The following is a 72,089-nucleotide window of genomic DNA, read 5'->3' as shown; positions in this document are numbered from 1 at the left end:
CTTCAAGAATGCACATGGGTGAGAGGTTCGGGAAGTGATGAAGGAGAGCGGCATGCCAGGCAGAAAGCGGTGTGTTCTAGGGCACAGCTGTGTAACACAGCCCTGTGTGTTCAGGAAACTGTTACGAACTAAATGTTTCTCAGAAGAGTTCAACTATGTACAAACAGGGACCACACTCACTAGGGAAATCATACGTGCATGTGTGTGTCACTTAAAATACAGCAATTAGACAGTTTTTAAAATCTCATAGAGCATATGAGCATCTCTATCTTATGGTTTGGTGAACAATATTTCACACTAAGTAGCCATCACTTCCCTTTAGTTGAAGACCGATTTCCCCTCCTCAGGAATCTGCATTAGCTTTGTTCTTGTTCTAAACCTATTTTTTAAATGAAGTATGCTCACAAAGTGGCCTAGAACAAAGACTATATCTGGTTGCTAAACAGCAGTGCAGAAGTAAAACTCAGCAGAGTCATCCATGGTCACTTGTACAGTTTCTTTCTTCCCAAAGTAGGGGAATAGTGGTAGCAGCCCTGCCAGAGGAGGCTCTGGAGGGTGAAGCCACGCCAGCCCTTTCCCCTGTAAATTACTCTTCCAAATTACTGTCCACCGCTGGAAATTGATTTATTTTGTTATCGTGGTGGTGGTGTTGTTCTTGCAGATCTCTTCTCCTTGCTATCAAAAGGACAAATGAAAGTAGGGCTGTGTTATTAAATTATACTCAGTGCACTTTTCTGAAGATCCACCATGTGTCAACCTTCTCTAAGAGACACAGGGGAGACTGAGGTACGCTGGGCTACCTCTGCTCTTAAATTCATAGCCCAGTGGAGAAGACAGATGTGTAAACAGCCAAGTCTAACACCAGGTACAGTGTGATAAGCTCTATAACTCAGGGACTGAAGATGAGGGGAAAATTCACATTCCCTGATGGAGGAGGCAGCAACTGAGTCAAGCCTTAGAAGATAAATAGGATTTCAACAGATAGGGGAGGAAAGGCCTCCTGAGAGGAAGGAAGAGTGTGGGCAAAAACCCAGAGATGGTTGCATGGGGGACAGGGAAACAGAATACCCTGTGAATTATTGAGAGTTAATTCTAGAAAAGTGGTTGGTTTCCAGATTTTAAAGGATTGTGGTAATACAGGATAGGGGCTCAGGAGACAACTCCTGATAGATCTAAATAGAGGGCATGTGATAAGGTGTTTGCGCCCCACTCTGCACACCCTGGCATGAAGCTTGACTCCTGTCCAAGTTGTCTGTGGACCTTAGTCTGTGCCAGGAGGTTGTAGCCTCAAAAGCAGGGACTATGTCTTGTTCTTCTCCATGTGGGTACACAACAGATCATTTAAATGGCTTTGAGTCCTGGGACAATGCACTGTCCATCCCCAGACAGATGAAAGCAGCCTCACCTTCACTCCCCAAAATCATTCATAGTGGACATTGGTCTGCTTCAGCATTGGCTCCAAACAGCTCTAATCCCCGTCACCATCAACCCCTTTCTCCCCAAGCTGGTACTGAATGTCACGACTCCTTACACTTGTCTAAGCTATTGCAGTAGCCTCACTCCAATCCTGAGCCCCCGCCCCCACCACCCACCAATGACCCCCAGAAAGCAGAGCATGAGACAGCTGCTTACATGCATAAACACGTGATGCAATATGATCCTAGGACGTGGCACTAGGGAGAACAAAATGGGAAATAGGGGTCAACCAATGTGGATCACCAATATGAGTAACTGATGCTGAATTCTGCTAAGATCCTCTGAGGAGCCATTTAGAAAATCATTTCAGTCAAAGGACAGAGGGAACATTTATCCACTATCTCCAGTATTCCACTGGTGAACGGTTGCTCCATGAGGCTGTTAATTCCCTCACATTTTCAGGTCACCTATTTGGGCAGTCAGGGTGGTTTTTATAGATACTTCATAGTACCAGAAATGTGCTGGAAGAAAGAGAAAAAAGTATACATGGTACAGGCAAAGCAAAGTGCTGGCTGTTTATACTTGCAGGAGACTAGTTTCTGTAGCAACAGCTGGAATAAAAGCTAGGTTGAAAGAATGTGAGGTAGAGACACCTGCTGCAGTGTCCAATATACATGCTAACTAGTCTCTTCACCTCCAGGATAAAGTTTAAACTGGTCAATCTGGCATGTAAAGCCCCTCCTTAGTGAGGTCCCATCTAGCCCACTGGCTTCTCCTCCCTATATTTCAGCCACAAGCAGTTTCCCCAGAGATATCACTGTGCTTTAATAACAGATGTTGTTGCTTTGAGTGTTCTCCTCCTCTTTACCTGGAAATCTCCTAGCCAGACCTTGATTTATTTCAGTGTCTCCACTGGGAAGCCGCCCCTGATGCTGACATAAATAGTCACAACTTCCATGCTCCATCAGCATTTCAGATGTTGCTAACAATCAAACAAACGTAAGAATTCAGTTTTATTCATATTTTATACCCAATTTTAATAGCACTAGAGACACACTAGATGTTTAGTAAATGTTCTCTGATTCTCCAACACCAGCAGGGTGTCCAAAAATTCGATTCAATTCTGATGCTGTCTACCTGGAGTTGGTATCACATCACACAAGTTCAAGGGCTCAGTCCCACAAGACTGCTCCCTCTTTAGATTTCAGGTTCAAATCCCAGGCAACCCATACTTCTGACTAACCAGCTACAAATTGGGGGTTTTCACAAACCCCTTATTAGGTTTAATAATTTGCTAGAATGGCTCAGAGAACTCAGGAAAACACTTTACTTATGTTTACTGGATTATAAAGGCTACAACTCAGAAATAGCCCAATGGAAGAGATGCATAAAGCAGGGTTATAGGGGTGGGGGACAGAGTTTCGATGCCCTTTCTGGACACACTACCCTCCCAGCTCTTCGATATGTTCACCAATTTGAAAGCTCCTAGAACCTTGTCTTCTAGGGGGTTTTAATAAAGTTCCATAAGGTAGGCATGATTGATTAAGCCATTGGCCACTGGTGACTAAACTCAGTTTGTAGCCCCTCTGTGCCTCTAGCAGGTCAGGAGGTGGTGCAGCAAGTTCCAACCCTCTAATCAAGGTTTGATCTTTCTGGAGAACAGCCACTATCCAGAAGCTATCTAAGACTATGCAAGAGCCACCTCATTAGCATAAACTCAGGTGTGGTTGAAAGGGGCTTGTTATGAATAACAAAAGACACTTCTATCACTTGGGAACTTCCAAGGATTTTAGGAGTTCTGTGCCAGGAACTGGAACAAAGACCAAACACATATTTTCTATTGCACCACAAATGCTTATTGAGTAAATGAACAAAAGGAGGAAAGGAATAGAGGAAGAAAGGAAGGAAAGAAAGAAGAAATTCATTCTGCCACTAATGCCACCTCTGTTAACTGACTGTTTTAGATCTCCACACTAAAAAAATGTTTGGCCAACACTGGCTTAGAAGTTCCTCCAAAAAATGCCTTTTCATCAGCTGGGTGAACATTGTAATTCCCAAATAAACCCATGCAAAACAGATCCAATTGATTGTTCCAGCCCACAGCCCAACCGTGACTGCTCCTAGGCTCAGAGCTGGCAGGGGAAGAAGGGATTCATGGTTGGCTTGGCTGGCAGATGAAGAGCTAGAGCAGTTTGGGACTGGGTAAGCATTGGCTGCTCTAGACCTCTCTTGCCTCTGAAATGAGCTCCAGGTGGGGGATGGTGGGCAAAGCTGGGGGTAATCCAGCTCATTACATGGGGTCACCAGTAGGCCTTTTCTTATTAGCTTTGCATCTTAATTTAAATAAGGAAGCAATGATGGTTTAAGAGAATGGGCTGCTGCTTCCTCTTTGGCTGTGGACTTGCTCCTGAACAGCTGCAAAAGACAGGAGAATAAACAAAATGCTGCATGCCTGTATGTGTGACAAGTTCCAACTTCTTAAACAATTAAAGTCAGAATCACTTTTACTCTATCACCATTTATCATTTCCAGAATGGGGACAATTACATAGTTTGCACTCCTGTATGTGGCAGCAATTTAACAACATCTTGAAGTCAAAATGAATAGAATGCAGAATCCTAAAGTAGATGAACCAACTGCAAATTCCTAATGTCATCCTTCTTCCAGGGGCTACAGGCTTTTGAGGAGGAGAAGGGCCTTAGAGTCACACAGTAGCTGTCCAGTCAAGTTATTCTCAAACTACTTGTGTGCCAAGACTCCTCTGATGGAAAATGTCCACATATGCAACTCAAGTCATGGGCAGCAACACAGGCAAGATAGAGTGGGAGTTATGTACCATTCATAAAACTGTCTGCACCTTTCTCTCCCACTCCTGGGAGTGAATCAGAACCCATATGAATGAAAATAGTGCTTCTACAGGGAGCAACTCAAATCTGCTTTCATTTACACAAGAACTAGATCATTTACTGTTGCTTTGCCTCACACAGGTTTGTCACCTCTCTTCCCCTGGGTGATGGAGCCACAAAAAGATTATTCAAAGCCCATTTCTAATTTCCTGGAACCCTCAAGAGAGAGGCATTCCTTTCTTTTGTGAAATTAACCACCAATTGGGGTTCTTGCTCCACATTTATTCTCAAGACCAGGAAGTTACAGGAAAAGAACATAGGTGGGGTTATGGCCAATTATAGTTTAACAGTAGAGGCTGGTAACATTCAGTAAAACAAGCAAAATGACATTCCATAATGCAATTTGCAAAAGGTTAAGTTGATCCACCAACAAAAGCTTGATCTTAGCAAACACTGTTTCTCCCTACAGCAGTTTCCCAGTATCTTTACATATCAATCAGTAACTTGCCTGTCCTTGAGCCAGCAACCTTGCTGTGCCACAACTCTTTATCTTATGACAGAGACTTTAGCCTGGGGAAAATTTCCTATCTTTTGCAAAGTTAACATTTCTATTTGTACTTTTAAGAAGTTAGGCTAAATCTGAAACTGTAGGACTTTGGAGGCCCTGTGAAATACATTTGCTTTATAAATATTGGTATATTCCACAATTTACAAACACTGGTAACTTATTATCAACAAATTCTTGCAAAGATCCTCACAGCTGTTCACAATAGCATGTCCTTATCAAGACACAAAATTGAAAACTGCTAGACTAGAAATGCAAACCAGTTATCAGACAGGGTGTCCCTGACCTATAAAATCTAGAAATAATAGTCTCTATACCATGTCCTGAAGAAAGGCCAACCCCTGCCTCACATTTCTGCAGATGTGCAATGAGCTTCCATCTATTGGTTACCTAAGTCTCCAACTCCCCATCTCTGTCCTGAGTCTTGAGTCTGTTTCTCTAGCCCCACTCTCATACACACACACACACACATACACACACACACAGGGCCTTTGAGTGTATAACATATTAGCAGAGCAAGTGGTTAACAGAGCAAGTTCTAGAATCAGAATGCATGGACTTGAAGATTAACTCTTCTGTTTATAGCTTTGTGACCTTGGGCAGGTCATATTACCTTTCCAAGCTTCCATTTCTTCATACTTAAAATATTTTATTTTGGTTTTTGTGGCTGGCTGGCATTTAATAGATCAGCAACACAACCAGCACCATTTTAGACAAGCCCAAGTACAAAATGGTGCCGTCCACCTCCTCCCCTCCCCACCTTCTCGTTTACAAGAAGCCTCACGGTTTCAGAGAAAATGAAACTTTCAGCATTTCTGCTTGCACAGAACTCTCCATTCCCATGACCTAACTCAATCCCCACCCCAGAATTACATCATCCAGTTCTTGGCGCCATCATACCAACATAAGCTCCCAACACCCTAGGTTAGCTGCTGTCTTCCATTTTGAAGGCAGTCCTGGGCTGCCCCCGACCACTTTCAGCACAGCCCAGCAGATTCTTTTCCCTTAATAATGCTTTAACGGTACCTGGTGTCTTGGCTCACTTTCTTTCAGTACTGTGATCTGAACCCTTGACTTTGTTGTCATCAACAACGTGCTGTAACCAACTGAGCTAACCAGCAAGCCCTTAAAATGTCTTTAATAGCAATACTCAATTCCCATGGTTGCTGGAAAGATTGAATGAGATAATGTATATAAAACACTTTACATGGTGTTTGGCACTTAGTAAGGAAGAGCTCAGTTAATAACAGCTTTGTCATAATCATCATCTTGACTGAAGGGTTAAGACAAAAGGGTTCCACTGCAGAGGAACACAATAAAAAACTTCAATACTTATAGATAAACATTCTTGGTCTTAATTATCCTGCCATATGCTCAGCCATCTCGCCTCTCTCTTTTTTTTTTTTCTCCTCCATTTTCCACTCTTCCCCACCCCATGTTTTGCTCATTTCTGATGTATGTCAGTTTGTTTCCTATTTTGAAGTCTTGCCTCTTGCTAACCAATGTCCTCATGATCCTCCCTGCTTCCCCCAGCAATTTATCAAGGTATTTGGCTAGACAAAGGCAATAATCTGTCAGCTTTTACGATAATATTTTTCACTGTACTCTAGAAGTTAAAACCCCAAGAGATGCCAGTTCTATGCAATTTCCAGCTGCTGCACACAAATTTACAGTGACTGTTAAGAAAACAGGCTCTTTTTATTTGCTTGTGGTTTACTATTGGCAGTAATGTTAACTGCAGGAGATGAGAGGAGGGTATGATGTGTAGGACCCCACCCACTCATTGTGGAAATGTGGCACAATCACTGCTCCACCTGGGTTTTCCTCCCCCCCACCCCTCCCCCACCCATCCACTATTTTGCTCTTGATGTAATACCTATTCTGTTCCCTGGAAGAAATAATAAGCTGACAATCTTGATGTCTTATAATTTTCCTGATATGCTTGGACAGAGGCTCTGGTCACTACAGGGAGCCCATCAAGAGACAAGGCCACATTCTGCCAGAGCCCTCTGCCAACTCCTGCAGTCATTACTGATGGACAGGACATTGACAGAGGAATCTCCTGGTATTTTTCTTTATACAACCTCAACTCTGATCTGCCTTTCAGGGGGCTGAACTTTTTCTACCTCAATGATCTAGTGTCTTGGCTTTGCTCTGCAAATAACCAGATCTCAGCTCTCAGTTACTTGCCAGTGAGGACAGGTCTTGCTGAATGGATGAGAAATGTGAAGCCTGGAGATCCAGAAATCAAGTCTTATGATCAAAACTTGTACAAAAACATCAGAATTTAGGAAGAGGGTAAGAGGGGACTTTACCCTAAGACACTGGGGAGCTCAGCATGGAGAAAACTTGCATCATCTCAGCTTCTTAGTTCACCTGTGCTGTGGGTAGAATTGTGTCCCCCAAAGGTTCATATATTAATCCCCACAGTAACAGTGTTGACAGGGGGGAAATCCTATTATGGTCATTGAAAGGTGGGGCCTTTAAGGGGTGATTAGATTGTGAGGATCCACCCATTCATGGAATAATAAGTTGATGGCTTAATGGGTGGTAATGGGCATGGTTCTGATGGCTTTATAAGGAAAGCAAGGGAGCAGATTTGTCTCTCTCTTGCTCAAGCCATTCGCCATGTGACACCCTGTGTTGCTGTGAAGAGTCACCACCCACCAACAAGGCCCTCACCAGATGTGTTCCCTGGACCTTGACCTTCCCAGCCTCTGAAACTGTAAGGAATAATTTTTTTTTTAATTACCCAGTTTCAGGTATTCTATTATAAGCAACAAAAACAGACTAAAACAACCTGCTACCGCTGTATTCAATCAGTTCACAAGACCCATTCTATCTTCACACATCTTCTCAAAATCTTCCTCTCTTCTCTTCCAACTATTTATTCCATATTGGTGTTGCAGCAGACACATTTTATTTGTCAGTTCAAATCCTCTCCACCTCACTGGACTTTGGTGTCGCAGCTTGACAGTGCCTTGCCTCATTCTTTGGGGTTTCCCTGTTGATATGAGGGCATGAGATATGTGGTCCTTCTCTGTGCCTGCAGATGTGCAGTCTGAAAGTGTGGGGAATTATGTCCCATGGGGCCAGCAGGTAAATTCTTTCCCAGTCTACCCTTGGATACATTCTCCTGGAAGCTGTCAATTATATGGCCTCCTGGAATATGGTACTGTGATACTAAACAGTGTGCTTAATACAAGGTGTTGGCAGCTGAGTAGCACGTCTGCTTATTGGTCCTCCTGTTTTCACTTCCTCACCTTCTTTACACCTCACTCCTGTCCCTGGTGCCATGCTCCCTAATGACAGAAACACATGAGACTGCCTCAGGACAGGACAAGTGCATGCATTACCTCACATCCAGACTACTGCAGAAGTTCACCAGTCAATTTTCCTGACTCCAGTCTCTCTGCTTTTCCTATGATAATTTTTTTCTCCTTCCCATCTCCATCCCTAGTTATTCAAATCTTCCCATGTATCTGCATTTCCAGGCTCACTGTGGTGGACATTTCCCAAAATCTCTCCATTTTGGAAATCATCTCACACTCCACCTCTGCCCACCCATACAGCTGTAATAGGAGCTACCATGTTCTCACGTGAACCATCCCCTTCCACCATGGTTGCTTGTTCCTGAATCAGGCCAATCAGAGTTCTTGCCTGAGATACTTTAGAAGAGAATTTATGAAGATACTTATTCCTTCCTCAGGCAGAAACTACAAGACGTGAGCCTCAGTAGCTGTCCACGGCCATATTTCTTGCTATGTGGAGAAAGGAGATCCAGGCGAGACAGAATGATGCCTGCACCCATAGAGGAGCAGAGGAAAGAGATGGAAAGTCCTGGTAGCATTCAAGTTCCTGGTAGCAGAGGCCCAGCTATCCCTCTGCAGCTTCTACACCTCAAATGTTCAGCCCTTCCTGCAATTATATGAGATACCCCAGTATCCCTCCAATAATTTCCTTTCTTTGCCTACACAAGTTCAAGTTCAAGGTTTGCTTCTTTCAATTCAGTCATTCACGTATTTATTCAACAAATACCTGTTAAGTGCTAGACCTTGTTTTAGACATTAGGGTGTGATGGAAAGCAAATCAAAGTCACTTCTGTTATGTAGCACACAATTTTATTGGGGGAAAACAGATAATAAACAAGAAAATAATTTATAGCAGTGATAAGCATTAGGGAGAAAAATCAAGTGGAGAATGGAGGAGGGCATGCTTTATTTAGGCTAGTCTAGGGAAGCCTCTCTGAGCAAGAGATAAATCACAGATGGCAAGAGGAAATGAGCCATGCAAAGGTAAAAGCAAACGTAAAAGCTACAAGAAGGGAACAGACTTGGTGTGTTCAGGAACAGAATGGAAGCCAGTGAGGCTGGGCACAGGAAGGTGAAGCTGAGAACTCGGGCAGAGGCCAGAGCATGTGGCACCTTGGAAGACAGAGTGTGGAGTCTGGGTGCTATTCCAAGAGCAGTCTTCAGCCCAGCACACCCCTAATAAACCTGCCGAATGCCACCTCCCATGTCATTTGAAGTACACAGCCTAAGTGCAAAATTCACCATAATGAGAGGGAAGGGAGGCCAGAGTCTTTCTCAGTGATGACAAATTTTGAACCAAGATTAGTCCAGAGCCATTGCAGACCCTGGGATTTGGCTCCCTGCTTTACCACCCCAAGGCTGGAGGGCTTCTTATATTTTATGATCTCCTCTCCTCTTTTACTATCTCATCAGAATTTGATTTCTTAAATTCCTGCAGCTACATAATGGTCTCAAAACTGCTTGTAACATACAGAAATATTCATGCTCAGTGGCACTTGCCTAGTTCTCCATTTGTATCCATTTAAAAATGAATGAACATTATAGAAATATACAGGCAGATGGGAGAGCAGGTAGGAAGAGCTTAGGCAGAAAATGCTCATTCAAACTTCCACACCATACCTTTCACTGGCAAAGAGGTCCCAGCCTACCCAGCCCAGATAGTAAAAGTTATCAGAAATATTGAAGTCAGAAATATTGAAGTCAATGTGCCCTTTTAGGCAAAGCATCAGTGCTAAAATAATAATTTCAGCTTACATTTACACTATCCAGACATGTGCTACATGCACAGCATGCATTATCTTACTTCATCCCTAGAATGTGTAGGCCCACTTTACAGACTGGGATACTAAGGCTCCTTACCAGATCCCAGAAATTCTGGCACCTTCCTGCTTACTGAGGTCCTTCCCTACTGCTCATCTCCTGTGCTCTGGCTGTAAGGGTCTGTTCTCTGTTCCTCAAACATTCCAAGCTTATTCCTGCCTCAGGGCTTTTGCACTTATTTTTCTCTCTGCCTGGATTTTTTTACAAGACCAGCTTCTCTTCATTTAGGTTTCAGTCCAAGTGTTTCTCCTCAGAAAGAACTTCCCCAAGAACCCTGGGTAGAACATATCTCACCTGCTTCCAGCCACTCTTTTTCCTATTTCTCTGTTTTATTTTATAGATAGCTTATATTACTGCCTAGTGTTTCTAGCTTATTAATTTGCTTACCTTTTAAGTTGACCAACTATGCCACTAATAGAATATAAGTTCCATGAGAGCCAGCACCAGGTTTGTGTGGTCACCGGAGTGTCCCCAGCATCTTGAGTAGGGCCAGGCCATCACTGGTGCACAGTTCTTATTTGTTGAACAGTAAGTAAATGAGGGAATGAAGGACTGACAGAGAATTTGTCCAGTCACACAGCTGCCCTAGTACATTAAGCCCTAAGGCTATGTGGAACACTGGTTTGTACAAAAGTTGACACTGATTTCTTTTAATCTATGATTCTGCACCTCAAAACCCTATCTATATATTCATCAGCTCATCCATTTATTCAGTAAATGTGTATTGAGGTTTCTACCAGGTCCCTGACATTGTCCTAGGTACTGGTGGTACTATGCAGAAGACAAAGCATCTGACCCCCAGAGCAGACATTCTAGTGGGATAAAGCTGTGTGCTTGTTTATAATCCAGCCTAATGTCAGGGAGTGATAATTGCTATGTAGATAGAGAGGGAAGAGTTGCGTTTTTGGATACTGAGGACAGGGAAGGCCTGTTTAGAAAGAACCCTAAAGCCATGTGAATATTTGGAAGAAGAAAGTTATAGGAAGATGGACCAGACAGTGCTTTTCCTGGAGGCAAGAACCTTCTTGGTGTGTCAAAGAATAAAAAGACAGTCAATGTGGGCAGAAATAAATAAAACAAGAGAGGTAAGAGCTGATGTCACAGAGGAGGAGTTTGTGCAAGAGCAAATACACTGCTGGGATGTGTTTTGTTATGTATATACATTTGTGAGACTTTGGTGAAGTTATTTACGAGCTAGAGATAAGCCAAAATCTAAATCTAGGAGGAAGAGTATTCACAGCCAGTGCTCAGGCAGATTGAAGATGCACACCGAGGATCATTTCCATCGGAATTCAGTGGTTTTCAAATTTGTTGCTTTAGTGAACATTCTGAACAGCAATCCTCTCTCCACATAATATGTCATCAGAACTCCCATCTCAGGTGCACGCTACTGCTTCATCTATCGCTTTTCTGTCGTTCCTTTCTGCCTTCCTAATGGAATGAAACTCCAGCCTACGATTCTTTTTTATTTGTTCTTTCAGTTACTTATTTATTTTTGCTTTGCACATTTAGTTCTTCCAAGGTTGCCTGTGGATTTTGAGAACATCGAGTTCCCAAGACCTGGGGACACTTTCACGGTCCTGATTTCAAAGGGAAGCCTGGTTTAAATAAAGGGTCCTGTGACCCAGCACTGCCAAGTAAGAATGGGTAAGTGGAAACCCCTGGGACCAATGTTGTCAGTGGCTGTTTTAAATGTGCAAATACCCCCAGGCTTGCAGCCAGGGAGACCAGCACTGTGACTAAAAACTTATGAGCTCACTTGGTAATTCCACCTACCTGCCCCTTCCTTAGTCCTTCCACAAATGTCCTCGGAGTCACACACTCTAATCGGGATCACAACCACTCACATTAAGACTACTGTGGAGGTAGGGCTCACAGAGGCTCCCATCAAGGGGACAGCCAGACCCAGCAGAGGTCTTCAGGACTTGCCTCTTTAACTGTCCTCATGGTTTAGCCAATCTTTCCATTCGAATAACTAAAATAACCTCTTTTTTTGTCCTTCGGTAACTATACATTTTGCCGACTGCATCCACTCTCTGTTAGGCATCAGGGAGTCTGATTAAACTGTCCAAAGACTCAGAAGAGGTGACTCTCTTCTCTTTCTTTCCCTTGGACAGGAATGCACTCTGCTTAGGACAGAAAATACTTTCACTGACCTCATAGTGTTTAATCTTCACCATTACTTGTGTGGTCATGTTCCCATATTACAGAAAAAGAAACTGAGGCTCAGCAAGGGTAAATGGCTTGTTCAGCACCACATGGCTGGTTGGTGTCAGGGTGTCTATTAGCATCCTAGGGCTGCTATGCCACAAACTGGGTGGCTTAAAACAACAGAGATGCCTTGGCTCACACTTCTGGAGGCTGGAAGTCCAGCACATCAGCGGGACGCTCCCTCCCAAGCCTCTAGGAGAGGATTTCTCCTTGCTTCTTGCTGCTTCTGGTGGCTCCAGACATTCTTCAGCGGGTGACATCATCAGTCCCATTTCTGCCTCCATCTTCATGTGGCTATCTTTGCTCTTGTGTCTGCATTCAAATTTCTCTTGTCTTATAAGGACACCAGTCATACTAGATTAAGGATCCACTCTACTCCAGTAGGGTCTTACCCTAACTAACTTATCTGCAACAACCCCAGTCTCAAATAAGGTCACATTCTGAGGTAGCAGCAGTTAGGATTCCAATGTATTTTTTGGGATACAATTCAATTTATAACGTGGTCCAAACTATAATCCTGGCATCTTCACTCCAATTTCTAGGCAAATCCACTAGTTACTGAGGGAAAATCTTTCACTACACCAAGCTGTCCCCAAGTTACAAACGGAAGCTACACCAGGCAGCTCCATTCTCATAGCTAGGGGGACTATACATGCCAGGCTACCAGGGAGAGTCTTGGTTTGTGCCTATGACCCAGCATAAATACTAATAGTGTCCCCTTTCCATCTCAGACTTGATGCATTTTGGACCATTTATTATATGACACCCTGCTTGGAGCAGTTATTTTTTGAAGCATTTCCTAAGTGTTAAAGCCTGTACTAAGACAATTAACATCGGAGACAATAATCGTATAATGTAATTACTATCATTATCTGTATCTCACAGATAAAGAAACTGAGGAACTAAGCAGTCAAAACCTTGCAACTGGTAAGAGGCAGAGCCTGGATTTTAGCTCAGGTGGGCCTGATTCCCAACGCTGTGAACTTAATCACGGTATCATAGCGCCTCCTGGATGCAGAGGGCACACCAGTCCTTGTTTTATTACTCACAAACTCTAAAGAGCTGACCTAAACCTCTTGTTTGCAGCATTCCATTCCCCAAGCTGATATTTTGCAAATTGCATCCATAATCAAACAATTATTCTTTTGTACACGTTGTGGGGATCGTTCTAAAAGGAAAGTCATGGCCTGATGTGTTTGTGGATGGAGAAGAATCTATCGTTTTCCTGCTCAGGAAGAGGCTGGCTCTGAGCACACAGTGATAGGTGTCCAACACCCAGCACAGCGCTAACCACGTTTCCACAGAGGCTCTGCTGCTCTGGTGGCTGACCTCAGGGGCAGTGTCAGAACTCCACAGTGGAATCATCTGTCCAAGCTGGGTGCCACCTTGATATACAAGGAAAAAGAAGGTTCCGTTTCATACAGGTTATAACAGTATTGCTGAGAAAAGCTTCATTAACTGCTCCTGAATCACTGAGGATCTGCAATTGTTTAGCAATTGTGTGGCACTTTTTGTCAATGTTCTGAGTTATACAGACTCTCTTCTGATGGAGATTTTCCTCTCAGTAAAAGTTTGAGAGAATAAACAAGCATCTTCCCTGCTTCTGGAGCCCTGTGAATTGTAGCAGGTACATTATCTTAATTTGCTTAGAGAATTGGATTGAAAGCTTGAAAAGGTGACTGATACAGAAACACAGCAAAAAAAGATTCAGTGACACACCTTGTTTACAAAACCAAGGGTTCTGCACTGTCCCTTCTTAGAGAGCGTATTAGTCCATTTTGTGTTGCTATAATAGAAATGCCTGACACTGGGTAATTTATAAAAAATGGAGGTTTATTTGGCTTACGATTCTGGGACAGCTGCATCTGGCGTGGGCCTCAGGCTGCTTCTACTCATGGTGGAAAGTGGCAGGTACAAACAGATCACATGGCGAGAGGAAGCAAGAGAGAGAGAGGGGAGGTGTCAGGGTCTTTTAAATAACCAGCTCTTGTGGGAACTAATAGAGCGGGAACTCACGCACTACCCCTCCTCTGCCAGAGAGCATTAATCCATTGATGAGGGATCTGCCCCCATGACTCAAACAGCTCCCAACACTGCCACATCAGGGATCAGATTTCCACATGAGTTTTTGTTTTGTTTTGTTTTGTTTAAGGATTTAGGAGATTTTAATGCAAAAATATGGAATGCTTCACGAGTTTTGGTGGGGACAATACTTCCTAACTCTATCAGGGAGTGAATTTGGGCTATTTCTTATCCTTTCCCGAGTAAGCAATGTGACATCTTACACCTCTGCTGCCACCTCTCTTTCAGCCTTGTCCTTTGTTATGATCTAAACTATGTTTCCCTAAAATTTGTATGTTGATGTGCTAACCCCAGTGTGACTGTATTTGGATTACCTTTAAACTACCTTTAAAGAGGTAATTAAGGTTAAATATGGTAATAAGCATGGGGCCGTAATTCAATAAGACTGGTGTCCTCATAAAAAGAGGAAGAGATACCAGAGAGTGAGTTCTCTCTCCATGATTGCACAGAGGGAGACACAGAGAGAAGGAGGCCACCTTATTCTCAGGTCACCCTGAGAGAGAGACCTTACCAGACACCAACCCTGCCAGCACCTTGATCTTGGACTTCCAGTCTCCAGAATTGTGAGAAAATAAATTTCTGTTGTGTCAGCCATCCAGCCTGTTGTATTCCACTATGGCAGTCTGACCTGACCAATACACCCTTGATTCCATAGCTAAACCCCTCATGCTGACTTACTTCTCCCATTCTGAGAACCATCCTGCTTCCCCTAAGAGCATCACCAAAGTAAAATTGCTGCATTCACCACACTTTTATGAAGGTTTAGAAGCATGCAGGGCAAGTGCAAGGCAGAGCTGATAACAAAAATCACAAATTCAACTGCAGACATAACTTTTCCTACAGATGAAAGTGTTAAATTAAGGTTGACCAAAAGGTTTCTTCTGACATAGTGAACCATAACCTAACTTGATGTGTAACCGGGCTAACCTACTTTGGTAACCTTACTTGAAGTGCAAGCAGACTACAGCCTACTCTTGTAACAAGTAGCATTGTCTCAGCCAATTACACGCAGCCAACTGTTCAGCGCCTCACTTCCATCTTTTGTATGTCTTTTCCCTTTTTCTGTCTATGAATCTTAACCAACCAACTGGCAAAGGCATCATCCCTCTGAATTTGTTCTGACTCTAGGGACTGCCTGATTCTCAAATCGTTTTTCTGTTCGTTTTTGTTTTTTGTTTTTCTTGCTCAAATTAAACTTTGTTAAATTTAATTTGCCTAAAGTTTTTCTTTTAACAAAACTAATTGGCAATTTCCCTCTGCATGGAATTTCCCACTGCCCATACACCAGCGTGTTACTTGACCATTTCTCCCTAACACTCTCCTGACGTCTGCCACTTTCTTCCCCTCCTTCCTAGGCTGCCCTGGGAAACTCACTTCATTAGGCAGAGAATTCTGCCCTCACTTTGTGTTGCCTTTGCCTTCCAGGCCATGGAGGGCCAGGGGCAGGGCAGGTGGGCTCACCTATGAGAGTAGGCAAAGCCCACAAATGTGCTTTTTTCTGTCCTCCGGCTCCTGAGATGGATCATGCCAATTCAAGTAGTGAAAGCAGCTCCAGTCAGCTTTTGTTTTAAATATATGTATATTCTTTCTTTTTTTTCCCTTCAGGCTATACAGGATTAAAGTTTCCTGAATTTAAACATATGTTTTTCTTTAAAATCTCAATTGATCAGGATTTCACTTCATTCTAACTTTACGACATATTCTTCTGAACTCTGGTGATTCAAACCCTTTCCATCCCTCATTGAACTTGTCCACAAGATTCACTTTCAGCCACAGATGTGTTTCTGAGAAGTTGTGTGCACATTATTTTGTGTAAATCCAGTTTTATTTAAATACACTTCAGGAACAAGCCATTTGAAAGAAACCCTGAGAATGGACACATATAAAACACAATCCCCTCACATTTGACTAATAGGTTGGATTTTAAATGCTTGGGTTTAAAAATTCATATATTGGAGGCCAACTTATGTTAGAGTGCCTCCTCTGATTCACTGACCCATGTCAACCCATGCCAGAGGTTAGGAGAAGCACAGCTGCTTCTGAAGACCAGGAAAGCAGCATTCTAGCTTACATAACTCAATCCATCACCACATTTGGCTCAATATGTTAAAGTTTGGTGCACATAAAATCCATGGCCTTATGACTCATCTATACCTGGGAGGAATCTGGCAGAAGGAAATAAGCATGGGCATTAGAGATACAGACTTGAATTTTAACCCCACCTGTGGTCATTGCAGCTGCGGGTACTGAGCCAATAACTTACATAACCTCTGTTAATTTATGATCTCCTTCTTCAGAATGGGAAGACAGTAACACTTACCTCAAAGGATTATTGTGAAGATTAAATGAAGTATTATGTGTATGTGTGTGTGTGTGTGTATATATATATATATATATAGTGTCTGTGTATATATATACATATATATAGTATACTTAATGTGTTCTTAGGATATGGCAGTATTATTAGTAGTAATATCGAATCATTTCACTCATCCTGTGACCATGGAGGACATTTCATGTCACACCCATAATCTCAGTAATGCCTGTCATTCCACAGATTGCCTGAGAGAATAGGAATGAGAGTAAAGCCACCCACGCCCATAGAACCAGTTTGGGAAAAGCCTTCTTAATGCTGGGTCTAGAATGTCATCTCCCCATGTACTGTCCAACACCACACTAGAAAGGCTTCCAGGAGACCAGAGCACACGATTGGGGAAAGTCCAAGCATAAGAAGTAAGATATTTTCCCACCCAAATTGTGAAGTCTTACCCCCCACTACAACCCCAAAGCCCACAGAGGAAAATTGTCCAGACACACACTGGAGTCATCTTTCCATATTACCTTTTTGTTTCAGATGCTCTCTTCTCCGCATGAGTTGGTCTGCACTGTTAAGAGTTCTAACCCAGTGTTTCAAAGGAAGCCTCTGTGATCTTGGGGCAAGAGCTGGGAGGGCATAACAAGGGTGGATCCCTGTCTCAGGGAGCTCATGAACTGGTGGGATAGATCAGAATTACACACCAAAATATAATCATAACACTCAAACCAGTCACGAAGGCAGTTGAGACAAAAGACTATGGGAGGTGGCGTGGAATACGGATTAAACCTCGAAGACAAGCTGATACTAATGCAGAGCACTCCTCACGGTCCAGGTACTGTGTTAAATACTTTACATACATACACGCAATTCTCATAGCCATCTTGCAAAACAAGTGATATTATATCTATTTTATAGGTGAAGAAATAGGCTTAGAGGTGTTAAATGATTGTCTACAGTCATGTGGCTAGAAGAGGAAATGAACTAGGATTCAGATCCAGGTCCATGTGAGGTCATGTGGGTGGGCCCTAATCCACTGTGACTGGAGTCCTTCTAATAAGAGATCAGAATGCAGACGTGTGTGCACAGAGGAAGACCATGTGAAGACAGAGGGAGAAGACAGCTATCTACAAGCCAAGGGGAGAGGACTCAGGAAAATTCAACCATGATGGCATTTTGGTCTTGGACTTCCAGCCTCCGTAACTTTGAGGAAATAACTTTCTGTTGTTTAAGACACCCAGTCTTTGGTACTTTGTTATGGCAGACCTAGCAAATGAACACATTATCCTTATGCTTTCTTGCCCAATGTATTTCCAGTTATACAAACCAAGTAAACATCCTAACTGTACAAATAGTTCATCCCTCAGAACACTATGATATGTCAACATAGATTCCCACAGATGAAGGCACCCTAATTGCCATTTTGGCCTTGCTGCTTATTAGGGTAACTACATCTAACTTGAGTCTGACAACTGACTGCTTATGTCTGGCCTCTATCGTTCCAAAATCCAATCATTCACATTGATACGTGGGAGCTCAGTCTTATGTTGGCATCTTCTATCAATCCTATCCTCTGAAAGATAGCCACTGCCAAACTCATAAAAGACAATGGCATCTTCCTTATCTGTACATCTGTCATTGCCTTTATGAAGAGGATATCCTCTGTGATCTCCTAGGTGAGGTGTTTTCCAGTATCACATGATTAATCATCTGTAACATTTCCAATTCCCTGAAATTTCCCATTTCCTTCAGAACCTTCCTCAAATCTTTCCCAAGGCAGTACCAATATCTTCACCTCATTTTCTGTAGGTCATCCTCATGTTCAATTTCTAGGGAGCCATCCAAGCAGCGTAAGAGGACTATCTCCAAGCACCCATTGGCAGGATATTGAACCCTGAATCTGGAGAATAAACTCTCCATTTTCCAGTCTTATGTTCCACCTACCCCTCTGTTCTTTCATACTCAGGATCCACTTCCACAAACGTTCTCTATTTTTTGCCAGTATATGATAATTTTAAAAATATATGTATGCTCTGAAAGAAAGTGAGCCAAAATGCCGGGTACCAATCAAGCTTTATTAAAGGAAGAAAATCTGCCAAGCTGTGCTCAAAGTGGCAAGCAGCCCAAGGCTGCCTTCAAAATGGAAGACAACACTAAATGTAGGGGGTGGGAGAGCTTAAATGGACTGATACAATCAAGGAGGGGCATTATAGGTGAAGAAATAGGCTTAGAGGTGTTAAATGATTGTCTACAGTCATGTGGCTAGAAGAGGAAATGAACTAGGATTCAGATCCAGGTCCATGTGAGGTCATGTGGGTGGGCCCTAATCCACTGTGACTGGAGTCCTTCTAATAAGAGATCAGATGTGGATTGGGGTGGAGAACTGCATCCGTGTGGAAGCAAAAGAGTTGTTGTTTTTTTTTTTTTTAAGTCAGGAGGCTTCTCTTAAAGGGAAGCAAGGAAGGGCTTGGTGCTGTAGTGGAAGACAAGGCCGGTGGCTATTTTGTGTTTATTGTGTGCACAATGGCACCAGTCATATCCCAAAACCATCATGCTCCACTCAGGTCAACTAAATTATATTGTCTTGGAAAATCTGGAATGAGTTGGTAGTCATGTTCCATGTCCTGGAAAATGTCATCATAAGACCATCTTAACTTGAAAGCAGACAAGCTGGCACCAGAAAAGTAATCAAATAACCTAGAATGCTTCTTGTGACCCTTACCCTAGATCCCTGCATGTAGGATGCAACCTAGTAAAAATTCCAAATCTTTACATCATGTACAACCAATAGAAAAACTGATGTAGTGATTAGAGAGGGGCTGTCCTCTCTCTCCTTTGATCCTCCCTCTTCTTGTGATTATAAAATTCTAAGCTCTGCTATATACCTCGATTTATAGCTGGTTGGTCAGGAGCACAGGTAAAACAACCTGGACTTGTGATTGGCATCAAAAGTCAGGGGGCGGGGCAGTCTTGTGGGATCAAACCCTCAACACGTGTGATTTGATACTATCCTCAGGTAGATAGTGTCATAACTGATTTGAATTAAAGGACAGCCAGCTGGTATCTGCCACAGAATTGATTACTTGCTAGAAGTATGGGGGAAAACCTATGCATATGTGGTGTCAGAAGCATGTTGTGAGAGTATAGTGGGAGAAACAGTTTGTTTTTCCACTCAGTCGCATAATACGGGTTGCTCTGGGAATGGTATGGCATTGGGTAAGGTGTTCTTTGCAGTTGAGACAGATCCTCAAGGAACTTATAGCCTGAGGCTGTCTGCAGTCTGCACTTACTACAGATGGGAAGCACATCTCTATGCTTAACACAAGGGTCTCCTTAGACAAACCTATAGAATCCCTCTGGATTTTACAGCATGCCTCAAGTTGACAGCGGATCAGAGCATGTCATTTTCTTTTTTCAAGATATTCCATAGCAGCTTTTCAAAGCCAACCAACTTCATAATCTGTATAATTATCAGCAACCTCATATCATTCAGCTGCTACAGGTGCTTTATATCCTACTGCTTCACCCTCCCAATTTACCTTCAAATTAGAGTTAGTAATTGTGAAGCTACAGTATGTAAGTGGTTATCATAACCCCAAGAATATTAGCAGTGGGTTCTTTACTGCTTATCTTCAAAGGCCCATCTAAGGCTCTGGGTTCTTCCCCTAATGGAATAGCCAGAGACAAAGACTTATGAGCAGATAGTGTATTTGGAATGTTATCCTATCCAATAGGATTAATGGACAGGAAGAATGAAAAAAGGAAAAGCTTTTCTTAAAAGTTTGTTATTGGGCCGACCCCGTGGCGCACTCGGGAGAGTGTGGCGCTGGGAATGCAGCGGCACTCCTGCCGCGGTTCGGATCCTATATAGGGATGGCCGGTGCGCTCACTGGCTGAGCGCGGTGCGGGCGACACCAAGCCAAGGGTTGCAATCCCCTTACCAGTCACAAAAAAGAAAAAAAGAAAAAAAAAGTTTGTTATTGACTTAACCACTGCAACAAGCAATTGGTGCTTGTCATAGAGGACCCTTTAGGAGCCTCATGAAATGTATCTCAGAAGTTTCACCAGGGTGGTGAAAAGAGAAGCCATTCATCCATTGGCTCCTGTCTGCTATTGATCAAGGGTGGCCTACAAGGTATTTACTAGTCACATTGCCAGATTGTACAATCCTGAGAGCCAAGTGTGCTCCTGTAGGCATCTCACATGGTGGCATCACAGAAGATCCTGGAGCAGTAATCAGGAGGCCAGGAGGTATTTAGTATGGGTCCACGGCTAGGTGGGGATTCTCAAGTTTCACCTGCAAGAAGGTGGTCAAAGTCTTAATTTGTTACCCTAAAAGTAGCTAGAATAAGAGGTAGGCCCTACATGGTTTAAAGTGGTGCATTTGTGGCATCCAATACACAGACCCATGGCTTGAGCGAGTGGAGGATGGGCCCAGACCAGGAAGGACTTTTGTAAATTTCCAGTGAATTAATGGGATCCAGAGAAGCTGGGGGTCTTGAATATTGGAGTCTGAGAAATGGTCCAAAATTCAGGTATTTTAGAATCTTAAAAACTGAAAAAAAAAAAATTTTTCTGCTCTAGTCTGTACTTCAATTCTTTGTATCATAGGAGGATGAAAATTGCAAAATACCAAGTGAGAGAAACCAAGTTAAAGTTCTCCTATGAAAAATACTAAAGAACAATGTGCAAACTTTACCCACAGTATTTTTATTCCTGAAAAAGATGGGATTCCATAATAGTCCAAACAATTCTGAATCCCAGAGCTTCCATGGCTTTTTCCAGGGATTTTCACCGAGCCCACAGCCAAACTCCTACAAGGCCACTGGACTCTCTTCCAGCAAAGGAGGGATCACTGCAGTGACCAAAATGTTAGGACCCTTTTTTATTACCTTCCTAGATCCAAAAATTTGAACCCAATTTGAAATCCAATCATAACTTCAAACTTCAAATTATAACTTTCTTCATCCTACTTGGAGCACAGTTTTCTCTTCCCCATTTATGTATAAAGCATATACATTCAAATAGCACATTGAATTTTATACCGTCTTCATAGACCACCTATTCATCATGTTTAATTAATTAATTTTTAATAGAAACAAACTGGCATGGCTTTAGACTGGGTATATGCAGGGGTTCCCAGCCTTCTACTCTCAGTGAAGGTATGCAGCTCGTCTTTCAGGAAGGAGTAGATAGACCTTGCAATGACTGTCTTAACAACGATATAGGATGGTCATAATCTATTAGCCCCACTCACTTCCTATGAGAAGGAAAATCCCTTTATTTGGAGTCTGGGGCCCTGGGCCCATGTCAGAGATCTTCTCAAGAGGACCTTTATGTCCCAGGAAAACAGGCTATGGAAGAAAGGCCAAGAATTCAAGTAAGGCTGAGATTCACAGTCTCCTTACCCAGCTGGTGAAGTCAAGCTAGGAAGTCCTGATTGCAGACACTGGGGAGCCAAAAAGAAGGAATGTGGGACTAAATGTCAAATTGTACCAACTTGTCAATGTTTTGGATTTTCCAACTATGACCAAGACACTATGGCCATTATGTCTCAGGCAGATTCATTGAGCACCTCTGGCACCTGCTCCACAAAGCAAGATAAACAAGGGAGGGGATAATTTGGGGGCCTAATATATCAAAGACATTGTACACAAAAGAAACGGATAACAATGGTTACAAGAGGAAGGCAAAATTTGAGAACTGGAGGATAGAAATGAGATTAGAGACTATTTTTATTCTATATTCTCAAGTTTTACTTAGTTTTTAGAATTCATTTTTCCTTTTTAAACCACAGATTAACAATTTAATTTTTTTAATTAAGTGATGTAAAGAGTACTAAATTATAAAGGGAAAAAAACCTGCAGTGATATACAAAAAAAAAAAAAAAAAAAACACCAATGCCCAATGAACATATAAAATTGTATCAATATGACCCACCATTAAATAAATGCAAATTAAAGATAATAACAATAATACGAATGGGTGTGGGCATCAAAGGAACATCCAAATTGCTCCTCTCTCCCTTTACCTTCTGACAGCTGACACTGAACCTTCAGTGACAAGCCAAGGTTCTGACAGCTGAGGGGTGGGCCAAGTAGGCTATATTCTCAGTTTGCCAGAAAGACTATTTTAAGTGGTTTTTTTGTTTGGTTGAGGTTTTTAAAATTCTCACAAGAGTTGATCTGTCATTCTGAAACTGCTCTTTTACTTGTAACTTCACAGCATAACCAACACATATGTATTTTCTAAAGGGGGGGAGGGGAAAGAATGTGAATTTCATCTCTTAAAAAGCAAGAGTCAGAGGTTATTGCATTTCAGAGGTTATCACATGAATTCATAGGCTTTGGGTCAGGTTGTATCTCTGGGAAACAGGAGTTCTTTTTTTTCTCCCTCTCTCTCCACTGTCAAATACAACTCAGGAAAGTAATTTATGTGCTGCTTAAAATTCCACTCGTGTTGACAGTGTATAGGACTGTGAGCAGAAGAGGCCTCCAGGCACCGCATACACCAAAAGCGGGACCATATTACTTTGGTGACAGTTCTTATATGTGGACTGTTGTTTAGAGCAAGGGGGATTTTAAAAGACCCCAAAGACTTCATGTGAAATGTATGCATCTGTCTATCAACTTTCATGCCAAGGGGAAATAAACAAGAGAAATAGATCAGTTAATAAGACAAAAATGTCAAGACGAGACAGGCGTCAACAGAAATTATAGTCTCTGAAGAAGCAGTGGCAATATAACTGCTCAGATGACAAGAAAAGGATATGTTTCTGCGGATAACACTAATAGCATTTTCTCATTGATTTCCTTCTGTTTGCATCCTGAAGGTATGTGAAATGTTAAACAGAATCAATGCTTGGAGAATAAAGAATACCCAAAAATAAACTCAGCGATCCAAGTTTTACAAACTGAGAGACTTGGCTTCTGCTCTCAGACTTTCCAGCACCTTGACAGGCAGCTTTGAGGAATGTTCACCTGCATGTTGTCCTGGGCATGACTGGAATATGGCCCATCAGAATCAAACATGAGTTTTTATAGTTATCTTATTATCATAAGCCCCTCAATACCTATACAATGTTTCTTCCTGATATTTTTATATTTGCTGGTATGACAATTAGATTTCTCTCACCGATGTTGGCCAGGAAATTCCCTGTTCTCTCAATTCCACATGAAGACACTGGCCTCACTTCTTTCCCAAGCAGGGAGGTTGGCCAAGGAGGTTAAGTCATGACAGTCCTAATTTTTTCTTTAATTGAAAATAGATCATCTGATTTCCCCATCCAAAAACCTTCTCTCAGCTACTCCTAGAGCTCAGCATATGGGGGCAATTAGTCTCTAACACTTTAAATTAGAGGCATGCTGTCACTGAAAAACAAGCTTACTAATGCTTGTAATAACTTGAAAAAACACTTGTCAACATTATTAATTGGGAAAAGGATATAAAATGTTACATAAAATATTATCACAACTTTTAAATTTTTTTTTTTCTGGATGATAACAGCTACCAGATCTTTTTCTGTACCACTTTATATGATTTCCATATTCTTCCCAATGAATAAATATTTTCTCATTAAAAAGGTAACTTTAAAAAAATCTATTGATCTTTTTGGTATAAAAAGAAAGAAATCTGTTCTAAATTTAAATTAAAACACTCAGAGGAAATTTTTAGAAAACAAATTTCTAATTAGAATAAACAACGACTCCACTTAGAAATATTCCCCAACTGAGCTCTCTCCTCGGTCTAAGATTAGACCCAACAGCATGAACCATGCGACTGGGCAGAATCAAATGTCCTGGGCAACCAACAGTCATCATGCCCTTCACTAACCCACTCTGTGGACTTCAGCAATAACCTATCAACTATCAATATCACTGATAAGAATTTGATAACTCTTCTAACCAGAGAATCAACTATGAGAAAAACATCAGATGTGATGGCTTTAATCTGATTCTTGATTCTCTGCAGTATTCCTATGCTTCTGCCTTTTTCCACTTGGGCACCTGAACAAAAAAGCAGAATCAGAGTAGTTCCAAAAGGGGCCCTCCCCAAGATAACCTCTTTCACCAGCCCGCCATAAATTCCACCATTAGAGACTTCTATCTCTGAGTTGATCATTTGTCTTCCTATGAAATGCACGTGTGTGAAGATGTTGCAAGAGATCATCTATTTCCTTGGACATGAACACTTGGTACAGTCTGGCATGGCAAGGTGAGGAGGTAAATTCTAAGTAAAAAGGACAAGATTGAGTGGCTAGCCTGCAAAAGATGGGGCTCCGTTTTGTTTAGGAAAGAAGATGGGCTATGTACAAGGTGCTGGATCAAAGTAGGAGGAAATTGGGGATTTAAAACCAATCATCATAGGGAATAAGATAATAAGTTTTGGACACATGGTAGCCTGAACTATCAGAGTTTCCTGGTGATCAACCAGACTTAGTTACTTTATTCATATCAGTCAAGGTCCCAGAAACAAATAGAAATAGAAGGTCTCAGTTGAAATTAAAGACAATTTAATAAAGAGACTAATTACAGAGGTAGGAGTGCCAGTCAAGCTTCAGTCAGAGAAAGAAACTACATCAGTAACTTAAACAGGGCAAGTTGATATAAAGAATTGTTAACCAATAAAAGTGATTACCTGCTTAAAGGGGTAAAGAAGTGGGAAATGCAGAAAGCAGCGGCTACCTCTTGGCTGAAAGGAGACAAACAAGGAAGCAACTTAAAAGGGGCATCTGGTATGGACTGAATTGTGTCCCCTGAAAATTCATATGTTGAAGACTCAACCCCAGTGTGCTGTATTTGGGGATAGGGCTGTTATGGATGTAATTAAGGTTAAATGAGGTCATAAGTGTTGATCCCTGATCTGATAAGACTAGTGTCCTTGCAAGAAGAGACTCCAGAGCTTACTCTCACTCTTCCTGCCTCCCTTACCACACACATGCACAGAGAAAAGCCGTGCTAGCACACAGAGAGAAGGTAGCCATCTGTAACCCAAGGGGAGAGTCCACCAGATACCACCCCTGCTGGCATCTTGATCTTGGATTTCTGGTCTCTAGATCTGTGAAAAAATAAATTTCTGTTGTTTAAGCCACCCAGTCTATAGTATTTTGATATAGCAGTCTGTTGCATATGGTAGAAATAAGAGATGATCAAAGTATGATTTCATTCACAAATCACACAGTTTATTGCCATACAAAGAGAATTTTTTCTTGGGTTCACAATGCTTAAAGAGGGGAAGAATAACATTAACCAACCTCACAGGAAATACACTTTACATATGAGGCACATTAACTATGTAGCGAGTGTAGGGTGAATACTGGACATAGCCCTATTCTCCACTCCCCACTGGGAGACTAGCCCTGGCCAAGGTAGTTACCCAAGGAAAGGCATGTCCCCTCCAAGACAAACAGAGGGCTAGAGGGAGCAGGGACTCTAAGTAAATGAACGAGCACTCTGGCACCAAGAGAGTAGCGAGTAGATTAATTTATCTACTCAGCCAGATCTCCAGTACACACTGAGTTATGTGAGTGGGGTGAGGGTCTGCACATAAGCCTGAAAATGATTTACACCCCTGCTCTGATCTGTTCACTGTATAACTGTTGTATGTACCCCAGGGTGGTGCAGATTTTCTGATTGACCAACCACTGTCAGAAACTCTTGTAAGTCTAATAAACCAATGTTTCTACCCATTGGGACACTGGGTGAGTTCTTTGGAATAGGCAAATACTATGTGAGCGCCCTCACATATTTGGGGTTCCCAGTGTTACAGTGAGTGAGTTCCAAAATCATTAAAGTTCAGTTGCTCAATTAGGATGGAAGCAGGCCTCTGTGGAATGTAAAATCTAACTAAAGTTTGAGGTATAGTTCAAACTTCGTCTTTGGAGAAGCTGGCTTGACCAACTCAGCGGAGATCCTGGAAGACATGTAAGGTCCCTAGATGCTAGAAGGCTGTGTCAGTATTGTCTGGCTAGGCTTTGGAGATTAGCTCCAAGGCTAACGGGGGCCATGTTCAGCGATGCAGATGACAGAGGGCAGCCTGTCACAGTATACGCTCTAGGTCTTCAGAGAAGTGGCCGAGAGAGTATAGCTCTACATGGTCTAAGCTCTCAAAGTGTCTATCAAACTCTTGAGTTTACATGTATTTTGAAGTCTGGTAGCTGAGGTCAGTAACTCACATATGGGAGTCTCATATGTTTTGACATAACATTCCCAAGGGGAAGGGGAGTTCACTCCAAGTTCACATATGGGGTCTGATAAAACCTCACATTTTCAAAGGGAGCGGGAGAGTGTACTTTAAAATATGAAACTATATAAGTGTTTGGAATCATTTTGAAGGTACATAGCACAGCCTGAGAAGACTAATACAGCCCCCCAAAGCTGAGATTCAGACATCTTTGGAGAGATCATGACTGCCACCACACACAGCCTGCATCAGAGGGAGAGTAAGCTGTCCTGGTCCATAGGAACAGCCCACCAGGGAACAGGAAAACTTGCCAGAGGGTGCTCGTCCATAGTCAGAGTGCAGAGCACTATGGAAAAACTTGCTAGAGGGTGTGGGTGGGCCAAAGCTTATCCCTAGAAGGCTACTGAGGAGAATGTCACCACACCTCCCACTTGTTAATCCACCATGCCAAAAAAATGCACACAGAAACAAAGAAGGAAGGTCCTTTCCTTTTGTTATGGCCATGTAGTGTCTTTCTAATGCCCTCTCTTGACAAAGGTTCATATCAAACCAACCGGCACAGGAGAGCTGTTCGTAGGGTTCATGTGCAGTATGACAGAGCAGAAATTTTGAGCTGAGAGGCAATACATTGCTAACTGAAAGAAGGACAAACAAGCTATATTGAGGCACTGTGAGACTAGCAATAGTGGTAAGACCTACAACTCATAGGCCTGGAGAGGAGGTAGAAGAAACAACATTACTCGAGTCTGCTCGTTAATAGAGCCACAGAGCTATGGTCATAACTAGATGAAGCTCTGACAAAAATAACAGTGCTGGTGCAGGAAAGACATACTCAAATATCACTCTCTTACAACTTCTGATCTTCTGCCAGTGACTTCCAAATGTCTGAATTCACCTGGAAGTGAGAGGGCAAGAGAGCTAAATGATACCATCCATATGCATTTTTAGCTTGGGTTCCCCCAGCATCAGACCTTGGGTTTGAGTGAAAATAGTTCATTTGGGAGGTTTTAGAAGAAGGGGAGCAAGGAAGTGAGATATGAAAGGGAAGGAAACCAATAAAGGGTACATTATCAAGCAAGGGAAAACCACAGGCAAGTAGAATTACAAAGGCAACTGTGGAAGACAGCTGTAGTGGATTGAATTATGTTCCCCCAAAGCTCATGGAAGCTTGAAATGTGTCCCCCAAGTTTTAGGTATTAGAAACTTAGCCCTCACTGCAACTGTTAAGAGGATGGGAAATCCTATTATGGTAATTGAAAGGTGGAGCCTTAAAGAGGTAATTAGATTGTCGAATGGTGCAGTAGAGAATGGATTAGAAATGGTGGTCAGGGGCATAGTTCTGAGGGCTTTAAAAGAGGAGAGTCTCTCTCTCTCTCTCTCTCTCTCTCTCTCTCTCTCTCTCTCCTCTCTCTGCTTCCACCTCTTGCAATGTGAGACCCCTGGGTCACTGTCACAACCAACAGATGGACTTTGGACTTCCCAGCCTCAGAATTTGTAAGCAATAACTTTCATTTTTCTTATAGATCACCCAGTAGCACATATTTTGTTATAAGCCACAAAAATGGAATAATACAAAAAATTGATATCAGAAGTCGGGTGTTGCTTATAGTAAATACTTGAAAATGTGGAAGCAGCTTTGGAACTGGGTACTAGGCAAAGGATGGAGGAGTTAGGAGGACTTAGAAGATGACAAAAAAATGAGAGAATGTTTGGATATTTTAGACTTAAATGGTTAAATCTTTGTGACCAGAATGTTGATAGAAACACGGAAAGTAAAGGCCATGATGATGGTGAGGTCTCAGATAGAAATGAGGAACTTATCAGGAATTGGACAAAAAGTCACCCTTGCTACATCATAGCAAGGAACTTGGCTGCGTTGTGTCCACACCCTCGGACTTTGTGGAAGGTAGGACTTAAGAGTTATGAAACAGAATGTTTGGAGGAAGAAATTTCTAAGCGGCAAAGCATTAAGGAAGCTGCATGGCTATTTGTAATAGCCTATGCTGAGTTATGGCAGCAAAGGCATGACATAAAGCCAGAATTTAAAAGGGAAGCAGAGTGCAAATTTTAGGGTGCAGCCCAGTGACCATTAGCTAAGAAGATTAGTGCAAAAGAAAAGGATTATCAAGAGAAGGAGAAAAAGGCCCTGAAGTCATTGCAGAAGCCTCTGGGGTCTACCCTTCCATTTCAGGCACCAACTCCTAGGAAAACAAAATGGTCTTAGGGAACAGGCCTGATATGCCCTCCATGGGCTTGCTGCCCAAGGCCACCTCAGGAAGTTGCTTCCAGCACCAGCACCCTAGCTGCTTTGGCTGTTCCAGCCATGGCTAAATTGGTCCCAGATGTGGCTAGACCCGCAGCTTTGGAAGATACAAACTGAAAGCCTTGGCAGCATCCACATGGTGTTAAGTTTTTAGGCTCCCAGAATGCCAGAGCTGTGGAGGCTTGGGAGCCTCCACCCCAATTTTAAAGGATGTATGGAAAAGTCTGGGGGCCCAGGAAGAGATCTGTCACTGGGGCAGAGTCATTGCAGACAGCCTTCACTAGAGAAATGCCAAGCGGAAATGTGGGATCAGAGTTGCAGCAGAGAAACTCTAATAGCACCATCTCTAGTGGAGCTGTAAGAGCAGAACAACCATGGAGACCCCAGACCTGTGGAGCTACCAGAGTGGAACACCAGCCCGGGAGAGGTGAAGTGTGGCCTGAGACCAGGAAAGCCATAGGAGTGGAGCTGGCCAAGGACTTGGGGACCTAACCCCCAAACCAGCACCAGAATGCAGGGGAGGTGGAACATGGAGTTAAGGTACATGATTTGCCAGCTTTGAGATTTAATGTCTGCCCTGCTGGGTTTCGGACTTGTTTGTGACCTGTTACCCCTTTCTTTTGGCCTATTTCTCCCTTTTGGAATGGGAATATGTACCCTATGTTTGTCCCACCATTGTATCTTGGATGTAGATAACTCGTTTTGAATTTCACAGTTGAGACTTTGAAATTTGGACTTTTGAGTTGAAACAAGTTAAGACTTTGGGGATGAAATGAATGTATATGCATGTGAAAAGACACCAGTTTTGGGCGGCCAGGGGTGGAATGTAGTGGATTGAATTATGTCCCCCCAAAATTCATTGAAGCTTGAACTGTGTCCCCCAAGTGTTAGGTATTAGAAACTTATCCCCCACTGTGACTGTTAAGAGGGTAGGAAATACTATTGTGGTAACTAAAACATAGAGCCTTAAAGAGGTAATTGGATTGTGGGACCATGAAGCAGAGAATTGGATTGTGGGACCATGCAGCAGAGAATGGATTAAAAATGGTGGTCAGGGTATGGTTCTGATGGCTTTAAAAGAGGGGAGCCTCTCTCTCTCTCTCTCTCTCTCTTTCACTGCTTCCACCATCTTGCAATGTGAGACCCCTGAGTCACTGTCACCAGCACCAGATGGACTTTGGACTTCCCAGCCTCAGAAACTGTAAGCAATAAATTTCACTTTTCTTATAAATCACCCAGTTGCACATATTTTGTTATAAGCAACAAAAACAGACTAATACAGCAGCATAGACCACTATTCTGAGGGTTGATAGGGTTCAGTTGTTTACCTATCAACTTTCATCAGTCATTAGTTGAAAATTGCCCCCACAAAAAAGGACACCAATGAGATTTCCCAAGAGTAAAACTCAAAGCCGAAATATAAGAGTATGATATTTTCAAACTGTTGAGGTAAAATCATTGTTAACCTGGATTTCTATACCCAGCTAAAGTATCATTTATGTGTAAGGAAAAAATAAAGACTATTCAGATAACAAGAATTGGGGAGTTTTCACTGATGCATAGATGTTCCCCATGAATGAGCTATTAAAAGATGCCCTTTAAATAATAGGGAATAAAACTTGAAAGATTTATATGCAAAAAGCAAATATAAACAAAAATATTGTGAGTATATGGACAAATCTAAATATGTTTGTGTGTGTGTTTGTATGTGCATGTGTGTATCTAGACACATTATAGTGAAACTGCCAAACACAGGAAACAGAAAGATCTTAAAAACAATAGAGCACATAGTATATAATAGAATATATATAGATGATATAATACTGCATATATACTACATATTGTTTATATATCTACAAACACATAAGTATATTATGTAATAATAACTAATATGGGGGGCAGTTAAAAAGCTAGGTATAACTAAAACACTTGAAAATAGTAACATGAAAACATGACGGGGTTTAGTCAAAGATAAAGTTTTCTAAAATTCTTAAACCACTGATGTTAAAGATAAAAATATTTATTAATTTTAGACTCTGTCATAAATTATACATGATAAAAATCTATTTTAAAAACCAAATGTCAGTTTTATTTATTTTTTGTACATGAAACATGTACAAAAGTTATTTTATCTTATTTTCAATTGGCAAAAAAATTGTATACATTTATCATGGACAAAATGTTGTTTTGAAATATATATACATTGTGGAATGGCTAAATCCAACTAACTAACATATGCATGACCTCACATACCATTTTTTTTGTAGCAAGAGCACTTAAAATTTACTCTCAGCAATTTTCAAGAATAGAAATACATTGTATTAACTATAATCACCATGTTGTGTAATAGAACTCTTGAACTTATTCCTTCTAACTGAACTTTTGTTTTTTTTGACCAACATCTCCCCAATCACTGCCCTGCCCCCCAGCCCCTGTTAAGCACTATTCTACTCTCTACCTGTACTAGTCCGGCTTTGTCACATTCCACATATAAGTGAGATCATGCAGCCTTTGTCTTTGTGTGCCTGGCTTATTTCACTAAAAATAAGGTCCTCCAGATACATCTACCTTATCGCACATGACAAAATTTCCTTATTTAAGGCTGAATAGTATTCCATTGCATATATGTATCTCATGCATTTTTATCCATTCATCTATTGGATAGATGTGTGTGTGTCTGTGTGTGTGTGTATCTAGACACATTTGTATTTTGGCTATTGTGAATAATGCTGCAATGGACATGGAAGTGCAGATATCTCTTAGACATACTGATTTCATTTTTCTTGGGTATATACCCAGTAGTGAGATTGCTGGATCATATGATAGTTTTATTTTTTAATTTTTTGAGGAACCTCCATACTATTTTGCATAATTGTACTAATTTACATTAGTACACAACAGTACACAACTATTTTCTCCACATCTTTGCTAACACTTGTTATCTTTAGTATTTTTGATAATAACCACTCTCACAGGTGTGAGGTGATCTCATTGCGGTCTTAATTTTGATTTAGCTGATGATGATATTGAGCATTTTTTTGTATACCTGTTGGCCATTTGTTTGTCTTCTTTTGAGAAATGTCTATTCAGATTCTTTGCCCATTTTTTAATCAGGTTGTTTGTTTTCTTGCTATTGAGTCATTTGAGATCCTTATATATTTTGGACATTAACCCCTTATCAGATGTGTTGTTTTCAGATATTTTCCTATGTTCTGTAGGTTGTCTCTTTATTCTGTTAATTGTTTCCTTAGTTGTGCGGTAGCTTTTTAGTTTGATGTAATCCATTTGTCTATTTTTGTTTTTGTGTTTTGGGGTTTATATTCAAAAAATCATTACCCATATCAGCATCATGGAGCTTTTCTTCTGTTTTCTTCCAGTACTTTTACAGCTTCAGTTCTTACTTTTACTTTGAATCTTTAATCCATTTTGAGTTGGGTTTTGCACAAGGTCTGAGATAAAAATATAATTTTATTCTTCTGCATGTAGATATCCAGTTTTCCCAGCACCATTTTTTGAAAAGATTGTTCTTTCCCCATTGCATGTTCCTGACACTTTTGTCAAAAATCAGTTGGCTATAAATGCGCAAATTTACTTCTAGTGTTTCTATTCTGTTCTATTGGTCAATTTGTCTGTTTTTATGCCAGTACTATGCTGTTTTGATTACTATAGTTTTATAGTATATTTAGAAGTCAGGTATGTGATGCCTCCACCTTTTCTCTTTTTGCTCAAGATTGCTTTGGTTATTCAAGTCTTTTGTGGTTCCATAGGAATTTTAGGATTGTTTTCACTATTTGATAAAATTTTAAACATAATTATGAAAATATTAATGGAATGTATAGCTTATTGATAAAGGAAATAGAATAAGATTATAATGACATATTTATATCTCATTTATTTTTTTCTCATTATTTATGTAAACCTTGACAAGTAAGAAATTTAAAAGGGAGGCTTTTTCAGGACTATCCATTTAAAACCTATTTCTGATTATACTGAGTTGGTAGGTGCTGCCTGGGGTGAGTGGATGCCACAAGGAGGCGTCCCTAGCTATAGCCCCCTTCCTTCCAGCAATGCACAGAAAGTGATAGGATTGGAAAATGAAGATGAATGCAATAAAGCGTCTGAAGAAGGCAAACTTGGTTTATTATTTTATATACTTCTTATAAATGAAGTAAGAAGCACCATTTACCATTGACCTTGGATGAGCCAAATTTGCAGCAGAAATAAGAGCTGGGAACTGACAGTGTTTCCAAACCTTTTCCTCATTTGCCATCTTCAGAAGGCAAAACAGAAAAGAGTCAGAATTTGTCCAATGAGGGAGCTAGGTAACACCAACAAAATCAGCACTGCAGGATTTTGTTGACTATGAATATTTATCATCCCATCACACTGGGGATATTAATTATTTGAACATTCGGGTGAATAACAATGACTTAAATTCATATTCGAACCTGTATGTCATACATATTAACAAACACATTTAGAAATGATTTGAATATTTTGTATTTCTTTCATTTTAAGAAAGTTTTGAACAGTAGGCTTGTGAAGGAATAAAAGACAGGGAAGAGAATAGACAGTTTTTTGTAAGGGAATCTATCTCCAGTAGACACATGCACCAGCCTCATTTCAGCAGACTCAATAGTCTTTGAAGGATGAGAGACATGTAACCATTTTGTTGTACAATGATATGAATTATTTGAACTTAAGACATGTTTCTTTGCATAAGTTGTTATAGACTAGGTATCACATGTCCCATAATGAGTAATAGGTATGTTTCTCTTGCTGTCTCAGTGCAGGTTGAAACTGTTTTCCCAACTCTAGGGAGCTCAGGGACAAGTTCCCCTTTGAAATCTCAACCAAGACTCGATACCTCCCATAGTTATGTTCAGTACCAAACAAGTCCAGCTCCTGTGGGCTTTCTCTACCTGCACATATGTACCTCGGTGTTTTGCATATTTTGGTGGATACTGTAAATGTACCTGGGGCTGTGCAGTGTCAAGTTGCATTTAAATCAGAAAGCTGGCATACCTCACTTGCCACAGCAGGTAAGCATCAGCTGAATCTCACAAAGCGTGTCTTATCCGCCAGAACATAAATCAGCACCAGGACTCACAAAGCCATCGTGGGTTCTTCACCCTCCCTGTGGAAAGGAACACAGTCCAAGAACACCCTCAAACAGACAAACCACTCTCTTCACACCATTTGTTGTCTTCTTTCTATTTCTAATTCAAAGAAAGCCAAAAGCCACAAACAAAAAGCAGAATCCCTGAGTGGCTGATGGTCCTAGAAAAAGATTGAGGAAAGAGGTGGTGTGGCTTTCAGGGTGATAACTAATTGCAGCTCCTGCTCTTTCAGTGTTCTGATAACAGGGAAAAGGGTGGCTGTAGATAAGAAGACTTTAGAGTCCTGGGGAAGTAAGAACTCTGACAAGCTTGGGCACCAGTTACTAAGCTGGGACTAAGAGTATTTGGTCAGGAAAGGGTTACTGCATGCTTGGGGTGGCCAGCCAGGCTCTGATCTACTGACTAGCCCCTGGCTCTAACCTGAGCTGCCAGGACATCCAGCATTCAGGAACACCACCATTACATAGGAAAGAAGTCAGGTGGCTCTGATCTTGCAAATCATCCTCTATCCTAGTCCACAAACAACAAGGTCAAAAAGAAAATTTTTAAAAGATTGAGGCAAAAGCCCTTACTGATATTATAGTTTCTTGGGGGAGATATGATGTATATGAAATCATTGTTACACCAAGAGAATACGTGACCAAGAGCAAATAAATGTGGTATAGGAAGAAAGTATGAGGAGGGTCAGAAATAGGCAGTCAACATGAATGAAGCACCGATCACTCAGAGGTAGGAACACCTCTGAGGGCAGGAATCTGGCTTAAATATCTGCTTTATGTTCCCCAACTCCAACCTCTGGCCTAGAATGGGCACCAATACATTCTTATTGATTAAAAAAATTAAATGTGGCAAGATTTGGGCTGGACCGTGTAAACTAAATTTTATCCAAGATAGACTAGCATATCACTGAGGATCCAGCATGAACAAAACGACAACAAAAAAACCGCACAAGAGGTAAGAACTAAGAGGGAGAGTAATAAAGAAACTGTATTAGTCCGTTTTCTGTTGCTTAGAATATTTGAAACTGTGTAATTTATAAAGAAACTAAATTTATTTCTTACATTTTTGGAGGCTGGGAAGTCTAAGGCCCAGAAAACGCATCTTGCGAGGGTCTTCTTTTGGGTAGGAATTCTCTGCAGCACAGGGTATCAACATGGCAGGGATGGTAGAGCTCTCTAATGTGCTCACTTGCTCTCCTATAAAGCCATTAGTGCCCTTCTAAACCCACTAAACCATCAACCTATTACTCCATGAATGAATTATTCCATTCATCAGAGCACGGTCCTCACAATCCAATCACCTCTTAAAGGCCCCGCCTTTCAGATACCATCATTAGATTTTCCACATTCTTGACATTTACAGTGGGAATCCAACTTCAGTGAGTTTGGGGAGGGCATTCAATTCACGTCAGAAACCAAGACCCAGAATGGGGAAGAGCTTGCCAGGTGACACAGCCATTAAGGATCAGAGCTGGATCCAAGCTCAGTGTTAAGGTTGTTTCCACATCTGAAGCAAAGTTTTATTTTTACCAGACATGTCCTTGGAGAACACATGCAAGGAACTCTCAGAAGACCACCGTGGCTGCAGTGGAGACAGTCAAGATCAGCTCCTTCAAGGAGAAGTTAGGGAAATAGTCAGGAGCTAGTTCACACAGGGACTCACAGGCCGTACTACAGAACGTTATATTTATCCTAAGAGCTATAGGAAACTGTTAAAAGAGTGTTAGAATGGAGAAAACATGATTATTATTTGAAAAGAGTGAGTCTGGCTGTGCTTTGGAGGATGGTTAGGAAGGACACTGGGGACAAATGGGAGGAACCTGGTGTGGGGGCTATGGCAGTGTCCAGGTGAGATACAGGTGAGATACAGGTGACACTGAGTGAAGGCTTAGAAAACAGGGATGAGAGTGCAAGGAAAGCAGTCAGATGGAAGAGGAAATCAACAGGAGTTGCTTCTCCAGCATGTAAAATCACCCAGGGCAAGGTCTAAACTATTTAACGTAAAGTGAAAGCCCTCAGGAATCACATGCAGGCTTCTTCTCCAGACCACACCATGCCCTCACATGCCTTCACTAAATTTAGTGCTCTTTCTACCTGTAGTTCTTCTTCCCACCTTTGCCTGGATAAATTTAGCCCTGAAGAGCCTTCCTTGATGCTCCCCACCCACTCCCTTTGCATGGGTTGCATACCCATCCTATGTCTTCCTATTCTACTTCCATTAAAGCACTGCCCTGAGTCATAATTGCCTGTTCAACTGACCTGATCCCTCCTCTGGACTGTAAACTCCTTATCCTATTCAGTACCCAGCACTCAATAAATATTTGTTGAATTTATGCTGTCTTATTCCACACCAGTAAGTTTGCAAATGTGTAATCAATTCATTTTGGATAGGAGCCTTTCTCCAATTGATTATACATTTCCTTCTTACACAGACTAAACTGAGCATAGTTTAACCTTGAACACAAGGTCATCATTATGAGTGCAGTCACAATTAAAGAATACCAGAATCACTTAGACAGTGCATAGTCTAACCCACTCATTTCCTAGGTAGGTAAACTAAGGATCAGAAAGCTGGAGGGACCATGGTTTGCGGTGGTGAATCTATGATTAAAATCTCAGCACCCTGACTCTTAATCCAGCCCCGGAGAAAGCTGTATCCAGAGGGTCAGGGTCACATCCTCTAGATTTGGGGGGATGCCCTGAATTATTTGCCCCAGCACCACATGGCTCCAACTGTCATATTTTAGTTCATGTACCTGTTTTCGTAGCATTTCTGCATCCTCCCACATTGTCAACTCTCATTTCTTAGTTCTTCAGTATACTCATGTCTAATAAACCCTGTCTTTATTTGAATGTGCTGGGCAGCCAGGTAGCACTTCTAGATCCCCAAAGCATCACAGCACTTATAATTTTCTATTATTACTGGTCCTTTACTACCCTGTCTCCTGCACTAAAATACAAAATCTCTTTTATTCTCCCTTTTGCATCTAGTGCCTAGCACAAGGCCCATATGTTCATGTATGCTGAAGAATTATCTCACTTATTAAGCACCATATAAAATAAGCATTACTAGGCTTAAGGAAAATTGTAAACTTTAGTTTATGGACTTCATGATGCTTATTTTTCTAAGCTGCTTTTCTGAATTTTGGTTGTGATTTACTGAGCTTAGTCCTAATAGGCATGTCATTTTTTGGTCCTAGTAAGTGTTTGAGCAGGAACCTGTATTCCTTCTTGCAACAATTAGAAACTGTGAGGATATCCACAGACTTTGAGACTGTCGTACCCCTTTTCATAGACAGTTGGGGCACAAGAAGCTGAAGGAAGTTTGAGAGGTAAATGTTGAAGTGCAAGTCTGCCAATTATTATACAATAGGGGTTTTGCAGACATTTATTATTTGGTCTGTCAAGAGTGGAATGCTTCCACTTTTCCGGAGAATGGTTCCTCCCCAGCTGCAATCAGAAGGGTCTAGGTAGGTTGGGGAATCACACTACATGAGCACTGACAATTGTTTTGGGGGTGGGCATATAACTCAAGACACACCAATCAAAGTCTTTCCCCAGGACTTTCAGAAACGGAGCCATGGAAAGAGATTCAGTCCCTCCCTGATAACAAAGCCCTGCAATGTAAGGTCAGCAGCCATGTCTCCCTGCATGAGAGTAAAAAATGACCAGTTTAAGAAAACAAGGTCAAGATGCAGACAGAAGTAGTGACAAGAGAGCATGATAACTGGTCAAGTCTCTGGAGGTTCAGCACCACCACTGCCCTTCTGTGGAATTAGATTGCAGCAGCTCTAAGTCACACAAGTGCAGCTCTCCTATACCCAGCATTTGCAACCAGAAATGCGGAAAACACATGAGATTTAGAAGCCCATGGAGAAAGATCCCTAGTGTGTAATTAGAGAAAACAAGTGTTTGGAGCCCATTCCTTATCTGGGAAATCAGTTACCATTGGACCAGAACCCAGAAGAGCTTTGGGGGTGATTTTATGGATTAAATCAGAGAGTCTGAAATGGAGGAAAGGACAAACCCCTTTCCCCCTGGCCTATTCAAAGCCACATGCATCACAACTCTCAGGTTAAACCTTTGTGCTGAAAGAAACATACCATTCCACACTATTCCAGTGGGGACTGTCTCACAAGGAGATGAACCTCCTGCTATGGGGAATGTTCAAGGAGAGTTGTCAGAATCTGGCAGAGTCACAGAGGAAATATTAGAGGGAGGATTAGAGAGGTTGCCAGCTCTTTTCAACTCTGAGAGTCTGTGATTCATGGCTTTGGTCACAAGGGTCCCACAAGTAAATGGGGCAAATTCAAAACAAATGTCAAAAGCACTGGTGAGCAAGTAGGAGATTTCTCTTCTGCTCTCAGGCAAACCTTCATCCCTCCCTCCCTCCTCTGATGGTACAATTGACTGTGTCCTTCCTTCCCTTTCCCTGGCTATGAGAAAGGCAGCCTCCTTTCTCCTACCACCCAGGTGAGGCTCTGCCAGTGTCAGTCCCACTGTCATCTCTGCTATTCGGTATTCAGCCAAGCCCTATTCATCAGTCTTGCAGAGCCCAGAGTTACCAGGGAGCAAGTTCTAGGACTTTGACCTGGCACCTGTTTCATGTCTTGGCTCTGAAACCTGCTCTTGTTCTATAACCGGATGATCCAGCCTCCGCAGATGTGGAGCTTTGAGGTAATGATATGCACAACCTTGGAAGCCATAGAGGCCTCACCCCAGTCACTGGGTGCTGGGGACAACGGTCCTGTAATCCCAAACATGGGCCAACCCCTGCTGGGACAAATCCAGCCAGCATGTCAGTTTCTCTCATCTGCAGCTCTTAACCCTTTAAGTGTAACAGTAAATGGAAGGATCAGCCGGGTAAGGGGAGATCACAACGTGGATTCCTGAAGGCTTTGGCTGAGATCTCCAGGCTTTGTGAAGTAATACAAAACTCTAATAACATGCATTCAGTGTGGATGCTGATGACTCATGCTACAGTGTATTTCATTCAATATTTCCTTCTTAATGCCGGGGTTATAATTGGAGCCCAGCTGAGCCTCTGATGTTTCAGTCTTTGTAAACATCAGCATTTAGGGGGGTTACACTCTCAGCACCAGTGCTGGCTGATGACAGCTTCACCCCATCTCTTTTCCCCACCTCAGGCCTACGGCTGCGGCTACTGAGGCCACTGTGAGTTTTATCTTTAACTTTCAGCTCCACCTGTAAAGAGGATGGGACTATGACTTCTGTCGTATTGTTGGTTTTAGGTACTAATGTCAGTTCCTGGAAATTTGCAAGCTCTGGTCTGAGAGATCAAAGTGGAGAGTTTTCAGAGGGCGGGGATGCAGATAGAGAAGTATCCTGTGACTCATTGTTCTTGGAATTTCACAAGCCTTCCATCTAGGACTCCAAAATGAGACGGCACCAACTTAGTAGAGCCAGTAGACTACATCAGCCTCCATCCACTTCTGTGCTGACGATTATTACTCTATTTCTATCTCTTGCATTTTGCACTCAACTCTTTCTGAGTCATCCTCCCTGCACTCCTTCTGTGTGCTCTTCAACAGACCCCTAAGGCTTACTGGCTCACATCCTCATTTTTTCCTTCACCCACCTCCCCTGGTGAAAGCAATGTTCTGCTGGGACAGCCCAGACACCTAAGACCCCACTATGGCTCAGGATCTCAGGGGTTAATTATATTTGCTCAGGTTGCTTATGGCAAGTAGAAGCAGAATCCAGACACACCTCAGGATTTTCTCCAGCCCCTGCATCCACATAGCCAGTGGCAGCTCGTGACCACCACCACGACTGGTTCAGAACTCTCAATGCATCAGTGTCCAGACCCAACCCCTAACCCCTCTGGGATGAAGGACCTCTTCCCAGGAGGAGTGGTAGCAGAACACCTACTTTCCTTGGGAGAAACTCTTGTTCCTCCCATCAGGATAGGATTATGCCTCATGGCCCCAGTGGTCCAAATCCTGGGTAACTATTTTTCTAGTCAGCAGGTTACCACTCTTTTGTCTCAACCCTTCTCTTGCCTATGATTCCAGATGCTTCTCCTCTATTCATTAAACTATAGCTGGAGTACTAAGGGACCCAGACAAACTGGAGAAAACACTTCTAACAACAACAACAACAAAAATAACAAGTATCTATTCAATACTCAGTATATCACAGATACTGTCCCGTGACCTACCCTATGGTATGGCAAGTAGTGTAGTGAAGACTTGGGTTGGAAGGCAGGGGTCATGAAAGGGATATGTGACATGTGAACGCTGAGGAAGAAATCATGTGCTTTCTCATCCAAAGAGTTAAATAACTAGAACCAATGGATACATGAAAGAACTTTTAGGAAGTAAGAATTGTTCTTTAAGAGGGACTGTGTTTCTTATTACTCAGCATGATGAGATGTTTTTGTAATAGGGTATAGTGGTCAGTGTTGCTACCCCATCCACATAACCTCAGCACTCACAAGCCAGTGGCATCCCACCGCAAGCACCGGTGACTCTCTATCTTAGGGATTTCTGTCCTCCAGCACAGGAAGCTGGAAGGTACAGGGAGTTAGTGCCCCTAGGAGCAGCCGACAAGGAATGGGAATTCAGGATAATAACCCAGCCCCCTTGTCCCTTAATGAGACTAACTCTGGGGCACTTTCTACAATGTTACTCAGAGATTCACAGCAGGAATGAGCCGCAGTTGCCTATAGCAGTAACCTGCTCACTAATGCAACTGATAATGGCCTCTTTCCCTTCCCTGTCTTCATTCCTTTATTGGTACATCCTGAGATCACCTCGCACATAAACCATTTGTATCCAGTTCTCAGAGGGAAATCCCTGCCTGTGGAGGAATCTTGCCTATGCCAAAAGGCATACTAAATGCCTTTTAAATACTAAAAGTGCCAAATGGAGTCTTCTCCTGATGACATTCATTGCCTCTTCCACTCTGGGATGTTACAATTGCATTTCATTTTGGTATACTCAACCCTATACAGAAGCACATCAGTTCAACTCAATAATTAGATTCTAAATTCTATGTGGAAAGAGAGCCAGTAACTGGTATTATCTAAAAACATGCTAGAACTGACCCTAGCAGGGATGGGGCACAGGGCAGGAAATTTTTGAAAGGGGTAAGAGGAAGACAACCAGAGCACTGCATGAGATGCTCCAGAGCAGAGATAGGGACGATGGGGAAAGAGAGATGCTATAAAGAGCAAGATTTTCTTTCTTCCAACTTTGGCGAGGGCCATCTCTGAATTTTGCTCTCCATCTGGCTGGGTGTTTGAAATTGAGAATTAATAGAATCACTTTGATTTTTTTAAACGGCCATTATGAAAAGCTTTCTAGAGTCCTATCTAAATGTACTTTTTCAATTGCATTTTCACAAACGATCTCCAAGGTCAGGATGAGCAAATGGCCAATTAGCCATAGAAGAAAGGGCTCAGAAGCGCACGGATCTTTTCAGCATTTTAGAGACATGCCAAGTACCATTGGAGAAGTCTGCATTTAACTTGTTGAATATTAAAACCATCTCTGCTCAGCTGCACAGAAATTTCTCTTTCTGAATATTCTTCCCCAAATTTCTCCCATGAACCATATTATTTCAGTTCAGCCTCAATTACACCATCAAAATTCCACCATTCATAAATGTATTACCATTACAAAAATGCACTTGATGGCATTTTTATACCGTGCTATGGAATAATGTATAGTGATAAAAAAAAAATTAATCACAGCTCTTTTGCAGCCAATCAGCCAAACAAGACTTAAATATAAATCAAACTTGGTAGACTGCAGGTCACACTCAAGTTTATGAATATATTACAGAACTGCACTGCCTTAAATTTAACCTTGTCTGTCTTTGATCTTGACCACAGCATCACAAAAGTGATAATAATAATAGTAAGTTTACTGACATGCACAAGCACATCCCCAGATTGCAGTGGAGGACCCAAAGCAGAGAAGTTCAGAAAGTCCTGACTCTGCAGTCTACTAGCTTCTTCAGCTGAGGTGAGTTTCCTAACATCTCTGAGATGCAATATCTTTATAAAATCAGAATAACTAACTCCTGCCTCACTGGCTCTTTCTGTTACAATTAAATAAAGCAGTGCTCTCAAAGCAATCACATGGTCCCTGGGGGTGGTAAAGGCTCCATGAGTAATTCTTTATTAGAATGGTGCCTCAGTGAGCATTCAGAATTAGAAAAAAGGTGGGTATTCACCAAGAGAATGTAGAAACTGAGGCAGAAGCAATAGCCCATGAGGCCACATAAGGTAGAGATGGAGAGTGAGCAGCAGCCTAAGAAGACCCCTCAGGAAGCCCACATCACTTTTCATATAGGGGAAATTAAGAATTAAAAGAGCAGACCTGAGGGTCAAATACCTGCCCTCTGATGAAAGAGTTGCTTTCTGCTAGGCCTGAAACTTGCCTCTCCCAGCCCCTGAATTTTCTCACCTAAGTGCTTATGCAAATAAATTCCTTACCCCAAATTATCAAGGTTTTCTTTTGTAAGGTGGGAACTGAGTCAAAAATATATATACATATTGTGGGAATATAATATATATATTTTGTATGTATATTATATATTCTTTGGAATATAATATAAATATATACTTTACATATATATATACACACACACTAAGATAGATAGATGATAGACAGACAGACAGACAGATTAGATAGATAGATAGATAGATAGATAGATAGATAGATAGATAGATAGATAGATAGATAATAGATAGATAGATAGATAGATAGATAGATAGATAGATAGATAGATAGATAGATAGATAGATAGATAGATAGAGCGAATTATATATTCTGGAAAGAGAAGAGAAATAGAGTTAGGGGAGCCAATATTTTTCAGACTGGGTTGGCATCCAGGGAGGCTCCCTGGCCAGAGAGTAGCACATATTCTGAGCAAAGGACTGAGAAAATGGACCAGAGGACAGAAAAAAATTTTTTCTGGTTTCCCCAACTTTGTTTTTAAAGTTATTTCAGAAACTAGGACTGAAGATCGAGGCTGGGTCTACCCCCAAACTTCCCAGCCATTGTATGGGGAAGGCAGGGTCAAGATGATTATTCCCACTGCACAAACAAGGAAAGTTATGATTAAGGAGGTAGAGGGGCTTTCCTAAGAGTACACCACTAGTTAGTAGAGATATCCAGCATAGACCAAGTCTCTCTAATGGCCCACAAGATGCTACATGATTGGCCCGCTCTCCACACCTCTGAGACCACCTCTCCCACCAGCCCCACTGGCTTCCTTGTTGTTTTCACACTCCAGGTGTGCTCCTCCTGCAGCAGGGCTTTTGTACCTGCCACCCATCTAGTTGGAACTCTCTTCTCTCAGAAAGCCCCATGGCTCACTCCCCAGCTTCATTCTAGTGTTTGCTTTAATGTCACTCTATGCAAAAGGCCTTCCCAGTCCATATCATCTGACTAGCACCCCCATCACTCTCTATCCCAATACTGCTTTATTTCTCTTTTTATCTCTATCATCACCCAACTTACTATAATGGGCTTTTTGTCCATCTTCCACTGTAATGTAAGCTCCAAGAGAGAAGCAACTTTGTTTTCTTCTCTGCTGTACTCCTAGTGAGTAGAATAGGACCTGGCATCAGTAAAAATACTTTGGATGTAAAAACATCAGGCTTAGAAGCCTGATCCTCAGCTCATTCTGCATAAGTTTTATCATACCCTGCCAGAGACTTGAATATTGGTGGGTGCCTGGCTGCTGAATCCAGCCCAGCCAGATATTTGATACCAGTGAAGGTAGCATCTGGACCATGGGTTGAGCCTTTAGGTCATTGTTTCATCCAGGGCATTATAAGACTTTGGTCTACTGGTTTGAACCCAGGAACATTTTGACTCCATGTTTATGAGTGGAAATGTCTTGGTCAAATATTCCAATTCCGGTGAATTTTATTCAGAAAGCATTTTTTAAACCTCCATAAGCCATTTCAATTCTTTAGTCTTCAGTTAATGTTGTCAAGTATCTGCTTTCTGTTTCCCTCTGCTCTGTGCTCCTCGGGGCCAGCTTCCTTCTCAAGCCAGCTCTCGCCTCATGTTGACAAAAATGGGCATCAGCAGCACCAGACTAATTTTTCTGACAATTCAGCAATCCCAGCTGAGAGTTTCTTTTACCAATTGTTCCAAAAAAAAGTCCTACTGCTGACTCTCATCTGGCTGCTCAGGGTCATGGACACATCACTGTGGCAGGGGGACACTCTAACTGGACAGACCTCAGGTGTGAGACTACCCTTGAACTGAGAGTGAATGAAGGATTACTCCCCAAAAGAAATGTGGGGCACAGTTATTAGGAAAGAAAAAAGAAATGGATGGTGGGTGGGAAAAGTAACAGACATCCTTTTACGGCATGTTACTGGATTTGACAATCTCTTAGGTCTCTTTGACTCCAGAGTTTTTGCTTCTGTAAAAAGATAACTCAAGTGCCAATAGCACTTCTCCTTCCTGTATTGCAAAAGTAATCATCATCATAATAGGAAGCCCATTAATTGGCAACCCTCCCTCAGGCAGGCTGTCACAATCTAGTGATCTTATGAGTGGAGCTCCTGGCCAGAGGCTGGTGTGACTGGCACCCATCTGTGGCCTCATCCTGGGAAGTATATGGAGAATCCCAGTCTTCTCCAATGGCCAGACCTGATGTCAAGGTCAAACTGCTTGCTCTCGTGGAGATGGCTTATTTCTCTCTGGAGAATGGTGGCCCACAGTAAAAAATAAATCAGGAAATAATATGCTAGATGCCTGTATCCTTAGAACAACTTCCATATGTAACTGATGTGATGAGCAAGCAGGACTTAGGATGTGCAAACATGAAAGCAACATGGTTTCTATCTCCCTCTCTTCCTGTACTAGAAACAGGAATTTTGTCCTCTAGATCCACTGCTCACTGTTCCCACCCTGCCCTGTGCCTGGAGAGGCAGGGAATGGCAATCTTCACAGGCCCCATGAATACAACCACACCCGGTCAGGTCCAATTATCAGGAGGTGCCAACAGGAAATCAGGAGCGTGGGCAAGAATGACATCAAGGAACTTATTTCCCTGACTTCCTCCTTGCCAATTTGTCATGCAGTAGCTACATCCCTGGACAAAAGCCACAGCTCCTACCACATGGCTCACTACCAAAAGTCATTCTCTCTAGGAAATGGTAACTTCCCTTCCCCTTGCTCCTTTAAGCCTCAGGTAGGCAATGCTTCTCAGTGTTGCTAGTCCCTTGAGGTCTTGGACCATCCTTTGTTGATTTCCTTAAACCAACCCACACTTTTGTAAACAGTCCTTTCTTTAAACCTTCCTCAGTTAACTAATTTAAATGTGTTAACCATTTCCTGCCTGCCAGTCCCAGACTTACATAGTCCATTTATACATACTCAGTGAAGGTCCCTTCTTTCCCCTGCATGAAGTCTTAGGCAATAACTCTCCTGTTTATTCTTTGATTAAAAAAAAAAATTCATACTGGTGGGGGAGGGGAGAGAGGGACAGGGGGGAAAAGGAACAGGTAAAGGGACAAGAAAATCAACTAGAATGTATACTGAGAAGTTAAAATAAAATAATAAATAAATAAATAAATATAAATAAAAGGTGATTGGATCATGAAAAATAAAATTAAATTAAATTTTAAAAATTCCCTGCCACTTTAAGATAAAACCAGTGAAATTTCACTAAATAAAACTGCCCAGCCCCAAATAATAATCAGAGCTCCAAAGCAATGCAGTGTTCAATGTTCAATCTTTTCTTCTCCACAGCCAACTCTAGCTGCAGACTGACTACTTGCAATGGTGGGTCAGAGGAAAAAAAAGGGGGAAGAATGTGTTCTCTCTCCATTTCACCTCTTCCGGCAGCTTGCTTACCAAAGTTTCATGCCCTACTTGGGTCAAAGGGGATGAGAAGACAAGAAAGAGAGATAGAAAGGTATTTACTTGACTGGTCTGGTCCTCCTCTAGGAAACATTCATGTTTTCTTTGCCTCAACAAATTCTGGGAGCATGTATGGTACCCATGCAGAGCATCTCTCCTCCCCTCACTGAAGCAGCTAGCCAGCCATCTTTTGTCCTCTAGACTTTCCAGTAACCCTCTAATGGCAGGAAGCAGATATCAAACTCTTGGGGTGGTCCCACTGAAGGCTCTCTTACTAGACATGAGGAGAGGGGCAGACACTTTTAAAGGGTGTGGGACTCTGAGCTATGGAGAACACTAAAAGAAGAGGCTGAGGCAAGAGATGAGAGAAAAAAGCAAACTCTACAGTGCTCACCTCCCCCTGCTCACCTGCTGATGTGAGAGAAGCCTGCAGCCAAGTTTGAGAGGGACACACACAAAGCATAACCCTCCTGGATCACCTTCATTTTTTGTCACTCTTATTTGACAAACACAGAACTCAAAATGCCAGTATTTAAAGCAACATTACCTGTGTTTTTTCTCCAATGTCTTCATTTTACCTGAAATTGAGGTTCACAGTGTCAGAATCACAATCAGGACATATCTTTGGTAAACTGAATGCCCCAGGCCTCCTGAGCCCATGCATCATCAGTCAGATTCACTCAAGAAAAAAAATAAACCACACCAGTCAATGAAACAGAAAGAATTTAACATAGGGAATTGGCTCAACAGGTGTAGGAGGACCGAAAAAAGGCCAAAAGGGAGCACCGAGGTCACAGTGCAATAGCAACTGCAGGAAGCAGCTGCTGCCCTCAGGCAGAGAGCTGAGGGAGAAGGTCGTCATCACCACAGCCTGCAGCTTGGAGGACAGGCCCACAGGGCCAGGACCAGCCATCAGAGGAGGAGGCTCTGAGGGCTGGTGTTACTAACTCCAAGGGGATATGTTGAGGCTGGTTCTGAAACTGCAGAAAAAAGCTGGCAACAGGAACATAGCAACTATCTTCTGCCACTGGGGTGAAGGAGCTTCAGTGGGTGATGTGAGCAGAAACAGGAAGAAAACAAAAGAAGCAAGTCCTCTCTCCCTCACCCCACCCTCCAGTCTCCATCCAGCCTTCTGTTAGCAGAACTAACAGGGAGACCCGTGGGGAGAAGGAATGTGGCTTGCAGCTTCCAGTGGCAGCATCATAAAGCAGAGCATAAAGGGGTGGTTTACAGTTGAGAGACATGAGCTCAATAACCAGCACTACATCCAAATGAGGCCAAATTAACATAAATGCCCAAATTTTGCTAACTCATAGCACACGCTGTCCAGAGAGCTATTTTCTTCCTCTGCCCATATTCCTGCCAAGGGCCATGAAATAGAAACTTCCAACCTCTCAGAAGTTTTCAAAAGAAATCTTCTGGACTTCTCTCCACCCTCTCATTAATTCCTCCACATCACAGCTCAGACTGCCCCGAGGTCTCATGTGTCTCCTTTTCCGGTTCTTTGAGGAGAGAAGACCCGCTGCTGTCCAGTCACTCTGCCCGTATCTGGGTGGTAAATGCTCAAGACCCAAGTCCAGACATGTTCTCCAATCCAACTGCACCAACAGTGAAGGTGATATCTTGATTTCTCCTCACTGCTGTGTGCATTCTCAATTCACAACCTGGAGAGGAAAGAGGTATGAATAATTCTCTCTCTCCCACACCCCTAATACCAGCTTACATAAAAGTGGATATGTCTGTACCCCCAGCACCCCTCCTCAACCTGTCTGCCACAGATCTGCCCATTATGTCTGGGAGGATCTGGGATCCCCACCTTCTCCCTCCAGTCTCCTGGCTGAATGCTACCTCTAAGGAGCCACATAAGGAGTTTATCACAGTCCTCATGAGAACTTACCTCTCTGCTCAGGATGCAGCTTCCCAATGTTCTAGAACAATTCCTGGACTCCTTCTAGTCCTCCTGTATCAGAACCACACTATATTCCAGACAAACATGGAAAACAGTCATCTCCACATGTGCATGTACCTTGTTATAAGAGTCTAAACCACATGGCCTGTGGGCCAGGTCTCAAAAAGCCCCCAGCTAAGTTCTTGTCTCAGCATTGCTCGAGAAAGAGAACAGATGTCAAACTGTTCTCACCACCAGCAAACACAGAGTAGCACATTTCCAACCACAGGAGACCAGACCAGAACATCCTTCTTGTGTGCCCCTTTCCTTCCCTGTCTATCTCATGCAAATTGGTACCTCGGCAAGAGATGAGATTACCAACCCCTCGATTTCAAAGATATGATGAAGCTTTGAACCCAATTTTGGGCCCAGCAGGGATCTCTGTCACCCTGTATTAAAATAATTTAGTTCAAATTCTTTCAGTTACAAATGCTAGAAATTCAACTCAACCTTAGACAGCAAAAGAAAAAGTTATCAGCTCACGGTGCTTTGATGATACCACTAGGGTTTGTTCTCTGCTTGCTTTCCCCTTAAACTGCTTTCACATTTAGCAAACTCACATTATGATGGCAAAATGTCACCAACAGCTTCAGGCTTAAATTTCTACCAGCTCAGCAACTCCAGCTAAAGAAAAGAACTGCACTAACAAAAGTTCCAATGAAAATCCCAGGACTGAATATAATTGGACCATCTAAGTCACATGGAAATCCCTGAATCAATAACCACTGTCCACTGTGACAAGGGGGATGAAATAGACTACTGGTGAGCCCTGGATGATGCCCCCACCCCAGGGGTTAGGGATGAGATCGGCCAACCTGAGCCACAGAATAAAGCATGGGCCAGGGCAGGTCCTGCTAAAGGAGGATTGAAGAACCAGGGAAGGGAGACTAAATGCAAGGCAAGCAAAACAACAGATGTCCCTCTCAGACCACTTATATTTATCTTTTTTACTTATTTTTATGTCCTATTTATATTCCCTTCCTATATATTATAACATGTAAACTTCACAAAGAAGTGTTCCCCAAACCACTTGACACAAATCAGGTGTATGTATAGACTGAAAAAATGTCAACTTGTGTGATCTGAATCCCCTTGGTGCCCCTTGCCCTATAAGAAATCGAACTTCTTTTTTAATTACAAAAAATACATGGGAGATAGATCTCTGAATGGCAAATAAAACAGCCCACTCCCCCAGTGCTGAGAAAGCCTGGATGCTGGAAGGTGTTTTAAATTAAATATCAAGCCACGATGCACTTCTCCAAAAGCAGAGCCTGAGACAAGAATTTGGAGTGGGTGGTTTATTTTGGAGGTGATCTCAGGAAGCAGGAGTGTGGGAGCTGGGAGAGCAAGGAAAAGAAGGATAAACCCACAGAAGGGTGAATTGCTGAAGTTATTGCTGTGAGCGCAAGGGGCTCAGTTCTGCTGGGACCTCCTGAGAAGCATACTGAATGCACAGCCCTGAATTATCACCTCAGGACAGGAAATGGGGGTGTTTATCTTCTGGTTCCCTTCCCTCATTGTTAAGGAATGTTCTTCAGGACAATAATTCCACAATCCCCACTTCTGTGACAGAAATGGACAGGTACAAAGAGCAAGCTTGTGGCCAGCGGCTGTCACGCAATTGAAAGTGGGCTGAGGGGATGTGGATGGAGGTACTGGAGTGTCTATTACAAGGTGTGCCTGGGGGAGTTTTGCCAGATCATTTTCCAGCCTGGGTAGCAGATGGACCCAGCTCAGATTGATCCAGGTGGCTGGACCAAACCTCCATTCTTAATGAAATTTTTTGGTTATCTTAAAAATCACCAAAGTTCTGGACTTGCTAAAAGAGACCTTAACCAGAACACATCCATCTTTGGGATAACTAGACCAAGCAGAGAATTTCAGTTAGCCGTTAACTTAGGAAATGATAGTCATCAATTCCTTGAGGCTAGCAGAGGAATTGAGAGACTGACAGTATGGTTGAAACTGCCCAAGGATGAAATCATGACCCAAAAGGATCCTTCTCAAAAGTTTACTTCTGTTTATCTCCCATTATACCTTCTTATGTTGACTTACTTTAGATGTTGCACACCTAAAATTAAGAATTGAAACTAAGTTTTCTTTTTTTTTTTTTCGTGACCAGCACTCAGCCAGTGAGCGCACCGGCCATTCCCATATAGGATCCGAACCCGTGGTGGGGGCGTCACCGCACTCCCAGCACCACACTCTCCCGAGTGCGCCACGGGCTCGGCCCGAAACTAAGTTTTCTTGTTTTTCTTACCTTTCCTAGTCAACTGCAAACAGGAATTCCAAGAGAAAGGCAACGCACCCTAGCTGATTATCAACTCACCTTCTTGCTTGAAGGAAAATTGCGTCCACATTAGCTACAGGTACAAGTCAGGTACTTTTATGTTCCAGTGATGCTTCACTGAGGTTATCTTTGAGCTCTCCCTAGGGGATAAGGACTCCAACCCCGAAATAGCATCAAAGGTTTGAAGCTGGCCAGTCCACCAACTGCAGACTCCATGATGCGAAAGCACCCAGACCGTCATGGGACCCTGACATCTGACTCAGACTCTCTGCTGATCCCATGGTCAGCCACCCCCTTTGCCTGCAGGACAAAACCCTTACCTCACCTTTCTGCTTCTTCCTCTTTATAAACCCCAGAACAGGCACCAGCAGGCAGGATGATTTTAGCCTGGTCATCCCCCAGATGCCAGTTATCTGAATAAAGCTTCCAATCCTTGCACCAACTTTTGGATTTTTGGGTCATTTGTTTCATGCAAGAGGACAAGCCAAGCCTGCTGCCAGTAACACTGCCAGTATTATCTTCCTCTTCCTCCCAACATACATACTTTTCATAGTATATGAGGACAAATGTGCAATTTCACCAGCTCTCAGTGTTCCATCCACAAACTCAGTAGATGTGCTTTGAGAATGGAGTAGTCACAGGCCTGGCATGGTAAAGACTCAATCACAGTACCATTCTCTGGGTGATCTCAGCATTGCTACTTTCCTGTGAAGTTCTAAGCTCAGTAAAAAACAAAAATGATTTTCTCTGGGCTTGTCCACCCATCTCTGGGTGTGCAGCAAAAACACACCAGATTGAAACAGAGCTGGTGGCTACAACCCTAGAAAATTGAGCTCAATCAAACTGGAAAATACATTTTCTACAACCAAAGCCATAAGGCTCCCTTCTCAGATGACAACAGCTGTGACAAATCTGTGTTTCAGTTGTTTTCAATCAGTCTCTCTGGACTCTCTCAGGTCCCTCACACTGCTGTCCATCAGCCTGTCTTCAGGGAATTGGCAGCTGTGTTTAGTGGGAAAAATGGGTTGGAGCAGATGGAGCAGTACCCGCCTCACACACACCACCAAGATCATGGGACTGCCAGTGAGAACACAGCCATCCTACAGCAGACACTGTCCTTCTCTGAGGGACAGGCTGGATTACTAAAGACATAGGCTATAGGAGGTCCTTGATTGCATTTGTGAAATGATTACAGGGACAAAAATTGCTGGCCTCAATCAATGGTCAACAGCTGCACATCTTCCCCAGATCTGGCTGGTAATCCTCAATGCCAAAATAATAAGTGAGGGGAGCTGTGTTTCTTCATTCTGAGATTCTATGATTCATTTTTAGGAAATGAAGCTTAGAGTTGCTGAGGCAGGATCCTCAGGGTTGAGTTTTCTCCCTATCCCAATACACGATCAACACCAGACCCGCCTGGGTGTTTTTCTCACTAAGTCACCCAGTAAAATGCAATTCCTTCAACATTTTCTTCTTACCCAGAGATCTCCTATGGGCAGGACTTTGTACATCTACCAAGTTGCTGAGACAGCCTCTTGAAGACTCCTCCCCACAGGTATGGCCAAGTCAGGTGTAGGGAGTCTAAGGGGAGTTGGTGTAATGGGGAAAACATTCACCTGTGGGTGGATGATAGGGTAGGAGCACATATAAAGGTGCCACCCTTTGCCTATTTTTTCTCTGTATCTCAGTGTTTTACTTTCACACCAATCCCTCAAATACCCTTTCATCATAGTATCCATAATAACCTTAACAACTGTTTAAATAATGCTGTTTGGAGAGAATGTTCTCGTTACCTTCACCTACCTTCTATGCTCCAATGAGTTGCGCTTCTGACCCCCACCCATAGACACATCAATGACTATTGTCCAGTTTGAGTTCCCTCAGAAACAGACCCTGAGATAAGGATTTGAGGGCAAGTGGTTTATTTGAGAGACAATCCCAGGAGGCATTGGCAGATGAGTGGGGAAGTGGGACAGGAAGAGAAAGTAGCAAATTCAGGGTACATTCATGAGCCAGTACTGCTCCGGGAAGCTGGGACTCAGTCCCCCCAGGGACCTTTGGGAGATGGTATGACACAGGCTTCAGAACTGCCTCACCTGAGGGACAAGCATCCAAGGTACTTATCTACCAACGCCACCCATTATTGCTGAGGGTGCTCCCGGGGGTGACAGTATCCAAGAACTCCAAACCTGCCCTGCATGTGAGCCAGGAGAAAGCCTACAGGATTTGAAGAGTTCCAGCTACTCACAGAAAGATACCACGAGCATATGCTGGAACAGAAAGCTCCGTGGGCATACGGGCAGGGCACCAACAGCATCTTGAAGTCTTCTGACCCAGCTGGTTTAAGTGGTGCTGACGCTGTTTCTCCTGTTAATCTCTATACACTCTCGTGTCACGAACTGCCTGCTTTGTGTGTGTCTCTCTGCTTACTCCTCACAAGATCCAGTGCATCGCAGATGCTCAGCAAATGCTTTTAAAAGAACAGAAGTAGTAGCATGAGGTAATTGTTGACCAATAGAAATCAGAAAAGATTTCTTCAGGCAAGAAAATAGAACCAGGAAATCCACAAATTCATAGTAGAGGTGAAGAAGATGGGGGGGGCCTCAGTGGCATGGCATGCAACCTATCTGATAGGAAAACCAATTGTTTTGGCCTTCTGTTGCTGCCTCAGGAATTATTCAGCATTAGAAGGTAGACCTGCAGGTAAAGACACCCAGGAGAGACTGCAAATAAAAAACCCTCATCCACAAAGAGCAGGAATCAGGCATGACTGGTCTATTTTTGTTTTTGTTTGATTGTTCCTGATCTTCCAGCCAGCCATTAAAGAAGAGGGAACCAGGATTTCTGCAGCTTAAATTCTGGGCTATGGAGGCACTTCTTGAATAGGACTCAGGAGATACAATGGGAGAAGAGGGACTTGGAGCAGAGAGACAACATGGGTGGAGTCTGAGCAAAGAAGGAGAGGCTTGGGGCGGGGGATGGGGGGTGTTGGGGTTACGGGATGGTGGTGTGAGATGGAGTCCTGCCAGCAGAGTCTTTGCTTGAAGATCCCTTGGTCCTCACCTGAGTGGGCACTTCACCACACCTGACCCTAGGACTGCCCAGTAGGAGGGTGCCACCACCAGCTACCCTGTGAGGAAACTTTCCCAGATTCCCTGTTCCCTTCCCCAGGACAACTCTGAGATCAAAAGACATCTGGCAAAGAGTGAAGAGGAGCTTCCACACCTGGTTGGAGAAAGAAGGGGAATAAATGGAATTTGTGCTAAGAAGTCACCTGGGGCTCTGGTTAAAATGCAGATTCTGACTCAGCTGGTCTGGAGTGGGGTCAGTGATCTGCATTACTAATAAGTTCCGGGTGACACCCGTGCTGCTGGTCCTTAGATTGTAGATTGCAGTGAGCAGCAAGGTACTAAGCACCCTGAACTGGTACACTGTGGATGGACACACCTGTTACAGATAGAAATTATACGAGGCTGTCTCATTCTTTTGTTTAGCACTGCTTGTAACTTGTTATTGTGTCAATCAGGATTCCTGCAGGAAAGAGATGGCCCACCCAAATCGAACGATTTGAGGAGAGTTTAAGGAAGATATTATTTGTAAAGGTGTGAGCAGGGCATAGGAAAACCACAAAGGACAGAGCAGTACCCCAGGCTAGCTGCAGTCAGCAGGGTGGCCAGAGTGCTGTGAGCAGAGAGCCTTTGACAGGAGCCTTGGCCTTTGGTTGAGAGTGGCAGCCTGAATACTCTGAAGGGAGGACCCAGCTCCCCTGCCTCCCTCTGGTCTTCTCTGCCCTCCCACTGGTCGAACCCAAACCTGAATCAAGGAAACTATGCACAAGTCAGCCTCCTGGGGCCCAGGGCAGAGTGGAGCAGGGTGTAGGGGGAGTGTGGAGGCTACAATTAAATGTCCACATTTTGTAAGTCCTTGTTCACCTACTTCAGCTTTTTCAGAACAAGTTAAGGAATGAAAAAACCAGGGGTAGGCAACTCTGTGAAAAAACAGAGAGCAGATATTTTAGTCTTTGCAGACCATGCCATCTCTGTCACAACTACTCAACTCTACCTTTGTGGTGAGAAAGCAGCCATACCCGATAAGAAAGGAACCAGTGCGGCTGTGTTCCAATAAAATATCATTTACAAAAACAGGCCTGCAGGCCAAATATACTTTGCCAACTGCTGATGTAAACACACACACATCGTCTCTCTCCCCTTCCCACTCTTCTCTCTTTCTGTCTCTCTCCCTCCCCTCCTGACTCTTCCAGCTTGCACTGCAATAGAGGAGGAGAAACTGGAGCTGATTGTTCAGTGACAAGGAGGATTTGTATACGTGAATGGTGGAAGAAATGGAAAGGGAACATTCCAGAGAAAATTTGTGAGCAAGAGTACAAATCATCTTTGTATAAGAGGGAAATAGAAGAGAAAAAAAATAGGTTTAACTGTGAGGACTTTATAAATCAGACATAAAATATATATATATGCACCACATTCAAGTGGCAATAAGGGACACAGAAATAGGAGGTCCCAGAAGGAAGGCCCCAGCAGGAGGCCAGGCCACTGTGCAGAGTCCCCATGCAAGCCCTGGTGAGGGTCTGTGGTAGAGCTATTTATTGTATTGGATCCCATGTAAAACTATTTATTCATAACACAGTATAAATTTGTCTTTTTTTATCAGCAAACTTGTATCCTCCCACTAGCTGTTAATTAATTCCTCAGAAGAAGCAGCTTGCAGAGGCTTCTCAGTGCAAAACAGGAGCTCGAAACCACTCAGCAGTACATTCAATAATGGACTCTGACAAACCTACATAAAAATAAAGAGCAGATGTGGTCTGCCAGCCAGCAGGACTGGGGCGCTAATTGCAAAAATAGTGAACTTCCCATGTTGGGTCTCAGGGAATGATCAGCTGTGGATCACAGGAAGAGGGCATCAGTAGGCAGATGCCCACTAAAACTGTCCTTCCAGGCTCTTCTTAAAGAAAGAGCCCCTGGTGAGGGAGACAGTAGCAGAGACAGCACCCTACCCATCACCTCTCTGCATCCACTTTCCTGAAGGCAACCTGTAACTGTCAGCAACTCTCTACCTGGTTTCTCTCCTCACATGGGTAGGGGTCAGGCTGGATGCAGGAGGGTATTAATGACACTCCCCTCTCCAGCAGACCTCAGGCAAAGACAAAGATAAGCAGAAGTTAGAGTATACAAACCCAACGTCCTCAACTCTCAGGTAGGACAACTCTGAGATGACATTCATGCCACTTCCTAAAAGATCCCAAAATAGTTGAACCCCAGTTGTGCACAATGATGGATAATTTGTTCATGACACACACTGTGTTGTCTTCTTCCCCTCCCCATCTCACTTCCACAGTCCCTACAGGTGCTCCTTGCCAAGAAAACCACTTGTGCTCACATTCTTGTCTCACACCTTGCTTCTGGGGAGCCAAGCCTAAGGCACTCATGCACTATTCTCCTGGAGATGAGGAGATTGACTGCTCACCCCTGTGGAAAGCCCAGCTTCCCAGCTGTTATGGGCTAAATGTATCCCCCCAAAAGTTCCTGTATTGGAAACTTAATCTCCTTTGTAACAGCATTAAGAGGGTGAGAAATCCAATTATGGTATTTGTAAGGTGGGGTCTTTTTTTTTTTTTTTAAAGTTGTACATTTATTTATTATTATTATTATTATTTGTGACCAGCACTCAGCCAGTGAGTGCACCGGTCATTCCTATATAGGATCCGAACCCGCGGCGGGAGCGTTGCCACACTCCCAGCGCCGCACTCTCCCGAGTGCGCCACGGGCTCGGACCGTAAGTTGGGGTCTTTAAGGTGATTAGATTGCGAGGTCTGTGCTCTTGTGAATGGATTGGTTCATTCGTGGAGTAATGGGTTGACGGTTTAATGGGTGGTCATGAGTGTCATTCAAATGACTTTATAAGGAGAGTGAGAATATTAAATGACACCTTGTGTTGCTGTAGAAGAAGGCCCTCATTAGATGCGTTCCTGGACTTTGGGCTCCCCAGCCTCTGAAACTGTAAAAAAATTAATTTCATTTATTTATAAATTACCCAGTTTCAAGTATTCTGTTACAAGCAACAGAAATGAATTAATAATAAAAATTGGTACTGGGAGTGGGGTGTTGCTTGTGACAAATATCTGAAAGTGTGGACACAGCTTTGGAACTGGGTGATGAGCAGAGGCTGGAAGAATTTAGAGAAGGAGGCTAGAAAATACCTAGATCCTGGTGAGGGCTTAGCAGACAAGAAGACCAGGGAATGTTTGGAACTTTTTAGAGACTGGTTAAATGGTTGTGACCAGAGTGCTGATAGAAATACTGACAGTAAAGGCCAGTCTCAGAAGATCTTAGGTGTAAATGAGAAGCAAGAGAATAAAAGAAAGATCCCAAAGGCATTTCAGAAATCTTTGAGGTATCCCCTCCCATCACAGACCCAGAGGCCTAGGGAGGCAGAATGGTTTGGAGGAACAGGCCTGAAGCACCTTCCATGGGCTTGCTGCCCAGGGCCACCTAAGGATACTGCTCCCCACACCCTATCTGTTCCGGCTGCTCCAGCTGTGGCTAAATTGGCCCCATGTGCCGCTGGACCTGGTGCATTGGAAGATACAAGCTAGAATACAAGCTAGAAGCCTGGAGGTACCCACCTGGTAGTGTTGTCTGTAGGCTCACAGAATGCAAGAGATATGGAACTTCAGTTTCAAGGGATGTATGGGAAAGCCTGGGATTCCAGGAAGAGATTTGTTGCAGGGGAAGAGTCACCGCAGAGAGCCTTCACTAGAGCAATGCCAAGCACAAATGTATGGTTGGAGTTGCAGCAGAGAACCCCCACAAGAGCCATGGGAGTGGGACCACCATAGAGACCTCAGAATTGTAGAGCTACCAGAGTGCAACACCAGCCTGTGAGAGGTGAAGCATGGGCTGAGCCCGGGAAAGCCATAGGAGTGGAGCTGCCTGAGGACTTGGAGGCCCATCCCCTACACCAGTGGGCAGAGGTTGCCAAACATGGGGTCAAGGTAGATTATTTGCCAGCTTTGAGATTTGATGCCTGCCCTGCTGGGTTTCAGACTTGCTTAGGACCTGCTATCCCTATCTTTTGGTCTATTTCTCCTTTTTTGAACAGGAATATGTACATGCCCACCCAATGCTTGTCCTACCATTATATCTTTGTAGTAGATAACTTGTTTGATTTCACAGATGAGACTTTGGATTTTTGAGTTAAAACAAGTTAAGACTTTGGGGATGTAATGAATATATTTACCTATGAGAAGAACATGAATTTTAGGTGCCAGGAATACTATGGGTTGAATGTGTCCCCCAAAAGTTCATGAATTAGAAGCTTCATCTCCATCATAACAATGTTAAGAGGGTGGGAAATCCAATTATGGTATTTGAAAGGTGGGGTCTTTCAGGTGATTAGATTGTGAGGACCGTGCCTTCATGAATGGATCAATTCATATCTTGTTTTTAAGTTAGCACAGTTTCAACTCTGGGCCCATATTTCTTCAGCATCAATCATTCTCAGAACTACCCACCCTTTTAAACCATACCTCAGCCCCACTCAAGTGGCACAAAGGTCTTGGTTAAGACATGGACTATAGAGCTGGATGACCTGGATTTCAATTCTGGCTTTGCAAAGTATTAGCTGGGTCACCTTGGGCAAGTTAGTCGACCTCTCTGAACCTTAGATTCCCCATCTATAAAATGAATATAATAATAGAATCTGCCTCACAGGGATGTTGTGAGGATTAAATGAGATAGTATGTGCAAAGCACTTAGAACAGCACCTGGTACTTGATTAGCACTATGGAAGTCTTCATCTCAGCACACAATCCCTCCAGTCTAGACCTTCTGCAGCCACACCTGAGGTTTAAAAATCTCAGGGAACTGACATGTTACAAGGCACTCATTCTGAAAGCCACAAACCTCTCCCCACCTCCTAGCACCAAAAAGTCTCATTTGAGTCTTGAAAAATCCTTCCCACTCTCTATTTTCCTCAGTAACTCCCTCTCTGATCTCCTCCCATGACACCTAGATTACCTCCCTATGGGATTTCTAAAACAGAAGCCAGGACAGGCAGAGCCTCACTGACCGTACTGTGTTCTACCCTGTTCTTTTGAATGGCAAATGGGAGAATGCAGAGAGAAAAGCTTATATGAATATAACTCAGGGAATTGGCTGCCACACAGCTGTCTGGCGTCAAACATTTAAGAATGACCTAGTAGGAGCCAGGCACTGTGCCAAGCACTGGAAAACAATACTAAAAAGACAGGTGCTAGTGTTGGTTTCTCTTTCAGAACATCTTGTCAGGAGACAGTGTTGTTTGAATGTGAACACGCACAAAAATCACCCCCAGGATTCCCGTGCCCCATTTACAGAGAGTTCAATTCAGTAAACCATGAAAGTAGTCTAGAAATCTACATTTTTAGTAAATATACCAGCTGACTCTGATGTAGGTCATTTTCAGGCCCCACCTTTAAGAAAAGCCTAGGCCTAAAATACTAAATACCAGAAGAAAGATACCAGTACACGGCTGACAGAGCTCAGAAATGGCTTGCAGTCAAGATTGCTATGGCTTGATCTTTTGTGTTCTCTTGGATGATATACAAGAAGAAGCTGCCTCCTATTGTGTTACGTGCTATAGGCAAGCTGCAAGGCACAGAGTCCTTCACCTGATAGGCTGGGGAAAGAGCCTTGAGTAGCTGGAAGAACAAAGAGAACAGCCAGCACCCCTCCCCCAACATTGAATCGGCTGAGCAAGCTGCCAGCCTCCTCCTCATTACACTGAACTCCACCTGCAAGTAGACGCAAAGCAAAAACAAGTCTGGAAATATGCATGTTCTACAGAAATGTTGATTCATGAGCGTGTCTGACATCGGCCAAGCCCAGCAACCTTGATTTCCTCATGTACCAATTCCAGCTAAATTCTCACCTGTCTTTCGCCTTCACCTCCAGCAGCTGAGCTAACCTGAAGACATCACATTTAGGCTTTGTCTAAAGCTCTCATGGCAATCCAGCCTCTCTCTGCCTCATGGAAAAAGGACCCTGGGACTTTGGAGTATGGTCTGCATGTCACCAGGGAGGTCCTTAGCATGATTCTCAGCTGCAAGCCTGGGCTGGACTTTTAGATCCAGATTTTTTTCTCTGATAAAAATATATATGCTTTACTCAAGAGGAAATACTGAAGATAAGAAATATTGTCAGAATTAAGATAAATGTCCGAATTGTCTAAAAAATCATTTTGCATGCCTTGATTTTTCTGTAATATCCCTTTAAGTGATTTTAAATAAGCAAGGAGGAGTGATTGAGGGAAAGAACTAGATGAAAAAGAAAGTGGAGAGTGAGTGGGCGGGAGAGAGGAAGGAAATAAGGAAGCATCAGGAGGCTGGCGTGCAGGTGAGGAGCATGCAGCCTGCCTTCCAGCATGGAATCTTAACTTTGCACAGTTCTAAGAACTTGCATGGGGCATCATGAGACTTTAGGCTTTTATTTCCATCAGAATCCAATCAGGGCAAAATACAGCTGGGATGGTCCCCAATGGCACAGCAGGTCTGGGAGCAGAGGAAAAAGCCCTTTCTTACAGAGGCTGCCTGCCCAGCACGAAGGGGCTGCCCTTTCTCCATTGAAGCCCATTGATAAGCAGCTAATTTCCACCCTCACACGCAGTCATCTGAGGAATATTAGCATTCTTCCCCAGTAGTAACCACTTCAGTCATGCTCTGATGACAGTCTCCCCTTAAGCAAAATGCCAGAGCTCATCATCATAGCTAGGAGACTATTACTGTCTATAAAACTTGAGTTTACTGAACATTTTTATTGATTTAAAAACAAGGCAAAGCAAACATGCCGTTCATGTGAAAAAATTAATAAATAAGGCTGGGCCTCCCCTCCTGTTGCAGAATGTCCATGCCTCTGCCTGGATTACATCGGAGCAAGGAGCAGCTGAAGTTCAAAGCATGAGCAGGAGCATCAAATGAGAACATGAAGTCATGCTCACTTCTCAGAGGAAGTACAGGTCACATTGAGGACATTTTCTCTTTTAAGAACTCTAGTCCTAACTTGATTCCAGGATCGAGGGCCCCAGGGGAAAATGTTCTGGGCTAACAAATATTATTTGAGGTGCCAAGGAAGGAAGGCTCATTCTTGGCTATACCCGAGGTTTGGGGTTCACCAGCAGCACCTCAGTTCAAATGTATGTTTCCCTCCATCCATCCATCCATCTCTCTCACTCTTGGAAAACCCCACACACCAATTTATATCAGTCCCTCAAAAACATCACTGTCTATGCACCCTCTGTCTCTCACCCCAACTTATAACCCATGCCTGGCTCTCTACTTCCAAAAGCCCAGCCTTCCAGGCCCCCATTTTGGCCTACCTCTGCTTCTTCTGGCTTAGTCAGACCAGAGGCATTCCCAAACACCAAAATGACAACATGCATCCCTACCTCCAAACTTTGACTTGTAGTGTCGTTTCAATTTATTCCTCTACTTTGCCCACCCCAATCTCACCTATTCCTCATGCCCCATCTACTCAAGAGACCCTTTATCTAGCCAGTCACTGAGTCCTGGCTCTGTGCTAGGCACTCTTCCAGAGACTGTAGGTGCCTTCCTTCCCCGAGCTCTCAAAATACCTGTTGGTTCCACATTCTCAGCTACTTGTTGAATATTGTCCCAGAGTGTTCTCTCATTGATCATGGCAGATGAGCCAGCACCCCCACTCCCATCCCAGCCATTATGCTCTTCCTGAAACCCCTGGGGGCCTACAAGGATGCTGGCAAACAGCAGATTTTCAATGATGGAAGATATCCCCAGAATAAGGGCTGATGAGCTGTGGTTCTCAGAACCATAGCATGAAAATCTTGGGTGGAACTCCAGAATCTGTGTTTGTTTTGTTTTGTTTTTAACCTCTCCCGGATGCACCACAAAAGATAGGAGCCACTGAGTTGATGTCTGCAGGTGGATGATTTAATGTGAGAGGGAAAGAAACTACTTGAGAAAAACAAACTAGAACCTGGAAGAGGAAATAGTATTCTCCCCCCAGGAAACCCTCTTAGGGAGGTGAATGGAGGATGGTATTTGTTGGGAATACATCTTGATAAGCATGCTCAGGATGGAAGCTGGTCAGCTCTAGGGCTGTGGGAAGGGAACAGCAGGAAACAGCTCTGTGCGAGACAGGAAGAGGAGCACATGTTTGCTCTGAAAGGGGCAGGAGGAAGAGGTGATTGAAAGAAGGCAGAGAAAGAAGGCAGAAAAAGAAGGAGAGAGAAGAGATCAGTGGTAGGGAGCTGGGCAGTGTGCAAAAGAAAGTAAGCAAACACTCATGAAAGGTTTGCTCTGGGTGGGTTTGTAATGAAATCCAGGGAAGAACCTGAGCTGGGTGCACAGGGAGACATGGGCAGAGCAGCAGAAAGCAGTAGAAGTGAGGAATCCACATGAATTTGCTGAGATTTGGGGAAGGCTTAGGATTTCCCCACATTATGAAGTTGAATGTATCAGGACAAAGAAAGCAAATGCAAAATTCACAAAATATTATGAACCTGAAGACCCGCTAATGACAGTGTCAGACACAGTGTCTGTGTTTTGAGTGCATGGGTGGAAAGAGCTAGGTTACTCAGTATCGTGTATCCAGGAGGAGGCAGCCTGCCAAGGAGGAAAGACCATCCCCAGGAACTTAGACACCCCAGTTTCCCAACACTCTTAATGAGCACCCCTTATCTTGATTAGAGCTCTCTTGATTAGGACGCGTCATTGGAACTCTGAATAACCTGAGGCTGCCAGGCCTTACTTGTCTGTGGGTACCAATGAGGTGGTCATCAGCTGCAGCCCACCTTTTTCCATCTTGAGAGGCATCCCAGAGAAATGTGGGGGCTCAGCCTCCTCTTTTCAAGGCTCCTCCCTTGTCTCAATCAGGAACAGGCGTCAGAACCACTTGGGGAGCTTTCTTGGGTCTCACTGTGCTCCCAGACCAACCCATCCCACTTCTCAACGTGTTGCTGCTCTATTGCTCTAACTCACCTTCAAGCCGCTGCTGGCTGCTCTCCCCAGGGAGGCTTGGGCCACCACCCAAATTACTGACACCATTGATGCCACCATCTTGTTCAGGATACTCTTCATTTCCTCACTACCATATGGGGCGGGAGAGGAAACGATGCCCCCACCTTTGTTAGCCCCACTTAAAGAGGCCCTAAAACAGAACAGATCAAGCCCCAAGACATTATTGCTCTCTCAGCTTAAAATATGTTCGACTTGCTCCCCCTGAAAGTGTACACATGCTAGGATGGGGCTGGTCAGGAGAGGATCGTGTTAAGACACCACACCAGATTCAGAGCCCCCCATCCCTTCAGATTCTCCATCCTCACTCCTCCTCCAGGCCCTCTTTCCTAGGACAGCTTCTTTCCCAGGGCCTCTGTTGTCTGGCTTCCCAGTTTGACTTTTATCAGGCCTCTCTCAATATGCCTGCCTATATCTAAACACCAATCCCTGACACTACTTTAGTTTTTATTTTAACTCAGTCTTTAAAAACAGAGAGGGTGGAGAGGAGGGTCACAGGTGTCCCATGTCCACATTGCTCCTTAGGCTCAGCCAGGACAAGTGGTTATATCCTTAGGTGCCTGTCTCTTCACCTGATGGCAAGCCCCTGGAAGACAGTTCTGTCTTTCATTTATGGGGTGACCTTGAGTAAATCCCTCCCTCTCTCTGTGCTTCAATCTCCTTATCTATAAAATGATGGTGCAGTTGATACATTCAGGTGCCAATAAGGTACCCTGGAGAGTCTGAGAGCTAAAACACAAAAATAAAACATAATGGATTGAAACTGAATGGAGTCAAGGCCATCTTAAGCACAGACTGCCTTCCAAAGCCTGCTCAGGAAAAGCCAACAGTTCAGCTCCTGCCTAATGGATAGTGCCGTTAACAAATCTAAAGACCAGGTCAAAGGAAGGAGAAGAATCAGCCCTGGTGCAGTCTGTCTGGTCCTTCCACAGGTCTGTCCCAGGTGGAGGTGTGGAGGATGTGCCCTCATAGTGGAACTTGATCCCATTAAATTTTGGAGACAGTCCCCTAATTCCTCCAGCTCTGACTCCATCCCTACCACCTAGATTTCTGATTTCTTTTTCTCTTTTTGGCTTTTGGTGAATGAACTAATGCTTTGTGAGCACTTTGTACACAAGAAATCACTGCACAAAGTGAAGAGCTCATTATTTTAACACGGAAGATGGATCCTGTTATCAGGCCTTTAAGCCACATTCATGGCCCCAAAAAGAAAAAATTACCACCTTGTAAAACTGCAGAAGCATTTTCTGTCGGCTTGTATGTAAAAACCCTAAAAACCTGAACAATAGAGACATTTTTAAGAAAAGACAAATGATCCCAGTCTGGGAGTCTCAACACCTGTGTTGTCGTTTGTAAGTTTCATCTAATTTCTACCTGGTCCTAAGTATGGGCCACTTTCCAATGATGTCCTAGGAGAGTGGTATGTAATTTCTGGAATACGATCTTAGTTAGGGCACTGCTGGTTGTTATAACAAATAAACCTCAAAATGTCAGTGGCTTGCCACAATGGAAGTTTACTTCTAGCTGGGGCGCTAACGTGGGTATTGCCAGTTAGTAAGCAACTTTCCTCACGTGACAATTCCGTGACCAAGTCTTCTTGAAGCTTGTGACTCCACCATCCCCTAAAGCCTCAGAGGCTTCTACATTCAAACGGACAAAAGAGATAGATACAGTGTATAGAACACACCTGCTCCTTAAAAACGACAGCCAGAATGTGACGTATCTCACTTCTACTCATGTGGCATTGCCCAAAACCATTCACATGGCTGCATATGGATGCAGAGAGAAACGTATCCCGGGCCAACCAACTGTCCCCTAGCAGCAACTTCACACCGTGGAAGGAAGCACAGGATTTGACGGACAGCTAGCCAACACTGCCACAGGTCACAATCCCCCTTGAAAGACAGGGGAAAGTGAGAACCCTTTCTCCAGGGGAAAAAAAGGCTGATGGTTCATTCATCAACATTCCACTGATTAAACCTGACACTGAAAGTTTAGGGCAGTGTAAGCACATGCACACATTCTCTCTCTTTTCTCTCCCCTTTTTTTTTTTCTTTTGAATTCATTACTCTGCTTCCTGAGGTATGTGTGTGTGTGTGTCTCTCTCTCCCTCTCTCTCTCTGTCTCTCTCTGTCTCTGTCTCTCTCTCTCTGTCTCTCTTTCTCTCCCTTCCTGTCTTCATCTCTTCCTCCCTCCTTCTCTCTCTCTCCCTCTCACCTTACCAAAGATAGAAAGTGAATTAAAAAGAGAGAAAAAGAATGAGGCCACTCTCGACGAAAATATTACAACATATATTTCTGGAACACTAACTAGGGGAAAAGGTGTTTACTGATGAGATACAAAGGAGAAAGTTGGTCCCAAGAGCATGCATGCTAGTCTCTGTGGAAGAGGGAGCAGCTCCTTAAAACAAGGACAATATGCTTTTTAAAAGAAAAAAGCAGCAAACAAGAGAGAGCTCTTAGAAAATAAAAAATATAATGGTTGAAATTAAAAATGCAAAGGAAAGTTTTGAAGGTATAGTAGAGTAGTTAGACAAGAATATGGAAAATAAAAGCATACTTTACTGCCGGCTGACACCTAGAGTCATCCCGCAGCACAAGCACTAGCATCAGGGTGAATGCGGACAAGCCACACTTCTCATCTCTTTGTCCTCGGTACTGCCATCCAAGCCCGAGGAGGTAAGATTGTACGGAAGTGTTGAAGTCACTAAAAGATGTCACAACATTTAGAATAGGAGGAGTGCGGGAAATTTTAAACTGTGTTTTAAATATGGCTTTTGCTTTGTCCAAGAAAAAGTATTCACGAAGTTAAAGCTTTAAGGGAGAGAGAGGGTGATTCCCTGGTTTCTAACCTTGCTCTCCTGCCCTCTAGGGATCTGAGAAAGCACTTGCTGCTTCTAATCTCAGGATCGTTAGCTACCGGTTTTAGAGAAACCTGCCTTTTATCCACCCTGTGACTTTCTCTTCCTCTCCCAAGCAGGACATGTCCCAAGTGTGACTTAGTCCATCTAGAATAATGCAGTAGAAAGTCTATGATTGTGAGTCCCATTATAATCCCCAGGTTGCATACAAGAGTGCCCCAGATCTGATGGCCATTAAAGTAGTGTGAGGTTCAAATGCACTCTGTCTTGCAGTTATCCAACATGTAAAATTTGAAATACACATTCACACACACACACACACACACTCATCCAAATGGCAAATGTTAAGACACATACATTCAAAGGAGAAACTTAAAGTCTCAGAGACAGCGCAGTCTCAAGGACTGCAAAGTCAAATGACCACTGGGTCCCAGCAGCTAATGCAGTCATTGTGTGCAGTGGGCAAAGTGGAAACTGGCAGAGTTCATGCCCTCCTCTGTCCACCTAAAGGAACAGCTGCTATTCCATGTCACCACACTTTTCTTATGTGTGATCTGAGCTCAGGCTGGCCATATCATATGCATTTCTGGGGGGAAAATCTAGATTTTTATATGAAATCTTCAAATATTTAAATTTTTTAAATCCAAGCGAAACCCTTTGTGGGCTAAATTTGGATGTCTATTTACCATTTCTGGTTTAAATTTATTTTTTTGAACAAGAGACAATTTTCCTACAATTTTTAAGGCCTTCTCTCACACACACAGTGGAGTAGGTTTCTTTGTGAACAATGCAGAGTAGCATTCACTGCTTTCTTCAGCCACTGCTTTCTTTCAGGTGGCACACAGAACACCTTGATTAAAGTGTTGGGGTTGGTACACATATGCTTCCTTGCAGAGGGCCATTCTTTAAAGTAAAATAGGAAGCATGATCCTGACCTACACAAGCCTGTATTCTTATAAAGCAGATGTACACACTAGACACAATTATAGTACAGCACAAGCTGGAATATGATTCATTCTGTCCTGCAGGTGCTACAGGAGTTTGAAGAGAGGTTAGCTCTGACCAGAGACCTCCGGGCTTCCTAGAAGAAGTAGGACTAGAACTTTATGTCATCCCATGAAATGTGGCTGGCATTAAGGACAAGTTCCTGCCCTGGTGATAAAAAAGGAGTGGGATGTGAGACAGCAAGGGACTCAACAGTCTCTCCTGTGAGATGTTAATTATGATGCTCCTTCATTTATCTCTGGGTCTATAAAAGGAATGAAGTGGAAAAGAAGTTGGACCGGAGCCTCCAAAGTAGCCAAGGACATGGACAAGGGGACAGGAAAAATACAGTTTAAATGCACGATGTTCAGCAGAGAAAGGAGATTCTGTAAGCAAATGTTAATTAAGTGCAATTTGAAAAAGAGGTTACAGCATGTGAGCCATCCTGTGGTAGTTCTAATTAATCTCCAACATTCCATTCACGATACATGGACCGCAGCCTCTTCACCTGTGATGGAAGAGTATAGCCTGAATATGGTGGATAATGTTCAAATTAAATTATCTCCTCTCCAGCACATGAAAAAGATGAGCCACCCATTTTCATAATACAATTGAGACTCACTTCTCAATAACAAAAGAGAAATGAAGATGTAATTCAGCTCTGCCCTAAACACAGACTCCAGTTCCCACCCTCTCCAATCCATCTTTCTTGCTGTCACTGGAATTTTGTTTTTAAACCACAGATCTAATTGTGTCACTGCCCTACTTAGTATCCTTCAAAGCTGAGCCATAGACACTGAAGCTTTGGGTATCACAAGGTGGGGCCATATTTGAATTGGAAGCATGCGTGTTTGAGAAGGAGGTGGTAGTTGCTTATAACATTTCATATGCCTTACCACTCCAGATTTTGATATTCTTTCTCCATCCCAACCTAAGAAGGGGATAGCCATGCTATGGATGAGAAATAATCACTGTGCTGCTTGGCCATTATTACTAATGAGAGCATATATGAATCTTCTGGGATATTTGGGGTAGAAAGAGAACAACTTGAGAACAGAGGGGTGAATGATTAGGAGAGATAAAGTCCAAATTCTGAAGCCTAGCACACAATAACCTGCTCTAACTTTTCCCAGAGAATGGGATGAAAGATGGTGTAATGAGGCTAATAGACCCAGCATTAAATCATATAGAATTGTAGAGGAAAAATATTTTTAGCTTTTAAGATTTATTTTGTCCTTTTTCTATTACACAAGGAGAACGGAGAAAATTTCAGTTTGGGCAATATCTTTACCAGTATTTTAGTCAAAGTAGGCTTAGTGCTGTAAAAACAAAAACAAACAAACAAAACCCCAAATCTCAGTGGATTTGTACAATACAAAGTTATTTTTCACTCCATAAGCAGTCTTCCACATGGTGACTCAGGGACCCAGGCTCCTGCCATCCTGTGGCTCTACCATATGCTAGGGTCTCAGATTTTTTTTGGCTCCTCTTCATTCAACTAGCAAATGTGGAGAAGAGAAGAAAGGAGAAGGATTACATGGAAGGCTATTATGTGTCAGGCCTTGAGGTGGTATCATCACTTCAGTCCCATTCTATTGGCTAGAACTCAGTCACATGACCACAGCCACTGCAAGGGAGGCTGGGACATGCAGTCAAGCCACATGCCCAAAAGGAAGGCTCCTAGTAAACTCATAGAGATGCTTGTTTAAAAGGCAGGCAATCAGACCTCAGGCGGGAAGCCTTCCAAGTAGTGCTATTTTAACCAGAATTTATTAACATTGTTTTATTTCTATTCCACTTATTTTATGTTATCTTCTTTTTTGGCAAGTGAAACTGGTTTTCCTCCTATGGCAGTACTATAAATTGTCCTTTCACAATGAACTTAAGTTTAAAAAGTAAATCTACTCAAGGGAAAAAAGTAGTAAATAAATGAAAATAAAGTAAAACGTGGAAATGGCAAAATCTGTGATGGGAATTCATCAATGTCCACTGCATCATTTGATCTATCATTGAATTACATTTCCGGTCTTATTTTCAATGCTCTGCTTCTTCCCCCAACTTCTCTTGTTGAGTCCAGTAACTCTCAAAACATCCTCCCATTGAACAGTGGCTTGCCATGAATGAGAAGATAGGTTTTCTGCTATTGAAATTTTTAAAAAGAGAACTTTTCTCATTCTCAGGGGCAAAATATTAACTTAATAAACCAAATGTTCTCAGTTTTTAATTTTCTCTCCACCAATTAAAAAAAAAATTATCACCTGCTAGATCTAGCATGTGACTTAGAACAGTATCATAGAGTTACCTTTTTAAAGTTAAGTTTTAATATATCACAAGTTTTTGGTAAAAAAAAAAAAAAAAAAAAAGAGTAGGACATCCAGGTGAGCTGTATTCCAAACAAATTAGAGAATTATGCCACAGCATTTGCTGATTTTATCCACACTTCTCTCCTGTCCCTGGGCCTACCCAAGCCCAATCCATGCCATAGTCCTATCTCCTTAAAGTCACTCAATCGTGTCCAACTCACTCCATTGCCTCTGATGCCACCACTGCCCACCTGGACAGCTGTTTGTCTTCCTCATTTTTCTCCCCTACTTTTTTCAGACCCATTCTCTACCCCAGCAGCCTGTGTGGCCTCCGTAAAATCCAAATCTCATTTTGCTATTTCCTGCTTGAAACTCTTAAATGTTACTCCATTCATCCATGGATAAACGTCAGACTCCAGAACTTGAGTCATATGACCCATGAGATTTTGCCCCTGCTGATGTGTCTAGCCTCATGTCCCCTTAGCTTTCCCAGCATCCCCACCATGCACAGCCCCAGCCTCCCCTTTCATGGGTTGCTGCCAAGATTCTCCTACCTGGGCCATCATTCCCTTATTCCCCTGCTGCCGGAGTCCACTTTCACCTGACTAGTCTGGATTAGAGCCCTTCTTATGTAGCCCAGTAGCACCCTGTGCATACCATTTTCATATCAAGTATTATAATGCCAGCTTATTTGGGGCTCCCAGAAGACCCCGATTATTATTTTATTCATTTGTATATCTCCAGTGCTAAACTGAATGACTTACAGTAGACACTCAACTATAGGCAAGAATTTTTTTTTTGTCTATCCAGAAATTCCTAATTTCTATATCCAGCACCTGTTGTTTTGGGAAATGGTTCCTTCCCGTCTCCAAGCAAGAGGGTCTTCAGACTCCTATACATGGCACTTTGCCACACCTCATCTCTGGCCAATCCAAGCCAAGGCAATCTTTGGTCTTTCTGCGGACTTTTCAAACTAGAATTCAAGAAAACGAACTCATCCTGCAGTGGTAACAAAGTTGAGAAGTGTGAGAGGTCCCAGAGCTGTACAGGGTGGATGGGAAGAAAGGCCACATGCAGAGCAGCTAAGCTGAGAGGTATGAAGGGGATGCGGTCAGCACTTGACCCTAGAGTCCAGGCGTCTCCAAGGCCTGATACACAGCTGCCCCTTCTTCCCTGGTTAGTGTGTCTTTTCATAAATTCCCCTTTTTTCAAGCTGGCCTGTGTTGATTTCTGTCCCAGGATTTCCAGAGTCCTGATTTTAAAAGCCTTCCCTAGACTTTGAGCTCCTTAATATGTCTGTGTCTTGGGGCCCTGCATGGTGTCTGACAAGTAAAGGTGAGAACTTGGAGCAATGAGGAGATTCCTGAGTCTGCCCTGGCTCTTCCCCCAAAGTTCTGTGGTCTTCTTTAGCTATTTCTGGCAAGAAGCATTTCCCACCCTCTTCTGTATTCTGTTACATGCAGACAAGTCATGTAACAATGCAGACAGGGGCCAGGGACAAAGAGGTTGTTAGCTCCCCTTCATTTTATGTATAAATATAAAATGTCTAGGAGAGGAGATGGTTTAATCAGCACTTTAACCAAATCTAAGCTACTATGAAATGGAAGAGCAATTCATTGCATTAAAATAAAATTCTGCTAAGTTGAACTTTTGAAGATTTCAGACTTTCCCATGAGCATACCTCCCCAATGAGACATTAAGTTTCTTGAGGCATAAACTGTCTTTATTTTAGTGTCTGCCTCACAGATCCCAGCTTAAGGCTGAACATAGAGTTGGTGATTTATAAATAGAATCAGATAGAATGAGTGAGTGGAGGAAGGAATGCGTGAATGCAATGTCTCAAGTTATATTGTTCCAGAGCTGAAAAGAACTTTATAGCTATAATGCAGGTGTCTGACCCTCTAGATTGAGTTGACCTAGGTAACCTTGTTCCCAAACCCTGAATCCAAGGCCCATGACAGTCCAGAGCTCTGAGAGATGCTACCTGTGTGTTTCTCAGCTTCCTGAGTATACCCATGTGCACTCTCTGGTTTGTCTCATATCAATTTGCGTTTCAAAATCTAGACTATCCACTGGTTTCCAGAAAAGGAATCACTCCATGGTTTTTTGTAGACTGAGATTTATGGGAAAAATTCACAACATAGAGCACATCACTTCCACCTTCTCCCTGCCTCTTTCCCTCTCTCTTTATCTGTCCCTGCCCCCTTCCCAAAATAAAAAACAAATTCTTCTCCTTGAGCAAAACACTTCTACCCACATCCAGGGTCCCATCTCCTCTCTACTTTTTTTTTTTTTTTTTTTTTGTCTTTTTCGTGACCAGTACTCAGCCAGTGAGTGCACCGGCCATTCCTATGTAGGATCCGAACCCGCAGCGGGAGCGTCGCTGCGCTCCCAGCGCCGCACTCTCCCGAGTGCACCACGGGCTCGGCCCTCCTCTCTACTTTTAAAAGCTTATCAAAAGATGCCATCCAAACACATCCAGCAGTCTCCCCAGGGGGGAAAAAATGGTAAATGGCAAATTTTTTTATTACATTATATGGTTATTCTAAAATTCCCATAGGAATTGAAATTTTCCCAATAAAATCTCCCAGGCTTTTCACAGCCTTACAAAAATATTCATGATAGAAAGAACAACAGAAGTCAAAGTAGTAACTAAAAATATTTTTGACATTAATTGCAATTAAAGCAGAACTCCAAGAGATGAAGAGTTACCAAACACAAATCAATCTGTGTGGAAAAGAAACTTTTCAACACATAGTGACTCAAGTATGCTGCCTCAGGATACTCCATCAGGAAGGAATTCAGCCCCCAAAGAGGTACTTGATAGATGCTTCCAATCAGGATGTGCAGCCTGTTAAATAACAGCAGACACAAGAACAGGGTGGCACGCCATGCTCAAATTGGGGCTGCCATCTGTCTGCAGGTAATCAAGGCAGGCCTGCACTGATGAGGATGTCCTGAACTCAGTGACAGCAAAGGCAATCATACTGATTTTTATTCAGAATAAACAAATCCCATTTCCCCCAGACAGCAGCTGAGAAAGTATGTGTGGCCAGCTTGAAAATGATATATTGCTATCTGCCCAGCATCCATGAGCACCCACTTTCTTTCAGTGATAAAAACCAGTGTTGTTGGAAAATAATTACATAATGCTACATGGTTCTGACACTGCTTTTTTTCCAAGGACAGGACCAGATCATTGAATTTCAAGCTTCTCAGTCCTTTCTCTTAAAGTGTTACTTGGCCTGTGAGCCCCTGCTGGGGGGAACATGTGAGCAGGAGCTGGAGTTTCCCAAGGGGACAAGGCAAAAGCTGTGTGGAAATGAGGACCAATTCCTAAACCACCCACCAAGCAACAGGTAAATTGCTGTCCTCACCTGGAGAATGAGTGTTTACATCAGCCTTGAGAAGAAGCTCTCATTATGCACAGAATGGACATGATTAAACTTTTCATTCTGAGCTTCCACAATCTGCCTCAGCATGGAAAGTTTTCCATTTCCAGAGGCAGGATTTGATGCAAACATGCCTCTCTCCTGAAAGGGGTCAGGGGAATCCTTCATGTTGCAAGATCCAGGTAGTGATGTGAAACCCACAAACACATACACACACAAAAAAACACTCCACTCTTTCTACAGGAACTATTGTCTGCTGAGTGCCAAAGATAGCA

This window comes from Cynocephalus volans, chromosome 10, assembly GCF_027409185.1.
Source record: "Cynocephalus volans isolate mCynVol1 chromosome 10, mCynVol1.pri, whole genome shotgun sequence".
In the NCBI taxonomy this organism is placed as follows: Eukaryota; Metazoa; Chordata; class Mammalia; order Dermoptera; family Cynocephalidae; genus Cynocephalus; species Cynocephalus volans.
This window is presented reverse-complemented; position numbering follows the sequence as displayed.